The following is a 70,555-nucleotide window of genomic DNA, read 5'->3' on the forward strand; positions in this document are numbered from 1 at the left end:
TCGGATCAGATCCCAGGCAGGCATTGCATTGCTTGGAATTGAATGTAAATAATAGCACAAATGGATTCACATTCCCTTACATCCTTTCCCACTGATTTTGGTAAGAAATTAAAATAAAATGGGGAGAGGGGGGGAAACCCCTCTGGAATAATTTGGTAATGAGTGTGCAGCGGACATTTGGCTCTCCACAGGCAGGAGGTGAAACCAGCATCTGTGTAGCACCAGGGCTGGCTGCCCCCGAGCACCATTCCCACCTCGGAGCAGCCATCCCATCCCTGCTCCATTTTTACTCCTTGGGGTTACTTTTCTCCCAATTTCTGAAAGTGTTCATTCATCCCTTCCAGAAAGGAGGACGTTCACATAACTTGGGAGTTTGAATTTCTGGAGACACCGATAGCATTCAGGGGAATGTTTCAAATTGCTTGGGAAGCCAAGTGAAATGAGTCAATTCCTGAGAGCAGGAAGGTGCAAAAAAATTCTCCATCAGGCTGAATATGCTTTTTTGTTCTTATATCCAAGGGGGAAAAGCTGTCTGGGATTTGCATGAAAAATAGGGAACCTGAAATGGCAGTGATGTGCGGATAGCAGGGGAGGGTTATCGGTCCTGCAGCCGGGTACAGATCCAGGTGTGTGTGGAGCTGTGTTTACCATTATCCCTGTCCAAGGAATGGGATTAGACACACGTGAATGTTGTTCTTAGACAAATACCAACTAACAATAACCATTTATGGCTAGATCTTGCCATTTTCCCGGAGCTGGTCTTTGGAGCAGGTTTGTTCTTGGAGGACACCGGCAGCAGGGAGACCCGGAGCAGGAGCACGAGTCCTCCAAGGATCACTTGGCTGTGGACACCAGTTAGCCCAGCCTGGATGATTTCTGTTTTCCTTTCCAGGTGGGAGCTCCAGCTCTTCTCCAGTGGCCTCCAGCGGTGGGACCCCCTCTCCTCTGAACCCCCTGCTCTCTCCATCGTGCTCCCCTCCCACGCTTCACTTGCCTGCGAGCAACCTGGGCATGTCGTGCCCCGAGAGCTTCCTGCACCCCCTCAACCTTCCCCTCTACTACAAGATCTGCCCTACGAGCTTCTTGAGACAACAGGCACTCCTCTTCCCGAGCCATGAAAAACTGGGAGCCACCAACCCACACCTTTTACCCCACTTCATGGTGGATATGCCCAAACTGTCTTCCCTGAAAAACGCCAAAGCCGAAGATTTAAACGCTCAGTGCCTACAAGCCCCCGGTTCTGCTGGTCAAATGCTGTATGGATTACATGCATCTGGAAACATTTTCCCATCAAGTCCCATTGCTCGGGAAGCACTTAATTGTTCTTTACATCCTCCATATGGCTTGTATGGTTATAACTTCTCTGTGCCATCCAGACTGATGAATGCAGCAGGGCATTTCAAAGTGAGTGACAGCATTCCGGCTGCTTTGAGGGACGGCAGATGCAATCACTCCAGCTGGCACCCCACAATTAACCACTGCCTTTAGTGGGATCAGAGAATATTTCTGAGCTATGTAAAGCAAGTCCTTCCTTCCTTCATACCCAGGGGCTTGTTAGTTATTGCCTCTGAAACACTGCATGGGACAGGAGTGGGACGGGCAGGCATTTAATCCTTTTTTTTTTGTGGACAGAAATGCTGTGTTGTTGGGAGGGTGGAGGGTCTGGGATGACCCTGAGGTGACACCTTTTGGGCACATTTATGTCACAGTTGTAGTTTAAGAGCAAACTGTCAGTCACCTTTTTACTATTTGCACTCTCATGTGGGGACATTGATGTTTGTATTTCTACAACTCTGTTTTCTCTCTCTCGCCTTTAGTTAGCTCAGAGCCCTGGGGAGCTGCTGCTCCCCCACTCAAGTTTTATCCCTAATTTCAAAGGGACTATCCAGGACCTGGACTTGGCAAAGGAGCCATATCTGGACAAGCATTGGAGCTTGTTCTTAAGTCCTGATTAATGACATTAAAGTCCCTCAGATGTCTCCGTTATCAGGGTGGGGACATAAATCCAAGTATCTGCTGCCAGGGTAAAGAAAGGCAGGATAAAAGATGGAGGGGGTGAGAAGCTGGAGGGGTGGCCCAGAGCCTTCTTTTCCATGCCCCACCTTTCAGTGGCACCAGCACTGATGGTGTGGTGGGAAGGACAGGATGGGGTCACACATCTCTCCCGTGGTGGGATGGATCCATGCTGGGGACATGGAGGATACAGCTTGGAGAGTTGTGTGGGATGAACACCCCAGGAGCCCTGCAGAACAATCCTGTCTGACCCAGAGCTCTCAGCCCCAAGGGACACAGAAGATCCAGCTGGGATCTCATCCAGCCTTACCCAAGGGAAGGGCAGGGATACTCCTGGCTCAGTCCTATGAAGAGCACAGATCCTTTATGGAAAATTACAGCTCTACAGGCCCTGGAATATGAGATCTTCAATTCCTTCCAAAATTCCTGTTTGTTTTCTTGTAACCTGTGGATATTTTTGTTATTCCTGTAAATAATCTCCAGCTCACAAGGGCGCCATGTAACTCAATAAATCAGGACACAGGTTTTATTCTTTATTTGATGGATGTTCAATCTCTACCTAAAGTCAAATCTATCACTTGCTAGATGGCAAAGATTGGAAAACAAGGCTTGGCTGGGACCAGCCCCATTTTGGGATTAATCCTGTAGTTTCACACACAAAGACAAGATAGAAGGATTAGGCACAGATTTAAGAATCAAAACTGATTTCAGAGTTTTGATTTTATTTTTATCCTCAGCAGAAATCAAATTCAGACCAGAACAAGTGACATCAAAACCTGTTAAATTAACAAAAATTACACTTTAACTTTCATGAGACTTTGATAAAACTCAAACAACACTGGTTTCCCTAATTTTCCTACTTTGGGTATCCACAGAGCTCCGAGTGATGCCAGTATGAAATGAGGGGTTGTGATAAATGGTCTGTACAACTGTAAAAATGAACAAACCTGCTTTCTTGGGCTGTTTCTTAGCAGTTTATCTCACTATCTTTATTAAAAAAGAAAAATGATTTTTTTTTTTCCTTGGGAGTCCTTATTTCCAACATTGTGGTGACTGAATTCTTATGGCAAGTCCACTGCTGGCCCTGGCCAGGCTCTGTCCAGCTGAGTGACCATGACCCAGCCCCAACATGTGGTTGTGCTCCTGGGGAGCTGGAAGGCTCTTCCTGATCAGTCACGGATTTGTGCAATGGGGAACTTCCAATTTTCCAAATATTTGCGGTTGCATAAGATATTCCAGAGTTGCTGGCCATGAGCTGTAATCCAGTAAATCAATGTCTGGTTAAAAATGTGACTGATAATGACTGGGAGAGATATTTTTGGTGCAGTGATTTGCTCCACAGGAATGATGCTCGGCTGATTCCAGTGGAATTGTGCTGGATCCCAAAGCGCCTCCGTGGATCCCGTAGGATCCCAGGTTTCACCATCCTCCCTCATCACACCCAGAGCCTGGTCCCTGCAAGGTCCCAGGGGTGCCACACTTGGGGGGGTGCTCATCAGGCAGATTCAGAAATATCAATTTGTCTGTGTGAGAGGTCGGCATGGAGTGAGAGGAGCTGCTTGATCCGAGGGTTATTTCCATTTCCTTTGCCTTCACCTCCTGGTTTTATCCTTTCAAAAATCAGTGTAAGAAATAAAAAGCATGTGGGTGGTGTTTTCAGGCAGCTCTCTCGTGTTCCACCGTGTCCACCTCAGAGCAGATCAAGCATCTGGCCCTTCTGGCATAGGAATATTTTCCATATCCACAACGGTGACTCAGCTGATTCACTCACACTATAAAATAGACAGGTTTGCCTAGATATTAAAATAAATGTGCCCCAAAAAGCAGCTGACCTCCACTCTACACTCTCAGGGTCCTTTGTAAAACTGCTGCTAGTGGGAGGTGAGTTGCAGAACTGGAGAGAATAAATCAGATTAATCAATATGATTTATTAAATGTGAAACTGGGCAAACTGAGGTCGATATTTCAGGCAGGCCCATGTGCCTGTCAATACAATTCCATCACATAATGGTTTGTATTTCTTGCCACAGATATTATTGGAAAATTCGTGGCCATTTCAAAGCTTATCATTCTTTGGACTTAGTGGGCAAATACAAACACCTCAGGATTACAGTGCTATTTTTAAATGGGAACAGGGAGAAAAAAAATCCAAAAGGTTTTTTTTAAAGATGAAACTTGCTGGACAATCTCTCCTATTAGTCATTTGACCTTTCCCAAGAGGAATTTGAAGTTATTTGGGAATATCTGAGTCTGTTTATAGCACTCATCATGTAAAATTGGCCAATCCAGAGGTGCCGTGTCCATACCCAACGCCGGGACATGGGATGGGCTCAGTGCTCAGACACGGGGGTGGATTTAAAATCCAAGGAGACAAAACAATATTTTTAATCAAAGTGCAGTTTATTCTCTGGTTTCACCCAAATTTAATCCATCTAGTGGAGAAGCCAAAGGCATGGAGGGAGCATTGGATGTCGCTTTTTGCGATGGAAGTGCCTCGGTTTACATTTGATCTGCTGAGGTTGGGGCTGTAATTAGATGATAATTTGTATCACAATTATGCAAAGCAAACGAGGATTGGATAGCAAGATAGAGTAGAACAAATAAGCACCCAGACCATTTGAAATGCATCCAGTATGGAAACCATGTCCATGTGTGGCTGGGGCCGGGGACATGTTGTTCCAATAAAGCTGCAGAAAGGGAAAAGGCCGGGATCGGTTCCCCTAAAAGTTTCAAATGCTCATGTTTACAAATTTGTATTGCACATTAATATGTAAACACAGCCTATTGGAAACAGATGAGGCCACAATATTTACGTGCCCTTTTCTCTTCGTTTTGGGTGTCTGGTTGTCCCCAAGAACATACAACATCTGTGGTGACTCATAAAACTCAGCTCAGGCAGCTAAAGGAGAGGTTCAGATAATTATAAAATCCCTGGTGCCATGGTGGCTCTCCCATCCCAGATGGATTTTGGGTTCTGGGTGCAAAGGGATACATTCCCAACTCCTGTGGGGTTGTGCTATGAGCACTTGGTGGCTGGAGCTGCACTTTGCAGTGCCACAAGTGAAGACTCATTCCCTGGCATTACTGGATGAATTTTATAATTTTCTTTACTGCTGTGTCACTTGGAGCCGTGCCAGGAATCGTGGCATTGCTTGGAACATGCAGGAACTCCATCCATGCCCACTCTGTGCTCCACCAATGCTGCACCCACTGGGAAAAACAGCTTTTAAAATACCAATAATTATTTTTTATAAATCGATGTCCAAATGGAAAAGCACCTTCCTCCTAATGTGAATAAAAGCTTTGACTTGTTAATCAGCTTTTCTTTTTCACTGGTTTATTTTCATTTTGAGATGCAAACTCCAGGCATTCCTTTCCATGGCATCCCAGTCTGCCAGACCCAGGGAGTAAACACTGGTGGATGCAGCAGTCGAGGCTGTTGGGAATTACTGAGAGGACTTTTGCAGATGTTGGGAATTGCCCTGCAAGCTGTTTCTGCTTAATAGAGCTCTGGTCTCCCCAAGCTCTGAATTTTGCAGTTATTTATAAAGCCATTTCTCCACTGTGTCCTTTAGGTGACATTCCCAAGAAGAACCTATCGTCTACTTCCATCCATCAAACCATTTCCTCCCAGACTGCCGCTCCTAAGGCACCAAGTTTTCAGTTTATTGTAGCAATTAAGTACAAGAAGGAGTCCAGGTTTTGAGAAGGACCCCTTGAGCTTATAAATCAAACTGTACCAAGCAGCAAGTATAAGTCAAGACCTTTCTGGAGAGGGAAACACCAGAAAAAAGGAGAAAACTTTGGAAAATCATTTTTGCTGCCTAAGGAGGGAGATCCTGAACAAAACCAGAGAGTTGAGGATGGCTTCTAGCTCTCTGAAGTCTGAAGATATATTGGATACATTTTTCAGCTGTTTTCAGCTATTTTCTCTTATTTCAAAAGCCTTGCTTTTTCAGGTTTTCAGAGAATGATGTTTTGGAGAAATCCACTTTTTCCTTCTTGGCGCTGGTTCCAGATCTCACCTCGGAGCTGGGTCCCAGCTCCAACAATTTCCTCGGGGCCCTGCCCAGCAGCTGGGAGCGCTTAGCAGCTCATCTGCCTGCTCTGCTCACCTGCCTGAGGAGCCCTGACAGGTCCATCTGCTTCCAGTCAGGCCTCAAATAAAACTTCAGCTCCAAGGGGAAGAAACGAGCCAAGGACTTGTGTGGTGACTTGGAATTACTCTGAAATTACTCAGCTGATGCTCCAGGGGTGGATTCTGCCCTCAGCTCCTGGTCCATCAGAGTGAGCTGCTGCATCCCTTCTCCTGGACCTGAAACCAGCAGAAGTATCCTTTTTTAGGCAGGTTTGGGTGGATATTAAACACTGAACCATGATCCTGCTGTGCTCATGTCACCTCAATATATCAGTGGTTTAAACCATCATCTTCCATCATACATTGCTTTACCTCCCCGTAGGTTTAAGGCAGTTTGATAAATTTTGGGGCTGGGGCTGTGTTTCATGGGTGTTTTCAATCCCAGGACAAAACTGAATTATCTGGGAGGCTGGGCTGGACTATCCTCAACAGCACCATGATACCCTCTGTGCTGAGTGCCTCTTAAACTGCAAAAAGAGCATAAATCCAGATACAAAGCAATGTTTCAAGTGTTAAATGGTTCATATCCATATGAGAGTAAATAATAATAATTATTATTAATAATAATAATATTAAATATCAGCAATGAGATGCAAGGAGTGGAGGCTCCTGTGCCCTCCAAAACTCTTCAAATGACTCCAATAAGATCCCAACCTCTCACAGGGCTTGAGATTTGGGGCTGGAATTAGGGATTTTTCTCCCTTCAATGAAAGTATTTCACAGGTCTATCCCTAGAAATATTCAGCCAGTGTTTTAACACAACTGCCTGTGCACAATAAACAGATTTAAGTTTACACCAATACCTTCATTACTTGCAGCAAACCATTATGTCTGAAAGTGTTAATAAACTTAAAGATGAGAACTCACAGTCTTCAAAAAAAATTATTATCAACAATTTTTCATCCATGGAGGAAAATCCATGTTGAATATCCAGCTGCCCCACTCAGGACATGCAGGTACCACATGTCTCCCTTTAGCAGCAACACTTTCAGCTTCAGCCCTTTGCTGAATTCTTCCTTTATGTTCGTTAAAAGTCGAACTGTAAAATTAATCAAAGTCGATATGCTATTTCCTGTATCGTATTTCTTCTAACGTTATCAATATTGCTAATAAAAATAGAGATTGGAACAGTATGTTGTAATGTCCAGGATATAAGCCAGATCCTGCTGCAGCTCAAATAAATATGAATTTGGCCTTTGGCTTTCATAAAAGCAGGATAATGTCTCTATCTGGGCTCTTCTAATGGATAACATCAGCCCCCTTTGCTCTGCTTCTCAGAATTCCCAGAATTTGAGAATTTAGGCTGGTAGAAGAAATGCAGCTCCGTGTCCTGGAGATTTTTGAGATTAAATCAAATCAAAGTAAAGCAAAGCCCCAAACTTCATTCCCAGCTGAAACAAAATCTGGCATTTCTAAAGCCTTCATGCTTTGAAAGTGCTGACACTTCCCATGTTGGCCCTTGGAATTGTAAATGAGGAGCTCTTGAGGGACAGAATGGGAAGGAGAGACCAGGGAAGAGCTCGCATCGATCTGGTCAGGTCCAGGTGCTTCATCCCTGCTGCTGTTCCTCCTTCCCAAGATAATGTCCCACTTTCTGAGGTGGTTTTTACTCAAAATTTTGGACAAAGAATTAGGAAGGAATTCTTCCCTGTGAGGGTGGGGAGGCCCTGGCACAGGGTGCCCAGAGAAATTGTGGCTGCCTCTGGAAATGTCCAAGGCCAGGTTGGACAGGGCTTGGAGCAACCTAAGATAGTGGAAGGTGTCCCTGGCCATGGCAGGGGTGGCACTGGATGGGCTTTAAGGTCCCTCCACCTTAAACCATCCCTTGATTCTATGAAATAGGTTTGGGTGGTGTTTGAGCTGTGTGGCCAGTGAGGATTTTTCCCCTATGTCCAGCTCCTCTCCCCACCCTGAGGATCCTATGGAGAGTCAGGATTTCCTCAATCCAAGGTGTATGAAGGATCCATCTGGGAATGCCTGGTCTTAGTTGCTGATCCTGGGAATCTGTCTCCAGGTCCTGCTGAACCAGCCAGAGCACCCCGCTCCAAACTGGAGCCTCCCAAATGACCAAACAGCACTTATTTTTTAACTGGTTTTGAGTATCACTCATGCATCTGGAGCCATGAGCCTTAATGAGCCATAAAAAGGAGGAATTTTGCTGGGTAGGTCCCCTGGACACAGAACAGAGCAGAGGATGGAAATGAGATCCAGCCCTGCCCAAGCCCAAACTTTCCGGGGGCGGTGGCGAGTGTCCCTGCTGGCCATCCTGCACTGGGCTCCTGGGGCAGGGACACTCCTGCATCCACTGACTCCTCCCATCACCCTGCACCACATCCAGACCATGCTCAGGCTCCTGGGAAAACTGTCTCAAAAATTTGGAAGCTTCTGGGTTTCCTTGGGGTTGCATTTGTTACAAGAGCCATGGCTTGGAGGAAGCAGGGACTGGTCCACTCTCTCCTCTGGATTTGCTCCTCAGCAGGTGAAAACAGGGAATTGCTCCTCAGCTTTGAAAAAAAAAAAAAAAATTAGTGAAAACATCTCTGGGGTGGAGAAAAGTGTTTTATTTGCAGAAACTGGGCTTGGCCAGTTTGGATCCCAGCATTCTTACCCCGGCAGCCACGTGGCCCCAGTGCCAGCCCCCACACTTTAATTCTTCCACTTATTTCCTTAAAATAGGACACACCTGTAAGGAAGGCGAGTTTCTTCAAGACATTCCTGATCTGGAGCATATTAAACTGATATTTTTGTTTTGTATTTTGGATGATTTGCTCCAGTGATAACATAATAGCATGATATTTAGCCTGGGACTGATTAAAACATTTCTTTTGATCAGTGCAGCAGATTGGAACAGTTGTTTATTACTGGACAAAGCTTGGAGAAAAGGAATTAAGAAAAAAGAGCTGAAAAAAGAAACGGCTCTGGTGGCTGTTGGGTTTGGTTTGTGCTGGGATATTTCCTTTGCTTTGGGAAAATTCTCTGTTCCAGACAGGCTTTGGGAAGTGAGAGAAGGGAAGGATGATCCATCATGCTGATGGACAGCGGGTGAAAAGCTGGGCACTGGCTGTTGAAACCACACGTGTGGGGAATAAAAGTCATTTCTCAGGACACACCGGTGGCCCAGATAATCACTGGTGAATTTCTACATCCAAATTTAGCATTTCCTAGGAAGAAACTCCTCAGCTATATCAATCACTGCTCACTTAAAAGCTGCCTATGTTTTAAAATCAAAGATTAAACTTAAAAAACCTTTTATTTTGCTTTCTTGACCAAATGCAGAGTTGTTTTGTTAGAAACCTACAACATCTGAATGTAAACGTGTTATTCTGTTTTAGCTTCAGTTCCTCCAAAGGCTTTTAAGGCTATAGATTTTAATTACATGAATATTTTTAATAAAATCCCCTTTTTAACTGCTGGCAAGACTGTAAGGGAAAAAACAATAATATCTGGCTCTGTCTCTCTGACAGAATAATTCTTCAACTTGCATTTGCCACATCCCTGCAGCTGTGACCAATAACCCTCTGTCTTTATGATTCTCCTCCGATATGAAATTAAAATGAACTGGAAATGTTTATGCTGCAAATGGTGTGCAACACATTAAACAGATAATGCCAGCGAAGGGTTTGCTTCAAACAGGGGTTCCTCCTGCAGCAGAGCCCCTCTGTAACTTAATCCCCCCTTTTCCCAGGCAGCAGGAATTGCTGCTCCACAGAAAGCCTCAGACACATGACAATATCTTCATTAAAGAGGAATTACTTCCATCTCTCCATCCCCAGGTGCCACTGAAAGCAGGGCTTTGTTTCATGTGGCCAGTTGCAATTCCTGTGTTTATAGCAGTGGATTCCTTGGCTTCACAGGACTTTTGGAGATAAATCTATTTTGGGTCCTGTTTGCTTCCCCTGGCCCTTTCCCTGCAGCATGTTTATAGCTGCATATTAATTCCTTGGTCATGCATTTGGAATTTTTCACTGCTTACAATTAAAAAGAAAAAAAAAAAAAAAAAAAAAAAGAGGCCTCATCCTATTTAATCATCTCAGCCCAATATATTTTTTGCTTGCTTGTACCGATCGATACATTGGGGTAAATCAAATTCTTTCAGGTTGTTAATTCTGAGGGGCTCCATTCCCAACACCTGCACCTGCCCCATGTTTTCCTTGCAAGGGGACACCTCTCCCAGCTCCCAGGGTGATTCCCTGATGTGTGAGCAAAGTGATCCTGGGGATGTGGAGAGCCTGGGGCTGGGGAGGTGAGAGCTGTGACCTGGTCATTTGTGTCACAGACACTGTGTCAGTGACTTGGGAGGGGAAGGAGCTTGTCCATAATTGGGATGTTTCTGTCCATAATTGGGATGTTTTTCCAGCAGAACCAATGGGATTTTCACCTCCTGCAGCTCCCTGGACACCACCACCATGGGATGGTTTGGGTTGAGCCATAAAGCCCATCCAGTTTCACCTCTGCTATGGGCAGGGACAGCTTCCATTATCCCAGGTTGTTCCAAGCCCTGTCCAGCCCAGCCTTGGACACTTCCAGGGATGGGACACCACAGCTTCTCTGGGGACCCTGTGCCAGGGCCTCCCCACCCTCATCTCTGCTCAGAAATATGGTTTCTGCTACATGGTGCAGACTTGAGGACTAGCAAGTCCCATCAGCTTCACTTTAATATTTCAAAGCATTGGGAATCATCACTAAATTGTTCCTCCAGGGAAACCCAACCCCTCTGGACAGCACTGGCAGAACAAAAAAAAATAGATTTACAGGAGAACATTGTCATTTTGGGATAGGCAGATATTATCCCACACCCTCTGTACAGCAGCATAAATCTGGCAGGGGAGGGAAGGAAGGGAATGGCAGCACGAGCTGTCAGCAGCTCCCTGGGATCTGACAGGGTCCAGCAAAGGCTCCCCCCATCCTGACCCCGCTGTCAATCAGCTTTTGGGGAGAAGCCCCTTCCCACCTCCCCTCGGCCCTTCGGTGAGGAGCAGCAGCCAGCTCCAATTTGGAGTAGCTGTCATTTATCATTATTTCAGGGGGGAAGGGGCTGGGAAGGCTCTCCTCACCCCGAAGGTGCAGGCAGAGCAGAATTTGAGATGATGGGTGGGGATTTCCACCGGCACAAATGGGAATAAGACTCGGAGCTTTCCAGGCTGCACCAAAAATAGAGGCCCAATTTCAATCTCAATTAGAGCTCGGTAACCCCGGAGTATAATTCAGGAGTCAGCTTCTAATATTTCAATTCAGGATGAAGAATAATATTCCACTTCCCCCCTCTGCAGCCCGAGTGATTTTCATTTCATAGGGGCTAATCTTGACTCTAACATTTGTTTCAGTGAGATACTCAAGGATATGAGTGTGCTAAAGAAAATATGGGGAAAAGTTGTGTAGAGATGGCTGTGTTAAGGGCTGTGGAGGAGTCAGCTCCTTGGAATCATGGAATGGTTTTGGTTGCAAGGCGTGGTAAAGCCCATCTCATCCCACTAGCCCAGGCTGCTCAAAATCCCATCCAGCCTGGCCTTGGACATTTCCAGGGATTCAGAACCAGCCACAGCTTCTCTGGACAGCCTGTTCCAGGGCCTCCCCACCCTCACAGGAAGGAATCTATTCTTAAAATCTCATCTAAAACTCCCCTTTTTCATTTTAAAGCCTTGCATTTATCTTTTGGATGTCCCTATTACCACAGAGCTCCTACCAATAAGCCTTATGGAGAAGAAAAAATGTGAGAACCCTCCCAGATTTATTATTTATTTTGGAAAATATTCCTTTTCCAAGGCTTCCAATCAGTATTATCATTCTAATAATGAATTCCTTTAAGAATTAACATTTTTAAATGACTGCCTGAAGAATATTTTGAATTTTAGAAAGTAAGTCTCAATCTGATTTCATTCTGATGACAAAGGAAATAAGCTTTAATATTCAAATTAACATTATTATTTAGGAAATATCTTATTTTTCACTTACATGGGTCACTTGTGAGCACTTTTTTAGCATTTAAAAGTAAAGAGTTGTATGAAAGGGATTGATCCCTTGGGTAGAAAGAAGGGGGGAAACACACATTTTTGCAGCAGCAAAATACTGGTTTTCCAGCCCTTTAGCATTCTGTCACTGGAGATTGCTGGGGTAGAAAAGCTCCTTCAGAGTTTTTTCCCCCCATGGACTTTCCTGCAGCTTTGGCTCATCCCTCCAAAGGACAAGGCCGGCACTTTGGGAAGTGCCCCTTCCCTGCGCCGCCGGCGCTCACCCTTTGCCGTAGGAATTATTTCTTTGTTACTTAATCATCTGTAATTATCTCCTGGAGTAAATTCTGTTGGTGCATCAATTTTCAAACACAACAGTCATTTTTATCAGTCATGTTTATTTAATTTTAGCTGATTAGCACAGAACCTAACAAGTGGCTTAGACTAACAGTGTGTCACTGCCCAAGTATTTTGTAGGTAACAAGAAGACATGGAATAGTGCACATGTTGCTTTGTCTGCATTAATCTATTTACATTGTAATTCTTCAACTGTTTTTAATGGCTGGTTCAGCTGGAAGCAATTAGTTGTCTAAATTAAAGCCACATTTCTCACTTCGTGCACTGGGAAGGCTTTTTGCCGTTGTCTTTTCTTTGCTTTTTGTTTTCCAAATCAAGATGGATACCGTTTGAAAATGCATGAAATCTTATTGAGGGGATTGATCCGGGTGTTTGGAGCCGTGTTCCCGTGTGTTTGTCTGGAAGCCAGAGTTTGGGATGGGCTGGGGAATGGTGTGTTTGGAGGTGCACTCTGGAGCAGGGCTGTCAGCACAGCAGCAGTGGAGCAAAGCCAGGAGAAGAGAAAGCACCGGATCCTCTGGGCTGCTCTGCAAGGCAGGAGCCCGTTGTTTATATATTAAATAAATTTAAAAATAGGCTTGTGTTAAGTACAGTGTAATTTATGAAGCATTTCCGAGCACAGTGTCAGTGCGTGTTGGATCCCACCCTCTTTTTTATTTTACAGGTTAAAATGTCACATTTTTAAAGCAGTCATGGAACACTTGGAGTCAGGCTGGTGCTGCTCCACCCCATCTCTGCTCATCTCGTCCTATAACCTGATGATATTACAGTCCAACATCTCCCATGAGGTTTGGACTTTCTGTGCAAGGTGGGAAGGGAAGGGAAGGGAAGGGAAGGGAAGGGAAGGGAAGGGAAGGGAAGGGAAGGGAAGGGAAGGGAAGGGAAGGGAAGGGAAGGGAAGGGAAGGGAAGGGAAGGGAAGGGAAGGGAAGGGAAGGGAAGGGAAGGGAAGGGAAGGGAAGGGAAGGGAAGGGAAGGGAAGGGAAGGGAAGGGAAGGGAAGGGAAGGGAAGGGAAGGGAAGGGTTCGGTTCTCCATGCACTGACTCTGAAATCAATGCATAAAGTCAATGATTTATGAAGGCAAGGAAAGAAAAGCCCCACTGTGCCTTCCCTGGATTTCAGAACACCCTACATAGGGGTATCCAATGCACCACTCTGGGAAGGGGGATACCCCCACAGAAAAGAAAGATTTAATTTGCTGTGTCCCAATGCAGCACCTCCAGATGCCATTGGACAGGTTTCAGTTTGAGCATCAGTGAAATCTACTAATTTTATTTTCATTTTGGCAAAAAAATTAATTATAAAAATTAATAAAATTCACATGCGGCCTAGTCCAGACTGAGTCTTTGCTTAAGCTGATATTCCAATAAATCAGGTTTGGCCCAGATTTCCTACAGAGGAAGGTTTAATTAGTGATCCAGCAATAAAAAGGCGAAGGGAGGGAGGCCTATCACCTTGTTTGCTACTCTTCCTCCTCACCTCCAAACCCAAAAGTCCCAATGGAGACTTCTCTGCCTTCTCTAGCTTGTGCAAAGCCAGGAGACCTTCAGATGTGTGTGTGTGTGTGGGTGTGGGTGGGTGGGTGGGTGTGGGTGTGGGTGTGGGTGTGTGATCTTTTCTCTCCTCTGAAACTGTGTATGTGCTCCCTTCTCCCTCAGACATGGTGTGTGTGTTCTCTTCTCCCCTCAGACATGGTGTGTGTGCTCCTTCTCCCTCACACACGTGTGTGCTCCCTTCTCCCTCACACATGCTGTGTGTGCTCACCTCTCCCTCACACATGCTGTGTGTGCTCCCTTCTCCCTCAGACATGGTGTGTGTGCTCCCTTCTCCCTCACACACATGTGTGCTCCTTCTCCCTCACACATGGTGTGTGTGCTCCCTTCTCCCTCACACATGGTGTGTGTGCTCCTCTCCCTCACACATGGTGTGTGTGCTCCCTTCTCCCTCACACATGGTGTGAATGCTCCCTTCTCCCTCAGACATGGTGTGTGTGCTCCCTTCTCCCTCAGACATGGTGTGTGTGCTCCTTCTCCCTCACACGTGTGTGCTCCCTTCTCCCTCACACATGGTGTGTGTGCTCCCTCTCCCTCACACATGGTGTGTGTGCTCCTTCTCCCTCACACGTGTGTGCTCCCTTCTCCCTCACACATGTGTGTGTGCTCCCTTCTCCCTCACACATGGTGTGTGTGCTCCCTTCTCCCTCACACGTGTGTGTGCTCCCTTCTCCCTCACACATGGTGTGTGTGCTCCTTCTCCCTCACACGTGTGTGCTCCCTTCTCCCTCACACATGGTGTGTGTGCTCCTTCTCCCTCACACGTGTGTGCTCCCTTCTCCCTCACACATGGTGTGTGTGCTCCTTCTCCCTCACACATGCTGTGTGTGCTCCCTTCTCCCTCACACGTGTGTGCTCCCTTCTCCCTCACACACGTGTGTGCTCCCTTCTCCCTCACACATGGTGTGTGTGCTCCCTTCTCCCTCACACACGTGTGTGCTCCCTTCTCCCTCACACGTGTGTGCTCCCTTCTCCTCAGACATGTGTGCTCCCTTCTCCCTCACACATGGTGTGTGTGCTCCCTTCTCCCTCACACATGGTGTGTGTGCTCCCTTCTCCCTCACACGTGGTGTGTGTGCTCCCTTCTCCCTCACACGTGGTGTGTGTGCTCCCTTCTCCCTCACACATGGTGTGTGTGCTCCCTTCTCCCTCACACGTGTGTGCTCCCTCTCCAGTCCATCCCAGCTGTCCCTCATTACATGCTCCGCCTGAGCCCCACGCAGGCTCGGGTTGCACCGAGGCAAAGGTCAGAGGAACCTCCAGCCTGCATTTTGCCATCACTCGATTATTCAGATAACAAACAACATAAAGACTGACGGGGCTTCTCTGTGCCCATAGACAGGGCCAGATCAGTGGAGCGAAAACAAAAGGCCATTTTTAATTCTTCCTGGCTTCCCGCTATCCTGAATCTCCCCAAAATAATTAAGCGAGCAGATGGTGTTTGTGGAGCTGGTGCTTGGCCACAGACTCCTTGCTCTGCCACGTCCTGCTTTTAATATACTGCCCAGCATTAATCAAGCAGTTTAGAAGCATCCCGTATCAGTTGTGCAAAACAGGGCTTAAATTATTTACTGTTGGATTCTTTCAGCTCCTGTTAGGCTCCTGTTTTTCTTTCATGTGGGGAGCAGGGGTCAGTGGCGGCAGGAGATCCGTGCTTTCTCTTGGCCAACATTTGCTGCTGTCATTCCGAGCCCGCTCCGGTCCCCGCCGAGCCACGGATGTGTTCATGCTCCCAGCCCTGGATGCTAATTGATTTTAGGGAGCCCATTCATCAGTTAAATTTAGTAGATCACCCACCAGGTTTGCTGTTCACTGTCAAAGGTAATTCAATTAAAACTCCACAAGTGTGACTAACCAGTGGATGGTAAATATGTTCACCAGCTGTGTTTGCTGAGCCTTCTCCACCCTATTGTGTCTGTGCCTGCTGGAGGATGTGCCCGAGCCCTATACCTTGGCTGATTAATGTATACAACAAATCTGCAGCACTGCCAAAAATTTAAGTGCAAATGCCACTTTGGGATGTGAACATAAGAGCTTGAGAGAAGAGAAATCCTCAGGTGTGTTAAGGGCTGCAGTGCTACAGTGGTTGAATTAACTCAGGTCTTGGGGTTTTTAAAATAACCTTCCAAGGTATCCAATTTGGATTTTAAAATCCATTGAGAGTTTAGTTTCTCCTCATTCACTCCCACTTTTGCCCTGAGCCATCAGTCAGAGTTGATATGAAACCATCCAATATGGTTTTATCCATCACCAAAGCTGTGTATAAATCAGGGAGACGTCGCAGGAGCTCATGGAAAGATGTTTCTATTAAACCCTGAGGTGGGGGAACCTTGCTGGACCCTCCTGCCTGACCAACTGGGCTTTGAGTCTCCTGCCTGCTGCCATCGGGCACTCAGATGTGGTTTGGTAGTAATTAAGTGCATCGTTAACGATCCCATTGCACACCACGGGACAAAATGGTGTGTCTGCTTAATAGATTAAAGGAAAACATTCTCTGAAAAGCACAGGTAAACAAGACACTCATCCCTCAACCTTTCACCCTGGAAGACCAAGGTTCACATCCCACTGGAGCACAAATAAATAGGGACTGGACTCCCCTGGCTCACTGCTGGGGGGTTTATAGTCGTGGTGAAACTATTTTGGAGCATGACAGAGAGGATGAATGGGATGTGAGCTTGGAAGGAGCTGGGAGCAGAGAAATTCCTTAAATCCCTGCCCCTCCAGAAAACAGCAAGGATTTCCTTACAGTCAATACAGTACTTAGAGTGGCTGCCTAAAATTCTTCTTAAAAATAAATTAGGCAGCAACGAGGAGTTTCCAGGAGCTTCCACTGCACAGCTCCCATTCCAGCAGCCCCTTCTGCAAGAGCAGAAGCCCACACAACAGTGAGATTTCCTGATTTCCCTGTGGCTGTAGGAAATAAACGAGCTGGAGCGACTCCACAAACCACCGGCCTTCCTGCACATCTCTGTAGTGCAGGAGGAGGGAAACCTGTGTGGGAAAGAGTATCCTGAGAAAACAGCCAGCTTTCCCAAATATCCCATAAACCTTAATGAAGAGCTTGGGAATATCTGGTTTATTTATTACCCCAACCACAGGCTAAAAAAAAAAACAAAACTGTAAAACTTCAGCAAAAGCATTAAATTTGGAAGAGAACCTGGGATATTCCATATTTGCTGCTTTAAACTCACCACACACCGGACAACTCGGGGTTTGGTGAGTATTATCTTTGTATTTCTAAAATACTTGGATGAAAAAACAGTGGTATTTTTAAATGTAATAATTATCACTTGTACTCTCTTTACACATAAAACTACTCTGCTAAAAATGTTGCAATTTTACATGGAAATAGGAAGATTTTAAGCAGCGGTCAAATACTTACAGCGAGGTAACTGGATAAGGAATGGCTTTGATATACAGCTGCTGCCAGGAATTTTCCTTTTGTTGGTGCTGTTGAATCTCTCCCTTCTTCTGGCATTAATAAATAAAGGCACCTGCTCTACAAATCAGCAGAAATCTGGAAAATCATTATCACTCCAACACGGAAACGATGCCCATCACGACAGAACAAATGGGGAATGGAGCGTACACGGGACTTTAAAAAAGGGCTCTATTTGTCAAATTACCAGAGGAAAAGTTGATCTTACTGTTATGGACTTTATCCACTTCCAGGTCACATCAATTAGTCACAGCAGGCTCGTGGAGACTGGAACTAATTTACAACACTCTGAACAGGCCCGCCAGCTTCTCCGATGGATTTCCAGGCAAATATTGGGACTTCAGATGGAACCTGGAACTGAAAAACCACCAGCAACAGAAATCCAGCTTAATGGTTCCAGTAATGACCCATTTTGCAGCACGAGAAACAAAGCCCTGATTGTGATAAGAATAAAAGGAAATATCTCCTGTAGAGACTCCAGGGTTATGTTTATCTAATCTTTGAAAAAAGAAAACAGTCATAAAAGATTTAATAAAAAATACTGAGCGTCTTTGAAGGAAGTTTTCAAATGCTTTCCTATCCCTGACAGCTCGTTTTGACAGAAATTGATTGTGATAAAGAATTATGAATCAGATAGTAGGGAAATTAAATTAAGCAGATTATTATCTTGTCAGATACATACATTATGTCATGTTCATTGCTTTAGACTTTTGCAAAAAGATTGTTTCACTCGGGTTTAATAAATTTAGACTATCCTAAGCAATGCACACTGGCATGACTGTAAAACATCTTTGTTTTTAGACATTTAGATTTTATTTAGATTATTTTGATACTTTTATTATTTATTTCTATTTTGCTTTATTATTCTATATAATTAGCACATTCATATGACTCTCTAGATTATTTGGATTATCAAATACGCATATTTAGATTAGAAATATGCAATACAAAATATTTTATTATTTGAAATCCCCCTTCTTTAGGTAAGGGCTGAGTCTGGGTCTGGCAATGGTGACCAGCACCATTGGAAGAGCTGGGAAATCTCCCCCAAAACCTGGATCCTGCAGCCCCTTTGATTTCCCTTTTGAACCACAGCATGCAGCTGATCCAGGCTGAGTTCCTTAATAACGAGCAGCAAAGGGAAGCAGGAGCCTAGGAGACTCTCTCAGTGCATCTTCTCCCAGTGAAAGTGGCTCCAGTGGCACGTGAAATTGGTTACAGATTGTTCACGTCGGGCCTTTCCTCACGGAATGGAAATGAAGGGAGCTGCTTCCGAAACAAGCGAGGCCACTGACCCTACTCAGGCTTCCACTGGAAAAACACTGCTTGAAACAAGAAAGTTGGGAGCCAACTGCTGTCGTGAGCTCAAAGCAGCCTGAGCAAGAGGTGAAGGCAGAACTGCAGAGAGAATCCTAAATTAAAGTCAATCTTTCATCAAACCAAAGCTCATCAAAGATCTGATTAAAAATAAAATAAAATTTACCACTAAAATCCATTTTCATCAGTGTATACTGAGTGTTTCCTTATGTATAAAACAGAAGAATTATCACAGGTCAAAAAGCAGAACGACAACAGCTTAAAAACCCCCAAGAGTAAATTAAAAACTAAATTTAAACCCAAGTTTTAAGCACAAGGTTATTCACTATCACAAGAGACCTAAATTACCCCCAAAGGACGGTTTTGAGGAGTATTTGGTGCAGACTGACCCCATTCAGCTGATGGCCCTGTGGATGAGCTGCATTTGGGATCACAGTCACATCCTGCAGTGAGTGGATGCTGCCCAAAGCTCCACGGCAGAGATTCCCAGAACCCAGCAGCTTTCCTCTCACTGCTCCCACAGTCATTCTGTAGGGATCCATGAAAGCAAAGCCTGAGGTGCCCTCTGCTGGTTCTTGAAGGACTGAATGGAAATGTTACAACTGCAGATTTTTAGGTCTGGGAAAGCCAAATCCAACCCCAAACTCGAACCCACACCATCTCCTTGCTGGTTTTCCAGTGGTCACTTGTTCTGTTAGGACAGGAAACCCTCAGAGATGTTTAAGCACGGTGCTCTCTCCATATCAATCTAAACATTTTTTAAAATCCCTTAAAATCAGAGTTTATGTTATTATACTTAATATTAATTATTCCCCAGTTGCCCCAGATCTCTCTCAGTAGTACCCACTTTATTTTCTTCTTGTTTTCTCCCCATAAAGATTGAATTTTCTGGATGTCTTCCCACAGGAAAGATATCCCTTCTGCATGTCCATCCATGTAGACACCTGTAGCAGCCACACAACCTGGACACACACCCAGAGTGAGTTGTCTGTACAATTTTATTTACCACCCGCAGTTACATTTACAAACTGTCCCATACAAGTAAAGCAGTTTTCAAAATGAACTCAACCAGAGCTACAAAAATTATTCTCTTCTCTTTGTACACAGCTTCAGAACTTATGTCTATACACAACTGCTGATTATGTTTAACAAAAAATCACTATTTTTTGGCTCTGAGGATCTCCACAAAGGCAACTTGATAAGTTTTATCTCATTGCAATCATGACATTAAAGTTCTTGTTCTTGTTTTGCTTCCCCCTCCTTTCATCTGAAGCTCTGCATGGCTTTGTTTTGGAATTCTAATGAAGACAAAGCTACCACAAACCAGCAGTTTTAGTAACAGAGAATTAAAATGCTGAGCAAAACCATCCAGCAACATTTCAAGCAATGTTTCACTTTAGATGTGCCTGCTCATCAGCAGAAATATTGAAATTTTAGCTGGCAATAAGGTTCCAGAAAAGCACAAACAAGTGATTAAACATGAAATCAACTTTACAAACAGCCAACTTACAGAGACAAAACAAGGTTGGAGTGAGGAGCCAAAGCTGCTCAGGGAAGAGGAATGTTTTGAGGAGCCTGAAGGGAGGAAGGATGAAACTCAAATATTGCTTTAAGAGCAACTTCCAGCTTAAGCATTTCCAAATGTCATGAGAAAAATGTATATATTTAAAATATAACTTCAACCTTCCTGGATGCAGCTCCCAGCCATGAGTGAAAGCATTTCCCCAGGAGAGGGCAGGAGTTCTGTACACAGGAGCTGCCAGCCCCAAACCCTGGCACAGCTGAAATACACAGCAACTCCTGGAGTGAAGTCAACAGGGCAAAAATTCCCTGTCTCAAACATGTATTTCTTCCTAAGGCTCTTTGCATCACAGTCCCCCAGACATAACCTTAATTATGTCAGTCAAACCTTTCTATTTGTTAGTTAATTTGTTAATTCCTTTCAAGAGACAACTTGAAATCTACGCTGGTCCTGGAGTTCACCAGCCTGGGATAAGATCAAAACTCCACAACAATCAATAAAATAATGAAGCTTATTGAACCTTTCTGTTGCAGCAATCTCAGCCCCAGTCTATTTTTAAATCCCTCCAAGGCTCACAGCAAGGCAACAGACTGGGAAAATCAACCATGTGGGAGCTCAGAATTGCTGTCTGACCCTCAACTAATTCCAGAATGGCCCAAACCAGTCTAACAGCAGCATCATTTTCAGCATTAAAAGAAGCCAGACACAGTAGCTGGAGCTGTCTGCTATCAGACACTGAACCCTCAGTATTTCATGGACAGCTCCAAGTAAACTCTGGTGTGGAGCAATTCCACAGCAGGAAGATTCCAGCACTCTCATGATATGAAGGAACTGAATATTAAAAAGCTGAAGGAAGTCCAGCAAGGCAAAGGCACACACACAGTCCCCCAGCTGGGTAACTGGGTTGCATAGATACACCATGACCTTGGTTACAGAGTTCAGAAGCAGCCACGGAAGAAAATGCAGGGAAAAGTCCCTTTCTAGGATGTTTTATTATTCACTTGAAGGGAATGTCAGTATGTGGTTTTTAAACACCTTCCAACTTCTCCTGTTTACAGGAGGAATAATCAAGGTGTTTACATTTATTTTTAACCCCACTTTCTTTCTAAGAAGTGAAAAGATTGCATCTTAAAGTCACGGTTTTAGTTCAGATGCCAGTGAGAGAGAGAATCCCACAACATTTCAGGTTGTTTTGTCTATCTTATTTTCCTTACTTTATTTTTACAGTAACCTTGATTACTTCAGTACATAACATCCTGCTCAACCCTCATGAGTTGGGTAACACATTCAAAATAATGTCTGAAACTGCCATGAAATGTTTCATTGTTTTTATACATTTTCACTGAAAAAATCCTGTTGAATAAGGAAGTGAGGTTTGTTGGTTTTTTTCCTTAAACAATTCCCTAAAACTGTAAAACCCACGTGGCCCTGAGCACCAGGCAATTAAGAACCAATTCCAAGCCTGGTGCTCCACACCTTCCCTCACTCCTAAGAAGACAAAACATAAAAATGAGCCCAAAAAAAACTGGAAGAGAATTTGAACATCACTGTTTATCACAACACATCACAAGTAGTCTCAGCTACAAATTTCTACAACCATTTCTTACTTTACAACTGCAACAAGAGTTGGAAGCTACTGAGAGCAGCCAGACTCTCTTACTATGCAGAAATATAAAAGGATTGCTAAAATTAGCTCCTCATACAACCAGAATATTACAAACAATGGGATTTTATCTGCAGAGAGCAACAGACTTGACAAGGAGTCCAAAAATATATTTTATTCCTCCTGTGCTGAAGTGATGCCACCATACTAGTCCCCAGTTATATGAAATCAGGTTTTGGTAACTCATTTTTGAACTGAACTGCTAATGCCAGCACATTTATCCTAACTTGTAAAGACTAAAAAATTCGAAGTCCACTTATTTGTTTCAACAAGTGCATTTTCCAGGAGGTCCACAGTGTCCACCCCTGCATGTTCCAGGAGTTTTTCTGTAGGAAAATGAATCTACAACAACCATCTGAACTGATACATCAGCTCTTCAATCATAAACAGTCCTCATACTTTAAAAAAATCACTTCATAATTTAAAATATATCTCACTGACACTCTGCTTGGAACTAGAATGCACCACCATTAGTAGCTGACTTAGAACATCAACTTGAATTTGTGAAAAAAGCTTGCAAAAAAATAGATCGACTTCCAAATGTACAGAAAAGGACATTAGAGCTGGTATTTTTGGGTGACTTAATGTATTTCAGAAAGAGTAGCAAGCTGGGAGTGAAGTACCCTATATTACAAATATTCAAACACCTAAGCTGGACTGTTTTACACCTCGAGTGCAGTGCAGGGTTAGTTCCAGACAGGGAATTTGGAAGCAGGTCCAAAGAAGTGCAGCTCTGTTCAGTTAGACTTGATCACGTAGGCGGGCCAGTCTCTGAGACAGCTCATCCTGCACAGTGGGAAAACAAAAAGGGAAAACCAAGCATCAGCAACAGGAAAAGCAGCTTTTGCCATCTCATGTCCAGCTGATGAGAAATTATCTCATGGTTTAACAAGATTTGCTTAAGACCTCAAGCATGGCTTTGAGGGAGCAGTTTCAGAACACAAAATTAAGGAAAGCATTTTTTTCAAAGAATGTGGAATATTTGATAGGACAAGGCTGAAATCCCTCCCTGTGAGGGTGGGGAGGCCCTGGCACAGGTTCCCAGAGAAGCTGTGGCTGCCTCTGGATCCCTGGCAATGTCCAAGGCCAGGTTGGATGGGGCTTGGAGCAACCTGGGATAGTGGAAGGTGTCCCTGCCCATGGCAGGGGTAGCACTGGATGACTATTAAGCTTCCTTCCCTTTAGTATTCAACAAATGTATTGTTAAAATTACTTTGATAGCAAGACTTTTAACCACACAGTCTCCTTGGGACAGCTGAAGTAGAATTTAGCAATTTAGCATTTTGTTTTGACTGAGTGAAACATTAATTTTCACATTCCATTTCTCCAGGAAAAACTGACCTCACTGAAATCCAACATTTACCTGTTCTGCTGAGGCCACGCTTGTAGCAACAGAACCAGTCTGTCCTTGAGGTAGTTCCATGTTCAGATCAAGGCTAACAGGAGAAACAGAGCAAACACCAAGTCAGGCACAGGTGGATCAAGGGAGAAGCACAACAACTGACAGCAGAGGAATGAGACAGCACCCCCCAACAATCCAGAGTTACACAAGCTGCTGAGTAATTCTGACTCACTACCAGGACAAGTCAGGTATATCCAGAGGTAAAAGGAATATTGTGTTTTTTCTCTGCTTTCATGAAACAGACTCATAAAACAAGGGTATTTGACCTTAGATATAGCAGGAAGGGTTGTGGGAACCAAGATTTATTAAATAGAAATTTCACCTACCCTGCTTCATCTGCCATTTCCTGCAGGAGCATGTCCACTTGGTTCTAAAGGAAAACAAAATGGATTGTTGCATTTGGAGTTTCTCACAACCTCTTGTTAGATTTCAGAGAACAGGAAGTATTTTAACAAAACTGATTTAAAAGTAAATGCCTTTGGCAGAATAGTTTTGTGCTTAACCACCATAAGGAATGAACTCAAAAACAAGGAGCAGAGATGCTCAGCAGCTAAAATTACAATAATTGAACTCTGGCTTGCAAATAATGCTTCTACAGAATTCAACTTATCAGTAAAAAACCCCAAACATACACCTGAGTGTTTCAAGTGCTGTTAATGAATAGTTTAGACACATAATTTAAGATCACCTTGCTAAAATATATTCTATTATTCTTACTTGAGGCGTCGTTAATGTCGTAGTGTTGCTCATTGTGTCTTCCATCTGTTGTGTCTGAACATCCAGTGTCTCAAACTGATGCTCAAATTTGTCCATTAGTGCAGATATCTATGAAAAATATGAAATCAAATCTGTTATCTTCAGATAACAGGAAAAAAAAAACCATCTCAACTGGAAAACTCTTGATTGAATTTCCCGTTCTAAAACTTGTGCCTGTTGTCCCTTCTGCTTTTGATGTAAGGTCCAAGAAAATTGAGTTCTAGTTACCTTTTCCAAGTTCATGCTCTTCAAGGTGGCATCCATAGACTTCACCACCCCTGCCATCGACTTTGTTACCTGAAACAAGGGGAAGGAAATTATTACAAGGAAAAAATGAGCAGTTTAGGAATAAATCCTTCCCTGTGAGGGTGGGGAGGCCCCAACACAGGTTCCCAGGGAAGCTGTGGCTGCCCCTGGATCCCTGGAAGAGTCCAAGACCAGGATAGATGGGGCTTGGAGCAACCTGGGATAGTGGAAGGTGTCCCTGTCCATGGCAGGGGGTGGCTGTGGATGGGCTTTAAGATCCCTTCCAACCCAAATTATTCTGGGATTCTGCTATTTCTTATCCAACTCTCTTATCTCTGTCCACAGAGCTTTAACAGTATCAAATAGGAGGGAACATCCTATTGCTATCTGGAATATCATATTTTAAATAGCTCCTACCATTCCCAGCTCTAGGAATTAACTCAGCCACTTGAAATGAACATTCTAAGGCAAAATTCACTAAAAATGAGCTTTATGTGGCATTCATTTCTGTAGACTTGAGAGCCGCCACTGTTAAGGGATACATTTGGTCCACAGGTTACAATAAACTTTCAAGGTGAAGAGCACAACTATCTGAGCTAAAAAAGATCTCTAGGATCACAACTCCAACCTCATGACTTTATTTACAAGGGGAGAACATCTTTGTGAAACAATCCAAAGAGCAGCTGCCAAAGAGCAGTACCCGATTTATACTTGGCTACCTCTAAAACCAAAAGTGAAAGTTCCCAGCTCATCCCAGCCAGGATGAAGCCACTCCAGAGAAGGTGAGAGGTCTGCCCCTTGCCCCTGCAGGATGGGGAGGGCTCACCTTGCCCATGGTGACGGCGGTCTGGACCCTGGCTGCCACGGCGTCCACGCGGGCGCTCATGCGCAGGAAGTTGATGGCCTGGTTCTTCTGGCGGATGGCGTTCTCCGCGTGGATCCGCGCCACCTCCATGTTCCCCTTCTGAATGGCCTTGGCAAAGAGGGACAGACACAAGGAAAAGCTTTTCCCCTTCCCTGCTCTTGTACATAGGATTTCTGTCTGGTCTGTTCTGGCTTTGTAAAAAGCGTTAATTACTCGCTGTATCTTTTTCTGTTCTCCCACAACAGATACCAAACATTTCCAAGATGAGAACTCCTAATTTCTTTCCAAGGAATGCACCTCAAATAGGAATTTTGCAGAGCTACAGAAACATAATTTCTGTTACTGTAAATATTTTCAGTTTTGAGACACAAACACAGGCACAGGTGGTACAGCTGTACCTCATGGGCAAAAATACATAAAATCAACTCAGTCTCTTGCTTCACTACTTCAAGGACTCAAAAGCTGTTTTGAAGCTCCTCTCCATAAGTCCTTTTAATCCAAACTGATAAACATGAAGAGGTTTTAACTCTGAAAACAAGTCTTTACCAAAGCACATACAAGGGAAGCAAATGCCACGAGCCGTCCATGAGGACGCACAAGGATTTATCCTCATGTTTATTAATAAACACAGGAATATTTATAGTAACATATTTTCAATCACAAACATTGACCACATGATTATTAGCATGCACACCAGGGAAATGACAAAACACCAGATGTCTTCCTGCTCTCAGAGGCAAGCAGCAGATCTAAAAAGCTTGGTTCAGACTTACCTTCTTAATTTTAGCTTTCTCAGCCTTTTCTTCTTTGTCGCATTTTTTGGAGTTCCTGTTGAGCTCCTTGGCAGCAAACTTCAAATTAAACAGGTGTTCTGCAGTGCAAGTTAAGGGACCAAGCCTATTTCAGAGTGATAAATCCAACCACCAAACACCTCCCAGGAGGAACTGAGAGTGGTTCTCTGCTGGTTACTTTCACTCCCACACACAAAGCCTGCGACTCTCAGTGAATGATGTGGTTTCCTGACCTGTCTGGAAACCTCCCCATCCAAAAAAAGCCCAAAGCCACTGAGGAGCACAACAAATGAACAGTGTAACAGCAAACTGGCTCAGCTGGCTATAGCCAGCTACAACCCAGCAAGATCTTGGGTTTAAATTGCTCATCCAGCTCCTTCCCAGCCCTGGATCATGTGAATGATCCTGGGCTCCCTGACAGATCCATCATCTGACTTTTGGGCAGAAAGTATTTCAGTCAGGAAGAGAAACTTTGAAAACAAAAGTTCAACTGCTTAAACTGAAAGCTCCAAGAAAACAAGACAAATCTTTAGAGTTATCTGGAATGATTGAACTAAACTATTACTGGCAGAGAACAGAGTGTGTGCTGTAAAAATAACAATCAAAAACATTCTCTTAAAGTACTATTGATGAAAGCTCCCAAATAATATCAGTCTTTCTTAAACAATATGTAAATAAAAAGCTTTGCAGGTTTCTTTCCTGCCACCTGTGGTATCCCAAGAGGAAGATGCAGCAGGTACTACAATTAACAATCAAGTGGATGTACAAAGATAAACATTATGAGTACTTGAGATTTCTGCAATATTTCAAGCACATAAATTATTGAAGAGCTGTTTTCTGCTTTAAAGTCCAGCCATTCCTCTTACTCTGACAGCAACCTGGAGACATTAGGAATGTCTTTGTTATCCTATAAACACCACAGGCAGGCTATAAACAGGTAACATGCATGACTTTGCATTTAGGATATCTATTAATGTAGACACCAGCAACAGAGCAGTTTATCTGGAAATAACTTGCTTAGTTACTCAGCTAGGGAATTTACCTGACATTAAACCAGAGAACATTCCTGCTCCTCCCTTCTAGTGTCTTTCTCAACATGGCACAACCCAAGTGGAAGCCAGCTTCCACCTCAGTTTGTGACTCACAGTCAGCTGCTCCAGCAATGCTGTCAGTCCCCACCAGGACAACCGGCAACACCAGCACTGCCTGCACATTCCAACCACACTGACATTGACAGAATCCACACTGAGACCTCTGGAATCTCTAAGAGTTTCCTGCCCCTTTGCCTCAAGATGGTTTTACACAGCAAAAAAGTTTCAGTCAGCTCACACAGGGCTCTGTGTGTAAATTCCTTCCAGGAGCAGGAAGCAGAGCTGATTGGGGGACTGGGGAACAGCCCTGCTGACATCACTCCAGTCTATACACAAGTATGCTGTCCCTGCTGCACATCTTGCACTATTTTTAGTATAAACTGTGATTTCTGCCTCAGGAACTGGGCTGTCCCTCCATCCACCACAGCCCTGCCTCCTCCTCACTCCCAGCCCAAGCTGCTTGATCACACCTTGGGAAGAGACATCGAACTTCCCACTTATTTCCTTGTCCCTTCAGGGTGGTGAAACCACAGAATCACAGAATAACTGAGGTTAGAAGGGACCTCTGGAGATCATCCAGTCCAACCCCTCCACCCTGGCAGGGTCAGCTGGAGCAGGTGACCAAGGAACGTGTCCCGTGGGTTTGGGATTTCCCCAGAGAAGCAGAATCCTTAACTTCCAAGGCAGCTGCTTCAGTGCTCTGCCCCCTCCATGGAAAGAAGCTCTTCCTCCTGTTGAGGTGGAACTCCCTGGTTTTTAGCTTATGGCCACTGCCTCTCATCCTGGTGCTGGGCCCCACTGAGCAGAGCCTGGCACCACCCTCTGACACTCCCTGGAGATAATGGTGTGGAACAGGAGATCCCTTCTCGGCTTTCTCGTCTTTAGAAGAGAATTCCGAGGTTGAGAGATCTCAGCCCCTGCCAGCATCACACCCAGCCCTCCCCCTGCTCCTGCTGCTGCCCCCCGACCACCTCCATGAGGAGGGATTCGCCTCCTCGTTCCGCCGCGCCCCGGGGGCTCCTCCCGGCGGGGAGGCCTCGCTCGCCACCGCCACCTCCCCCGGCCCGGCGGCTCCCGGCCCGTCCCCCCGCGGTCCCCCCGAGGATACTCTCCATGTTGGACATGCTGGCGGCCGCGGGGGGAGCGGCGCGGCTCCGGACCGGGCAGGGGCAGCGCTGGGCCCGGGGCGGCGGCGGCGGCGGCTCCGGGTTCCGGCCCCGTGACGAGCCGGGGCGGCGCCGCGCCTGCGGCTTCGGGCTGCGAGGGAGCGGGAGCCGCTGCCGGCCCGGCCCTGCTGAGGGCAGGAGCTCTATGCCGGCCCTCCCTTGCTGAGGGCCGGAGCTCTATGCCAGCCCTCCCTTGCTGCGGACAGGAGCCCCACGCCGGCCCTCCCTTGCTGAGGGCAGGAGCTCTATGCCGGTCCTCCCTTGCTGTGGGCAGGAGCCCCACGCCGGCCTTCCCTTGCTGAGGGCAGGAGCTCTATGCCGGCCCTCCCTTGCTGTGGGCAGGAGCCCCACGCTGGCCCGGCCCTGCTGAGGACAGGAGCTCTATGCCGGCCCTCCCTTGTTGAGGACAGGAGCTCTATGCCGGCCCTCCCTTGTTGAGGACAGGAGCTCTATGCCGGCCCTCCCTTGCTGTGGGCAGGAGCCCCACGCCGGCCCTCCCTTGCTGTGGGCAGGAGCTCTATGCCGGCCCTCCCTTGCTGTGGGCAGGAGCCCCACGCCGGCCCTCCCTTGTTTTGGGCAGGAACACATCCATGGATCCGAATCCCGGCCGGCCTGGCTTTAGGCGCTTCCAGGGATGGGGGAGCCACAGCTTCTCTGAGAAATCTATTCCAGGGCCTCACCACCCTCACAGGGAAGAATTTCCTCCTAATAGCTGTCAGGAAAATTAATCCACAAAAAACAGAGGTTTATGTCCAAAAAGGAGACAGAGGAGTCTTTTTTGCTTTATTCGAATAAAGGGAAAGACCATGGGACATTCCTCTGGGATCTCTCAAGTTTTTGGAGAACGCAACATCCCACTTTCCCGGCTGCTTTTCCCTCTCTCTTTCCCCATTAGCTGAGGTACTTGAGAGGTACAGACTTCCCGGAACGCCTGACACATGAAATTCCCCTCTGATGTACAACCCTCCCTTTTAATTTTTAATTCTTATACAATTCATAGTTTTCCCCCGTTACTTCTTTCTTCCGATATCTAGTTTCATTTATCAGCAAACCTGCAGTTTGTTTGTAAAGGCAAATCTCTTTTCCCATTCATCAATCAGTGGAATCCATCCCACTGTTTCTTTTACCTCTCTCAGTGCTAGCCTTACCTACCAGCAGATCTACAGCTTGTTTGTAAAGACAAATGTGACATTCCTCTCATAGCCAATCTAAATTGCAGAATGTCCTGAGCTGGAAGGGACACACAGGACCACCAGTCCTGCTCCTGGCCCTGCACACACTCCCCAGCAATCCCACCTGTGCATCCCTGGTGTCCAAACCCTCCCGGAGCTCTGGCAGCCTCGGGGCTGTGCCCATGCCCTGGGAGCCTGGGCAGTGCCCAACACCCTCTGGGGGAAGAACCTTTTCCTAAAATCCAGCCTGACCCAGGCACAGCTCCTGTCAGGGTCTGTCACCACAGAGATCAGCACCTGCCCCTCTGCTTTCCCTCACCAGGGAGTTGTGGCTGCACTGAATTTCCCCTCAGTCTCCTCCAGCTGCACACACCAAGTGCCCTCAGCTGCTCCTCAGGCACTTCACCATCTTCATGTCCCCTCCTTTGGGTATCTCTCCTCTGCTTCTGTTTGAATCCATACCCAGTTTTCTTGTCTTTTCAGCCCCTTGTAAATAAATATTGTCATCTTTCTAATCAGCTCCTTCAGGTACTGGAAGTACACAATTAAATCACCCCAAAGCTTCTCCACAGTGGACACCCCCAGCTCTCACAGCTTTTCTCCAGAGCAGAGCTGCCCCATCCCCTCTAATAATTTGTGGTCTCTTCTGGACTGACTCCAGCAGCTCCACATCCTTTGGGTCTCAGGGCTGGAGGCAGCTCTGCTTGGCAGAATCTCCCCATTCCTGCTGCCCACACTGCAGATGTGCCCAGGACTTGGGGAGTTGGGCCATGTAAAACCTCTCCCCCACCAGGATCTGTATTTAATGATATTTTCTGCTGAGGTACCTCAGACAAAACCTGCCAGAGGAGTGATGCATCTGAGCTGGCAGCTCTTCCCAGGTGAAATGCCTGTAGGAGTTGTGGATATGGTAATAACACAGGAGTGCTCATGGCAAATGAACTGCAAAGAGTGTGACAGAAGATGCTTGAGCAAAGCCAGTAACTAATTATTCTTGCTGATGTCTCAGGAGTCTGAATTTATAAAGATTGCTGAGTCCTGGCTGTGAAAGCTTTGAAACCAAACTGGTGACACCACAGCAGTGACAGACTCCATGTGTGTGAGAGGAGAGGTCTCCAGGAAGGATCTTTTTATCCAGGAGAAGGGAAAAGATGAGATTTTCTGGATCTGATAATTCTCAGTATCACCAGTTCACAGAAGTGAATTATCTATGGTTTTAAGCCAAATCTTGGGAGGGCTGTAGGAGAGATTTAACATATTTAATAGTTCTCTGTTTAAAAGAGTCTGTTCCTGCTTGGACAACCATCCTGTGTTCAGCCTCCTGAAACCTTGCACAATAATTCTCATGAGTAATAGTTCTTTAAATGAATAAGGTTTTCCAGGGTCAGAAGCAGACACTAGATCATTGAATATCCACCTCTTTTTTTCTCTAATATTCCTGGAACTCTCTCATTAGGACACAATTTGGAGGTGGCGATGATATTAGATAGGAAGTATTAGAGTGATCATCTACTCTGAAAAAAATGATTCATTTCAGTGCTGTCAAAGAGAAGTGAACCTGACCTAATTACCCACAACAATGTTAGAGAACAAAGCAGCAAAACCCGCTCAGAAACAGGAGCATGTAATGTTCTACCTCAATTAAACCTGGAGAAGCATCAATCAGTGTCACACAGGTGATGGAGGAGGGAACACACTGGGCTGCAGCTTCCTCAGAGAGGCTCAGGACTTTAGCCCACAAATTCTGACTGAAATCTCTCTTTCCTTTTGACTGCTGAGGAAATATCCTTGTGGGATACCTGAAAAAGCAACCTGAGTTAAAAAATAAATAAATTTTATTGGTTTGGTGTTTTTTCCTGACATCATCATTGAATTTTCATTATAAAAAAATACTCCAAATTTGGAAGAAACACATTACCAAGCATTACCAACCTGAATTAAATATGTTACCTACTGTGGGTGCAGGTGTAGACACACCAAGATGTTGGCACAGATTGCAATGAAACCTATATAATTTAGTAATTTAGAAATATTTTCATTACAGTAACATTCTGGAGGAGTAGGAGGGTCCCTCCTGAGCTGTGCTTTGATCACAGAGTGAGGCTTTGCTCACAGGAGCTCAGTGCTCCAGCCTCTCTCACTCAGGAGAAAAAGAATAACTTTGACATTGGAGTCTCTGTTCTTTGATATCTGAGTCATCACTGGTTAGGAGGGAATAAAGCTGTTGATTAATCTCTCAACTCTTGGTGGAGACCTTCTGCCTCTAAAATGAGAAGGACTTTGCTGTATCCCAGGTTTTGAAAGATGAAGGTGCAATTTGAGGCTCTTTTCCAGACAAAAAAATTGTAAATAAATTAGTTTACCTTCAAACAATCATGGATGTCCAGTACTGCTCATTAGACTGAAATCACCTTGCACAGACATGACTTCTGAACAGTTCCCTCCTGCATTTTTCATTTCAATTCTTGATAAATCCATTTTAGAGCCCCAGCCATTTTGCACTGAGGTACCTACTCCCAGCTCTCAAATCTCTTCCAAAAGCAGCAATTTCAAGTCTACTTCCCACCTCCTCCCCTCCTACACATCCTTTGTCTCATCTTGGATGCAGCAAATATTTATTTTTCCTTAAATTTTATTGAGTTGTGAATGATATGTTTCTCCCTCCATAGCACTTTGGAGAAATAAAACTGACAAACTGAGCTGCACAAGAAGATGAGCTAGGAAAGAAGTGAACTGGAAATATGAAAAAAAATCAGAATTATTAAATCAAAGTGCTGAAAACTCAGCAGAATTCAATTTCCAGGCATGATGGAGGTGTATGGATTTGCCAGTTTAATGAGTGCACTTACAGGTGGTGATGGTGTTTAGAGCGGGAAGGAGGTGATGAGGTGGAAAACATTCATTACATAAAATTTTCCTTTACTTTCTGTGGTGTTTCAGCTCAGACTTTCTCTTTCTTTTATTCTGCCTCCATCATATTTTTTTCCATCTCTTTTTTCCCTTTCCTGTGTGTTTTCACATGCAGGGATTGACCAACCCAGGATTTGTTAAATATGATGAGCTTTTCAGTGCAGTGTGTTACAAACATTTGGCATTTCCTTGATGCCTTTCAGCCAAGCCCACAGGAATACTGTTCATATTTTGCAAGAGGGAACAAAGGTACATTTTATTTTCATGCTACCTGAGATCCCATATTGCATAAACCTCCCAAACAGTGGCTCTTACTATAAAATGTCAGTTTTGAAATTCATCCAGACCTAAATATAACTTTACCATTAGGTATAAAGGCCAAAAACACTGTTTGATTTTTATTCTTGTGATGATCAAATCCTTTAATTTTGACGTAGTGATGATTTTACTCTGCTCAGTGAGATTCTCACCATATGTAATGATTACAGGCCCAAGCCAAATGAGCTCATGAGCACTGGCTTGTGAACTGTGACACCAAGAGCAATGAGGATCAATTTTAATCACAATAATTGATCTGTTCCTTAGTCATTCCCAGTGTCAGTCACGCATGAGGCAGCAAATGTTAAATAGGAATTCAGGGGGTAGAACATCAGAACAAGCAAATCCAGGTGTGATACAGCACTGCTGAGAACTCTGGCCCTGTGAGAACACTTGTCATTAAAATACAGTGTTTTTAGTGGATGCAAATAAAAGCAATACAAGGATTGGAGTCACAATGTATTTAAAGTCTACCTACAGCAAAAGGGAATTAAGGTGATAAAGGCATTGGGGGATGTGGGATCTTGGCTGCATCTCTGAGGCAGAAGCAGTTGGCCATGGGAGGAGGGATGATGTTACCTCTTGGGATGAGCCAGGCAGCTTGGCCTCCTCCCCTTGGATGGAGCAGCACTGGCACCAGGATGTGCATGCATTTCCCACCAGCTACTTTGCTTTTCTGCTTGCAGCAGATTCACCACAGCAGGAGGACTCTGCAGCTCAGAATTACTGATGGTCCAAAATGCTGGTGACTCACCAGATTTCCACTGCAGGTGGTTGGCAACTGTGTGAGTCCAGTTCAAAGAGGGAATGACAAAATCAGTCCTGGCTCTGCATGGAGAGATGATGGCAAAATACAGCTCTGCCCACCTGGATAAACAGAAATGTTCTGGCTGTAGGGAGCCAGGTGCCTCCAGGTGTAAAAGGCCTGTTGATCCTGGCAATATTTTGTACCACACATGGCATGGTTACATCCTAAAATGAGCATTTCCATGACTCCATAAAATCGCTACAAGTAGAAGGCAACATCAGGAGACACTGAGATTGCCAGAGACGGTTTAATCATAGAACTATAAAATCATGGAGTGGTTTGGGTTGGAAGGGACCTTAAACCCCATCCAGTTCCATCCCCTGGCACAGGCAGGGACACCTTCCACTAGCCCAGGTTGCTCCAAGCCCTGTCCAACCTGGCCTTGGACAGCTCCAAGGATGGAGCAGCCACAATTTCTCTGGGCAACTGAATGTTGTTTTGTTCAGCACTGCTTGTTCTTTCACTGAGACACTCCTGTAACAGTTCCACCTAAAAGACACCACTGAAAGTGGACAAAACTGAGTTTTTGTTCCACAGAAAATTCACCAAAAATTGTTCTCCCTTAGAATGCACACCAGAAATGGTACAATTTTCCAGCAAACCTATGTCAAATAATTAATGTTTTAGAAAAAAAGCTCATTTTATGATTTTCTTTTAAAATTGTACTTGGTTTTCTTCTTTTAAAAAACCACCCTCCTCTTAGTCATATTTCATGTTCTTTAAACATCATTGCCTTTAAAACCTTCTGTCTGTCCTTTGAAATGCTGCCATCTCCTTCAAAGTTTCATGGCAAGAAAACTTCTTCCACCATGGGCATTATTTACCTGAAGCAGCAGAGGGATTTCTCCTGACTCTGTGGAACAATGAAGACAAACAAGACTGTAAAGTGCAGGATGAAATGTTTAGGAATTCAGAGCAAACCTGCCAGGATCTGAGAGGCAGCAGCCAGAGGGCATGAAAGAATCATTTCAATAAAGCCATTTAATTCTCCAATAGCAGCATTAATGATCTGATTCTCCACCTCTGAGGTCCCCCAGATTGTGTCATTTTCAGAAAAATTGGTGTAAACCTAAGTTAGGTCTTTTTGAAAGCCAGTAAGACAGGGAAAACCAAAGGGCTCTACATCACTGGACTCATTTATTTTTACTAATAAGCTTTTTCCCTGTTCTATTACCATAAATTTCCTGAATAAGCTTCATTTCCAGCTTATCTCTGCCAGGAGCACTGGCACAACTTTCTACTGAGCTGTACTGGTTGTATTCTGCAATGGTTTGTGGATGTTGAATTTAAAATAGGGATGTGGGGTTTCACTCAAAATAGATTGAGGAAAACAAACTGCTAGTTCTGAAAAATATTTGGAAGTTTCATTTTTTCCCTCAAAATGCTTTCTGTCTGTTCTTAAATAGATTAATATTTAGCCTTTGAAAATACTCTGTCAACCTCTGAGAAAATGAGAAGCCTGGGACAGATTTAAGGAGAAAATTAAACTTAGTTAATGTGACAGGGAAGTGATTTTTCTTCTGGAAAAAAGACTAGTGGAGAGAAGCTGTTAAAAGAACCAGCATGAAGATAAAAAAATCAAAATTATTTATTTTTAAAAATTAACCTCCTTTCAATAATAAATCAATACAGCAGCCAGGAATGGTTCTGCCACTATTTGGGGTTGTATAGCTGTGGTTAAACTCAGCCCAGCCTTGGAGGAAGACAAGGACCTCCAAAGGCTCAGAGACTACAAAAGCTTTTATGTGGAATAGCAATTTTTTTTCAAGTTAAAACAATATTTTCATATCCTTGCTTTACCTTTTGTTGCATTTTATTTTGGGGCATTTAAGAAATAATCCTCTAGAGTACGTTTAGGGTTTTTTTCCCTTTTTTTCCCAGCTGAAATCATGTGACAGGGAACCTCCAGGAGCCTACGTGACTGCTCTGTGCTCCAGGGACTCAGATTTCTGCTGCCAGGGCTGTCTGTGCTGTGCCGAGTGTTCCAAACATGTTTTCTCAGTGAGGATCAAAACAAACCCTTTCTCTCGGTGCAGTATTTATCAGAGTAGTTGATTCTCTGAAGGAATCGCTCTGCCTCTGTCATTCTGTGGGATTGCTGCAATATTGCACAGCTCAGTAAATAATAACACCAGGCTCCACTACAGCTCTTTTCACACAAATCCCATGAAACAGTTCCTTGTAGCACATGAACCTCCCTGCAGAGCCTGGCTAACGATCCCATCCAGTCTGGGCTGAGGCTTTCTCACTTTGTAAATGTGCAAACCGCTCCTGTTGTGTGCAAACTACTCCTGTTGTGTGCAAAATACTTGTGTTGTGTGCAAACTATTCCTGTTGTGTGCAAATCACTCCTATTGTGTGCAAACTATTCCTGTTGTGTGCAAACTATTCCTGTTGTGTGCAAACCACTCCTGTTGTGTGCAAACCACTCCTGTTGTGTGCAAACTATTCCTGTTGTGTGCAAACCGCTCCTGCAGTGCTGCCCGGTGACTCAGCGCTGCTGCCGTCACGCTGAGGTCAGTCCCAGCTGCAGCTCTGGCCCTGGGGCTCCGGCACGGAGCAGTCACTGGGACACCAGTGCCACCAGAGCCTCTGTCCCGCTGGGACGCGGGCTGCTCCAGTGCCACCAGAGCCTCTGTCCCGCTGGGACACGGGCTGCTCCAGTGTCACCAGAGCCTCTGTCCCACTGGGACGCGGGCTGCTCCAGTGCCACCAGAGCCTCTGTCCCGCTGGGACACGGGCTGCTCCAGTGCCACCAGAGCCTCTGTCCCGCTGGGACACGGGCTGCTCCAGTCTCTGTCCCACTGGGACACGGGCTGCTCCAGCCCCTTCCCCACTGGACGGGAAGGAACATCCCGGCTCTTTGTCCTGCGGATCGATGGGAATTGGATCTGAGTCAGCAGCGCCCTGACAGAAGGGACATTGCTGACCAAGGGGACACAAGGCAAGGGAGGGGATTGTCCCGCTCTGCTCTGCACTGGGGCGGCCTCACCTCCAGTCCCGGGGGAGGTTTTGGGCACCACGAGGGGGAGAGGGGGATAATGGGAATTTACAGGCAGTTAATGCTGTTACAGCACCAATGAGTGCCACAAACCTACAGGAAGGTGTACGGCCAGATGTGACCCCACTGGGGACATTGCTGCTTCCAGTGGGAGCCAACGTGCCTGGTCCAGGCAGTGGCACAGTCCTGGCTGTGGGAACAGCCCCAAAGGAGGGACATGGGGACACAGGGACACTGCTGTGCTCCCTGTGCTCCCCTCAATGGCTTGGGATGGCTGGAAAACCCCTGGAGCAGGAGATCACAGAATCACAGGATCATTAAAACAGGAAAAGACATCCAAGGTCTTCGAGTCCAGCCTGTGATCAATCCCCACCGTGTCACCAGCCCAGAGCACTGAGGGCCAGCTCCAGTCATTCCTGGAGCACCTCCAGGGATGGGGACTCTGCCACCATCCCCATTCCAATGCCTGACAGAACACCTGTGGAATGCTTCATGGATTTGTGTCCTCACCTGGGTCTGAGGCTGAGCAGCAGCAATCTCATGACGTACTCAGAGCACTGATGCAGGAAGGCATTTCAGCAGTTTCTCTGCTCATCTACAGTATTTCATTCTCATCCCTCAGGTGCTCCTGAGTGCCCTACACAACACAATCAAATTATTGGAGCTCTACTAGGAGAGAAGATTGGATTAGCAGCTAAACAAACCAGATCAGGTTATAGATTTCTGTGCAGTTTTATTTTCTTCCTACCACCACAGGGATATGTGTAAACAGGCACATATACAAAGCCACCAGCATTTGCCATCCAGGGATATCTTATTGTAACGGCCACACATTTCTGAAGTGTAAATATTTTTTATTTGGGATCTGATACAGGAGCCAGAGGTGAAGGGCACACACAGAGCTTGTCTTTCCTTGTGACTGGACAGGCAGGAAATAGCATTTTCTGAGCTTCCCAGCTGTCCATTGATGACGAATTCCTGCTTGTTCCCATTTAGCCCAGCTTCAGCTGGCCTGAATATATTCTATTTAAAAGTGCCCTGGGATTAGTTCAGATTGCTCCAGACTTCAGCGTGCTGACGTTGGAGGAGATAAACAGAAGTAATTTGCTGATTCACCACTACAATTTTCATAAAATATGAGTCAGGGTTTTCTTCTTTCATGTAACACGGAAATTAGGTTACCATGCTTTGCTGAACACTGTGCTGCACTGTGTGTGTTCCCAGTAGCATCTCATGTTCCTGCAGTGTATTTTTGGAAGAGTAACTCGATTTATGAGGCCACACCTTCTCCTGTTTCCCTTGGCTTTCCAACAAACCGGCACTCACCACTCCATGCTTTGAGTTAGAGGTCTCTTCTTCACTCCATTATAGAGTCATGATCCTGAGTGGATTTCTGCAGTCTCTCACCTGCTGGACTGCTAAACCCCTGTTTAAATTCAACATGTCCATGAGCTTCTCCAAACCTGGACATCTGGAGCAAGACTTGCTGAGTGCCCATGGAACAAGAAGGTTCCTCCCAACCCAAACCACTCTGGGCTTCATGTCCAAGGATCCACCTCAGATTCCAGAGTAGGGAGACATCTCTTTCCTCAGATTCCTTTTTCACCTTGGAGCAGGGTCCTCCTGGCAGCCCCTGCATGTGCATTCCCCCTTGGATGTATCTCCCATGTTCTTGCTGTTGCCTGGCTGAACCTTCCCCTCCTCGTGACTCTGATGGTGCCTTTCTGGTTTAACACAGAGTAAAATTGAAGTGGTGACTGGAGAAAATGACATCAGCATTTAAATAGATTTCCTGAGGAAATTTTTAATGGTCATTTTTATAGCTTATTTTGTGCTTTTAAACTTTTTTTTTTTTTTTTCTCCCTGGTCAAAGGTCAAGGAATTATTTCATACAGACCAGTACAGGAAAAGAGCTAATTCTGACTAATCTCAGGGGGTTGATTGTTTTGATTAATTTTCATTCTGTGCATTGATGGCCTTCAGAGAGTTTCTTTGGATGAATCAAAATATTCTCCACTTCTGGGTTTAGGCAATACAAAAATTTAACAAGTTGCTTCAGATTTAAAAGTAAAACTCCATATAAAATCCCTGACCTCAATGGACTTCTTGGACTTTCTTAAGAGAAATTTGCACAACAAGGAGCTCTCAGTATTTCCACTCAGTGGCTACTAAATTGAATATAAGTTCCTTTGAGTGCTCAATGCAAGGTGCTTGGGGATGAGAGGAAAGAGTTTACAGTGCTCTGAGAGTCCTGTGTGCAATTTGGCTTCACTCTGGCAGGCTGGCAAGGAAAATTTCTCATGGTTCTGTTCTGTATATGTGTGTGTGTGTGTGCAGAAGTGAATGTCCAGTTCACCTGGGAAATGCACTTTTACCCACCCCATGCTGGTTCAGCAGCATCTGCCTAAAGTCAAGGCCATGGGGAATGTTTTCCTGAGGTGATTTCCTTTGAGGCAGAACATACATCATTCATGACACGAAATTTTGGAGTTTTAGAAGGAAGACATAGCCCTGTGATGGAATTTTCCAAAGGTAAAGATGGTTTTCTTCCACCTTGCTGAACTGCAGAGCGCTGAGCTAAATGCACAGGGTATCTCAGATCTAAATACACATGAGAACTGGGGGAGTGCAGATCAGGCTCTGACCTTTACAGTTCCAATCTTCAACGTTTTACAACTGCCTTTATTGCTCTCACAGTTTGAACTTGTTCTGCACAGCCAAATCCCTGTGAAATTTGATAAAATCTCCAGGTAGGGCTGGACCCCATGGTTGCTGTGGAGAATTTAGGTGCTGTTATTCCAGCAAAACATGACCTTGCATTAGGTTATCCATGGCATACTATGGACCTTGAGCTTTGCATTCATAAAACCTCACAATGGGCACAGTTCCAAGCTCTGTGAAAAACTGGCTGTGCTTCTACAATTTTATTCAGCAAGAAATCAGTGCTGTGCGTCAGTGGTCAAAAGATGACTAAGCTCTGGTTATAAATGATAGAAACTGTGAGGATTTACAGCTTGATTATCCCTTTTTACTCCTTTGGAGTAATTCCTTACTTCTTCATCAAGGAATTAGAGATAAGCAAATCTTTAAACGAGATGTTTGCTCAAGAGCTTTGCTGGTGAGAAATGTATTTATGGATATATTAAGTGCTTTCTGGAATTAGGACCAAAGCAGGAGGAGGCAGCAGGAGTCCAGGTTTAGGGAGTGTTTCTTGTACATGATCACAGGAGACCTGGCCTCAGGAGTGGCCTTTAAATTCCTCATTTTCAAACCAAACAGAAGGAGCTGGGTGAAATCCTGGCTTTACTGAACTCAGGACCAGGAGTCCCAGCACCCTCAGTGGCCCTGGGATGTCATCAGGGAGGTGTCCTTGTCCTTCACCCAGTCTCCTGCCACTTTCCCCTTGTAGAGTGTGGTGCTGCCAGCCCTCTGGTGGCATTCCTGCCCTGCCTGCCTGTGGCCAGCCCCAGCAGCCTGGTGACATCACCAAGGCACATTTTTACATCTGCCTCCCTGAAAATGTGCAAAGAGGTAAAGGTACAATTCCAAGAGAATCCAGCTCTCCCTGCCTGACAGCAAATTGGGTTCATCACCCACTGAACACGAGCTTTTCTCAGAGTACTGAACACTATTCCCTTGGTGCTGCAGCTTCCTAATGATAAAAAGTGAGAAAAAAAGAAAGACATGTATCTTTTCCTAAGTGCAGGAGGACCATTAACTAATTAATTTACCCAATTAATCACTCACTAGCTACATACAATGGCTGGGCAAGCTATGGGCTTCATCCTGGCACAAGCTGAGTGTGCAGCTCCCATCCTGTTCCTCTCTCCAGCAATGCTGCCTGTCCAGGGCCTCTGGGCTCCCTCCAGCTTGGCTCTGGTGGCCCAGGACCAGGCAACTGGAAAAGAGACATTTTGGGGCTGAGATTTGGTTTGTGTCTGGAATTAATGCGATTTTCAAATGTTTCCTCACCTCTTTTCCCTAATTTGTGCACTAGGAATATAAATTAATATTATAAAGTAAGCAAAGAAAAGAAATAATAAACTAGTATAATTTATAAAGTTATTTAAATATAAATGCTTTTCAGAGCTGGGAATATAAAATATTATAAACTAACTTTAGGACATAAAATGAAGTTGTCTCAGGAGTGGGATTCTTTAATTGTGAAGTGCTTTGTAATTGCTGCAATTCTTCCATCATAAAACTATTCCCAAGAGGAAAGATGTTTTTAAGGGTCCTAAAGAATAACAGCTGGTCTGGGGAATTTTATGTTCAACAAGGGTCATATTTCCTTGCTGTGGATTCTTTTAGGAGAAAAGGTTAAAATCCTGCTTTGGTGTAATACCCAAGAGGGTAGCCTAGAAGTACCTGGGTGCTGGAAGGTCAAGTACAGTCTCAGCTATTTAAGGTGATTTTATATTTTCCTATAATAAAATGCAGTTTAAAATACTTTCATGACCTTTTTTTTTTGCTCATTGTTATGAGTCACTGTTGTACTAAATCTGCACTTTTTTCAAAACTAATCATGGCTTACCCATTTGGCATATTTTCTCAGAACAGTTAAGTAAATTATCTCCCATTTTAGGTCTGTGTCAAGCAAACTTAAACATTGTACAGCAGCAAAGGTATTCAGTGCAATGGAAATTACCAAAAAATGGCACAAAACCTCACCCCATGCCAGGTTTTATCCCATCCATCCAGTGAAGTAATTGATCAAAGATGATAAATTTTAGGGAAGGCCTGGTTTTAAAATTGGGTGTTTAGAGCCAGAAGAGAGTCTGTGACATCATGCCTTGTACAGGAAGGAGAATATGGAATGTTTACAATGGGACCATCTGTGAGCAGAGCCACGTCGGAGAAGATCCTGGTTCCAGAGCTGAGAATCACAAAGAAGCCAAGCACCTTTCTACTCCAGGAAGGGCAGAGCTGCAGGTGAGGCAGAATTTGGGAGACTGAGTGGCCAAACTGCAGGTCCTGCTGCTCACATCGCTGATTTCCCCTCAGTCCTTTTAATCCTTCTGCTTGCACTTCTGAAACGTCAGTTTCCATAGATTTCCTTGGCAATTACATCCTGTGCATGTGTCTTGTCTGAGAAGCTGTGTCTGTCCCATCCCTGGCAGTGCCCCAGGCCGGGGTGGATGCAGCTTGGAGCAATCTGGGCCAGTGGAAGTGTCCCTGCCCATGACAGGGGGTAGGATGATGCTCTTTAAGGTCCCTTCCAACTCAAACCATCCCAGGATTTTATGAAATAGTGAGGTCAAACCCACAGACTACTTGTGCAGGAGGGATCTCGAAACCAAACAAGTTTAGTTCTGACTTTTCTTGGGTTTAGTGACCTGAGAAGTGGATGACCAGGATGATAATGTTTGCCACCAAGTCAATGGGACCGTCTTTCCACGGGCTGACAGGACCTCATGCTGCACCAGAGGAGGGTCAGGTTGTATACTAATAAAAATTTCTTCATGGAAGGAGTTCTTAAATCATTTCAATGAACTGCCCAGAGCAGTGGTGGAATCATACAACCATGGACTATGCTGGGTTGGAAGGGACCCATCAGGATCATCAAGTCCATCTCCTGGCCCTGCACAGACATCCCAACAATCCAAACCTGCTCCTGAGAGCGTTGTCCAAGTGCTCCTGGACCCCAGTCCCCATCCCTGGAGGGATTTAGCAGCCGTGTAGATGTGGCACTTGGGGACAGGGGTTAGCAGTGGGCTTGGCAGTGCTGAGGTCTCTCGGTGGCCTTAGTGAGCTTTTCCAACCAAAACAATTCCCTGGTTTTACCATTCTGTGATTCCACGCTTCCACGGTTTGACGCCCTCCACCGGGAGTGTGTGGCAGGAAGGTGGCCGAGGCGATGGTGGCCGTGTCCCCTCGGTGTCACCTCGGGGCAGAGCACGGCCGCAGTGCCGGTGTGCGGATCCTCCGAGCCGAGGCTGCGGGTGTGCGGGGGTACCGGGTGTGCGGGGGTACCGGGTGTGCGGGGGTACCGGGTGTGCGGGGGTACTGGGTGTGCGGGGGTACCGGGTGTGCCGGGACTGCGGGTGTGCCGGGGTACCGGGTGTGCGGGGGTACCGGGTGTGCGGGGGTACCGGGTGTGGGGGGGTACCGGGTGTGCGGGGGTACCGGGTGTGCGGGGGTACCGGGTGTGCGGGGGACCGGGTGTGCGGGGGTACCGGGTGTGCGGGGGTGCGGGGGTACCGGGTGTGCCGGGACTGCGGGTGTGCCGGGGTACCGGGTGTGCGGGGATACCGGGTGTACGGGGGCTGCGGGTGTGCGGGGGTACCAGGTGTGCGGGGGGTACCGGGTGTGCGGGGGTAGCGGGTGTGCCGGGGGTACCGGGTGTACGGGGGCTGCGGGTGTGCGGGGGGTACCGGCTGTGCGGGGGTACCGGGTGTGCGGGGGTACCGGGTGTGCGGGGAGTACCGGGTGTGCCGGGAATACAGGATGTGCTGGGGGATACCGGGTGTGCGGGTGCTGCGGGTGTGCGGGGGTACCGGGTGTGCCGGGGATACCGGGTGTGCCGGGGATACCGCATGTGCGGGGGTACCGGGTGTGCGGGGGGTACCGGGTGTGCTGGGGGTGCCACTGGTGCCGGGGATCCAAGGGGTGCGGTGGTACCGGGTGTGCGGGGGGTCCTGGATGTGCGGGGGGTCCCGGATGTGCGGGGGGGTCCCAGGGGTACCAGGGGTGCAGTGGTACCGCGGGTACCGGGGATGCTGGAGGTACCGGGCGTGCTGGGGTTCCCGGGGGTGCGGAGGTCCCTGCGGTTCCAGCAGTGCGTGGGATACCGGGTGTGCCAGTGGTGCCGGGAATCCCGGGTGTGCGGGGGTCCCGGGGTCTTGGCGGTGCCGGAGGTACCGGGGGTACCAGGGGTACCGGGAGTGCGGGGGTCCCGGCGGTGCTGGGGGTACCCGGTGTGCCGGGGATCCGGGGTGTGCGGGGCTACCGGCTGTGCGGGGTTCTCGGGTGTGCTGGGGATCCCGGGTGTGCCAGTGGTGCCGGGGGTACCGAGGATCCCGCGTGTGCGGGGGTCTCGGAGGTCCCGGGGTCCCGGTGGGGGTACCGGGGGTCCCGGGTGTGTGGGGGTACGGGGGGGACCGGGGGTACCGAGGATCCCGGGTGTGCGGGTGTCTCGCAGGTCTCGGGGTCCCAGTGGGGGTACCGGGGGTCCCGGGTGTGTGGGGGTCCCGGGGGATCCCGGGTGTGCGGGTGTCTCGCAGGTCCCGGGGTCCCTGTGGGGGTACCGGGGGTACCGGGTGTGTGGGGGTACCGGGGATCCCGGGTGTGCGGGTGTCTCGCAGGTCTCGGTCCCGGCTCCCGGCGGCGGCGAGCCCGGGCGGGCGGGCGGCGGGCGCGGCCCCCTCACGGCGTTGCCATGGCGGCCGCGCTGCGCTCCGCGGGGGCGGGCGGGGGCGGGCGCGGGGCGGGGCGGCCCCTTCAGCACCAGCGCGGCCGCGGACAGCGGCGGCCCCGGCACCGCGCGGGGCGGCTGCACCGGGAGCGCCCGCAGCCCGCACGGAGCGGCCCCGCAGCCGCTCGGTGAGTGTCCCCGCACGGCGGGTGAGTGTCCCCGCACGGCGAGTGAGTGTCCGCCACAGCCGCTCGGGAGCTGAGCGTCCCCGCAGCCGCTCGGTGAGGGACCGGCCGCCGCAGCCGCTCGGTGCCCGGTGTCCCCGCACGTTCGGTGAGTGTCCCCGCAGCGCCCGGCCCGCAGCGCCGCCGGGTCGCGGGTGCCCGCGGGGTCGGGCCGGGCGGGGCCGTTGCGGGAGCGGTTGGGCTCGGTTAAAAAACTTGGAGAAACCTGGAGCGCTCGGCTCGGCTCGGGCCTTTCGCTTGTCTCTCCGTAAGGCGTTTTCCTTGGAAACTTTAGGGGTGAACTTGTGTAAAGGGCGGCTGTGTGTGTGTCGGGCTGCACGTGAGCTCCGTCTCGCTGCGGGCGCTCCTTTGCGCGAATCCCAAAAGCTCCCTGGATTTGGGCAAGCCCTGCCTCGCCACATCCGTAGTAGCGGTAGTAGGAGCGTGGCATCCCTTACTCGCTGTTGGAAGCTCTGTCATCCCGCTTAGATGATGACAGCCCTGGTAGCGGAGGCCTTTTGTGTGTATTCTGCAAGGACCATCGGTGTTTTGGGGGAGGTCACAGCCTGGAGGTGACAGTGACAGTGAAGTGACAGTGACAGCAAGCTGCGGTTCTGTGCCCTAAACTATTCGGAAGTGCCTGCATGCAAAGCAAAACTGCTTTCCAGCAACTCGGGGCTGGAATTCTGTGTCTTCCCAGCCAGGAATCGCTCTCATGTGCTCCCTACCTTCTGCCACAGGCATCTCTGATACATCCTTAAGCCGCTGCAAATCTGTACTAGCGTTAATTGTTGCCTCGGAAAGAGCAGGGTGGGCTCTGCAGGCTCCCACGTTGTGCTCCGTGTGCTGCCTTAAGAGTAACAGCAGCCTGTTCGCGGCTCCCATGAAAAGCAGCCAGGTGGGGATGAATGGGGATGTGCCGAATTCTCCGCTAAAGGCCGAGGGATGAATAATAAATGACAGTGACTCCGGAGCAGGGACTCTCCCACGCTTCGTGCTCCTGACTTCTCCTAAAGCCTCAGAGGCAGATGTGATGTGTCTGTCCCATTCAGAAATGTTAAAAACAATCCCTGTGCCCTTTCATCCTCCGTGTGCTGTGCCTGCAGCATCCAGGAGTCGGGAATACGGGCTTGATGTGTGGCGGGAGAATAGCTGTCTGCATTATACCTTCTGTTCCTTATGTCATCCCTCTGGCATTCCCACAGCTTAATTCAAAGGGAGCACTAATAATTCCTTTAATTTGCAGTGCTGCAGACCTTTGACCTCGGAGCAGTGCTGCCTGCACACCCTCCCTGCCCAGCTGTGCATCCCAGGCATAACTTTACAGTAAATTTAGTTTTGTTGCCTCATTAGGCACCAGACACACAGGGCTGTGTAAGGATTGTGTGCTCTGGAATGATTCAGGCACCACAGAGAGACACGTTGACCCCTGTGAGCAAAAGCCTGACCCTAAATTCCTGCCCTGCAGATCAGGGGCTTGAGCTCCTGCTCAAGCTCAGGACTAACTGCTGACACAGTAGAGTCCCATAATTTATGAAGTTACCATAAATCTGGGAGGCAGGAGTAGACCAAGTTCCTTGAAAGAACACATTGAGACTGAGTTCTTTTGGAGAGTCAATTAAGCAGCATTTAGGCTGGCAGTGGAAATTAATTAATTAATTAACAGTGCTTGAAGGAATTTAATTCTACCCATGTTTCAAAACACTCCTTATCCAGAGTGGTTTCATGGTTCTGGGCTCTGGTGATCAGACTGCAGGAGGGGTTTGGGCTGTGCCACTCATGCTTGGCCACAGCAGGGGGGGAAATCTTGGTACCTTTTATTCTGCTTTGCTTCTCATTCGTGTTGAGAAGCCCTTGGTGGGTCATCCTGAGGTTATTGACAGTGTTTGTTGAGTTCTCAGTACCTTGATGGTCTCTGCATAGGGGGATAGACTTTTTTTAGTGGATTTAACACATAGTTATGTCTTCTACATCATATATCTCTTATGTGTCTGTTTAACCCACTGGTTTTAATAGATGAAAGTCAATGAACAGTTAGAGGATTTGGAGGCAAATTCCAAGTCAAATTTCACCATCAAAGGATGGGTAACATGGATGGTCCATGGAGAGTGGAAGTGAACTCAGGGTTTGTCTTACAGAACTCAGATGCTCAGCCATGAGCAGACCAGACCAATCCTGCTCCCATTTACACCAGAGCAATTCCTGATGAGTTGAATTGATATTCAGTCAATTCCTTTATCAGGAACTGTAGTGGTGAGATGGAGAGTAATAATTTCAAACTGAAAGATGGGGAGATTTTGCTTCAGTATAAGGAAGGAATTGTTTCCTGTGAGGGTGGGGAGGCCCTGGCACAGGTGCCAGAGAAGCTGTGGCTGCCCCTGGAAGTGTCCAAGGCCAGGTTGGACAGGGCTTGGAGCACCCTGGGCTAGTGGAAGGTGTCCCTGCCCATGGCAGGGTGTGGAACTGGATGGGATTAAAGGTCCCTCCCAACCCAAACCATTCCATGATTCTCTGAATTTATGCCATTTGGATTCAGACATTAAAAAAATAGAAATATTTTGCAAATTGCAGTCTGGCTTTTTGCCTTTGCCACCATGATCCTCATGCAAAAATAATTATTCAAAGCATCAGCAGAGAATGTAAGATACCCCAGGGAATCAGCAATGTGCCATTGTCTGTGGCCCTGCTGAGTTAGTGTGGTACAGCAAGGGAGAGCTCAACTGCAAAACTTGAGCATAATACTGAGCATGATTCCTTCATGTTGCAGAATTGCTTACAGGTAAACCATCTTTTCAGTTCTTTCTGGAAAAAAAAAAAGTTGTTTTAGAAGCTCTAAAAACTGTTTCATTCAGTGTGTATCACCAAAAGGAGAGTTTTCCTCTATGAAATGCCACAAACAGGTACAGCAGATGTGGATTTATGTCCACATCAGCTGATTTTCTTCTCCATTACCCTTTCTGCTGGAGCTTTGCTTATCCAGCAGGTCCTGTTGCCCTGACATCCCATGTCAGGTTGGATGTTTTTGCACATTTGGTGAAAGCTTGACTCAGTCTTTCTGCCCAACTTGGTGTCGTCAGGTGCATGATGGTCATTATGAATTATTGATAGTGATGGAAAAGTCACGAATGCACAGCTGTGCTGCAGGGCCTGGGCCTTTTTCTTGGGTTTAATCATCACTTTATCTCCTCTCTGCCTTTTAGTAATAATGTCAACAGAGATTTCGTGCTGCCTTCACCATGAAAGAGGAGCAGTTCCCTGCTCTGCTGCTGCAGCCAGAATCCTTTTTCCTCTTGTAGTTTGACCAGAGTTCTGCAGATTTTTCAACTGTAAACTCTAGAAAACCTTTCACTTATCAAAAAACTATTTTCTGTGGAAATCTTGGCTGTTACTGATTCAAAATTAAACATAAACTTTGTGCAGCAAACACTTTGAAGGTAATGAATAATTCATTTCTTTTTCCCCACTTTAACAGTACAACTCGTAAAATTGGAAAAATGGCATTAAAATGAAATCCCAGGGCTGTGTTTTGTATTCAGAGAGCAACTTTCTAATATAAGTATGGAAATTAATTCTAAAAATCTGAATTCTACATGAACATTGTAAACACAAATAATTAAATAGTGGAAGACACAATAATCTTTGAGTAGCCTGTGAGAGACAGTCCCATGGAGGTGCCAGCCCAGCCTGCTCCAGGATACAGAAGTTTTCCCAATTCAGTTTAGACTCCCCTCTTGCTGTAGCAATCAGGAGGAGCCTTAATTTGGAGGGAGCCTAAACTGCTTCAGAAATCAATCTGGAGCCTGGGCCTGGAGCTCACAGCCTCTGCCCTGAGATGAAAATACTCCTGGAGTGGAACAGAATAATTGTTCACCAGAAACACTTTTCTAACCTGTGCAGAGCAGAGCAGGGCTGATACAGAGATGCCTTCAGGGTGCATTTCTTTCATCTTTTGGTCTCTTCCCAAGGAAAACTCCAAATCCACTCTGGATGAACCATCAAAGCCCACCCTCAATATCCCAATGTTTCAGATTTAGAAGAGGAATTTTCTCTGATTTAGAGGGGAAACCCCCACACTGCATTGATTGAAGGAATGGAATGCAGTTTCCAGCAAGGGGTTCTGGAGTGTAATCAGGCAAAAAAGAGAAATCCATTCAGTGGATGTGGTTGTGTTGGAGCCCTCTCAAAACAGAAATGTGATCCTGGAGGATCCTCTCATGGTTTAGCAGTTCTTGGGGATATTTGATGGTTGTTCTTTGGTGTAGATGAGGAGAGGATGGTTCTGGAGAGCTCCTGAGGAGAGCCTTGACTTTGTGATGCCCTTTTTACCCTGAAAGCAGCCCAGCTTTGGGGCTGCTGTGGCACATGGCATCGCTCATCCCTCTTCCTCTGGCATTTGAAGAGGAGAGGTGATTATGAAGATAGTTAATAGATGGAAAAGAAGGATTGTTTCAGTTTTTACCTTGCCTGCTTTTGCTGCAGTTTAGTCATAATAATGAGAGTTTTTGATAAGTGAGCTTTGGATTGAGTCACTGGGATCTCGAGTGAGTAAATAGATTTTGGGATTAGTCTGAGGAGCTGAGCAGAGCAGTCAGGGGAAGCTGCAGCACAGACAGGGAGGAAGGAATCTCTGGGACCTCTGGCTCTTGTTCCTACCAGTTCAGGGCCCTGTGGAGCAATCTCCACATATCCTCCAAATATTTGAGGTCCACCTGGAAGGCTTGAGGGTTGATATTCCTCAGGCTGGGACCTGGGAGTGGGCACACTCAAAAGAATGAGCAGCTGGGAAATTGTGGCACAGAGGGAAATCCAGCCCCACATCATCTCCCAGACCCTGCTGGATCTCCTCAGGCACAGAGACACCAGGGGGAAAAGGCCTGGGAATGGGTCTGTTGGCTCATGCTGCCACAATTCACATCCTGAATTCAGGAACAGGGAAATACTCTTTTTAAAACACAGGGTAATTGTTGACATCATCATTTTTATTTTTGTTTTTCCTTCAGCTGAAAAAATCCTGGGAACCCTGAGTGTAGAGTAAGGAAATGATGCTTTTTCCTGTGGTGACTGAGCCAGTAAAAGGCAGCTGTTGGGAATAATGTCCCAGTAGGCAAAGCAGCTCATCAATCTCAGCTGCTGCTTCTATGAACATGTTATATAATAATGCTGCTTCTTCTATCAAAAAAAAAAAAAAAAAAAAAAAAAAAAAAAAAAAAAAAAAAGCTATAAAGGTCTCTCTCTTCTTCCCTGAATATCACCAGGGGAAGCCATAAATTCTGCTCCAGTCTTAATCTGTTCTATCACAGTGATATCATATATCCATTAAACCTTCCATCCTTGCACAGAAAGAAATAACAATATTTCAGTGTTAAAAAGGAGTTTGTATTTTTTTTTTCTTTTCTCTTTTGCAAAGTGACTGATTTGTCTGACTTTTCCAGACTCCACATGCTGAGAGTCTTTTATCTGAGCAGCCCAGAACTCTTCCTTTGCCATCAAGGCCTAACTGGCTGCTCAGTGCCAGGCTCAGAGCAGAGCTCAGCCCTTGCCAGACTTAACCCTTTATTCCAGCTGCCAATGTGAGCACGGATTTGGGAGCAGGTCAGGAGCATGCATTCAGCTAATTAGTGGCCCATCAGGAGTTGGAAAGCAAATGAAAGCTGCAGACAGGCCCTGGCACAACAGACAGGTCCTCACAGGGTGAGCAAAACAAGTGCTGTGCTTCTGGCAGCACTAAAATGGCATTTTCAGGGATAAAAATCTGTCTGCTGTAGCAGGGAGGAAAAATCCATTATCTTCCTAATACAGGAATAGCACAGGCCATACCTCCTTGGGCTATAATTTCAGATTTTCCAGCAGATTATGCAGATATTTACACTTAAATCATACTTCAAATATTGTCTTTACTAAGAACCATTTATAATTTGAGCATAAAAGCTGAGATTGTGGAACACAACCCAATAAGGAATAAATTCCTGCAAATATCAAACCATAGAGTGGACATGCCCTGCTTGGGATAGTCAGGGAACTTGAGTGGGTGCTGTGAGCTTTGCAGGATGGGAGATCTTGCAAGGAAAGCCTGAGAATACTGTCAGCACATGCTTGAAATTAGAAAAAAATATCAGTGAGTGCCTTTATGATAGCAGGTGAATATTTACAGAAATATTTCCAGCACAACCAGTCCATGAACATGGAAATTCCAGCAACAGGATTCAGGGCTTACTGTAAATGAACCATGTGCCAGGAAACAAGACCTTCCTGTCAGCTGCACTCTGATAGAAAGAATCTAAAGCCACTACACAATGCATAATGCTTTATTCTGCTGAGTTATTATTCATTCTAAATTTTATATGATTCTACTACATCCCTGCTAATTTGCATGCCTATTATTAATATTAAATTCCCACTCAAAATCCCCTAGGGAAAATGGCAGGTTTTTTAATATCCTCACAGAAGATTAAGCATGACCTGAAACCCAGAGTCTTTATAAAGCCTTTGGTTCTTTTCCCTCTACTTTTACCTTACCATTCCCAACTTTAAAGTCTGTTGTTACACCTGCAGCACTGCCAGGCTGTAATGCATCATTCATTATGTCCAGCAGGTGACTGGTAGTTAACATTGATCTCCAAATGAATGGGATTGTTTGTTGGTTTTTATTTCCTGCAGCTTTCCCGGGGAGCTTCGTGTTTCTGTCAGCGACAAGATGACAATTCATATTTCTACCAAATGATCCAGTGACTCATCCTATTAACTCTGCTGGAATACATGCTTCCAGTCGTCCTGCCACGGTGAGTCCTTGGGATTTTGCATCCTTGCTGGGAATATTATTCAGGATTTAATCCATAAGCATGTGTTTGGTAGTACAGCTAAGCTTTTCCTAAAGGATGGTCACAGCCCCAAACAGACCAAATGTTGCATATGGCAGGTATTTTTTAAAAGTTATTGATGTATTTTGGAGCAGCTGAGGTACTGCTGGCCTCATGTGTTTTAAAGGGTTTTGTTGGTTTGGACTGGAGGCCCTGTGAGAAGAGCCCTTGAGTTGTGGGAACTGATACCAAGTCATAATAAATTGAAAGTGTTGCCCTGTGAGGGGATCCCCATCTGGCTATGAATGAGTCTGCCATGAGTCATGATGGAAAAATGGGACATCCAAAAAACCCCAAATACCCAGCATGACAGGATATGGATTATGATTTCACACTGGGTGCCCAAATTAAACTCCTCACTTCGTGCCTCCTGAGAACTCCCAGCTCATCAAGCCAACATCCTGGAACATTCCAGTAGAAGCAGAATCTCAGGATGGTTTGGGTTGGAAGGGACCTTAAATACTGTTCCATTCTACCCCTGCCACGGGCAGGGACACCTTCCACTATCCCAGGCTGCTCCAAGCCCCATCCAACCTGGCCTTGGACACTTCCAGGGACCCAGGGGCAGCCACAAGTTCCCTGTGCCAGGGCCTCCCCACCCTAAAAGGAAAGAATTTCTTCCCAATATCCCATTTTACCCTGCTCTCTTTCCCTTAAAACCATTATCCACGTTCCTTGGGTTGGGTGGGAAAAGTAGGACACATTTTTGTGGATCAAATCTCATCCTGTGTTTCCTTTTTGTGCCCTTGGAGGTGCCATTCTGTGGCACAGCCCAAACCCACAGCTTTGAAATGCATTTTGCCCACCTAGGAGCCTCATCTGCCAGGGAAGAGCTGAGCTATCATTTGTTATCCCAGGGAAACTCGATGGTAACTGGACTGAAAACTGATGGCAATTCATGCATTATCTCTTGATAAAAGGATAAATAAACACTGCCTTCACTGCCTGCATTAACATTAATGGAAGGAAAAACTCATGGAAAACACTGTCAAACCAGTTTAAATATGTCTCCATTTAGGCTCCCCAGATGTTTTACTGCTTCTCCTTGTCTCATCTGGGTTTAAATTACGACTGGAAGTCCTTCCACGTTTGACATTCCTGCCTCTGGAGCTTATGCCAGCTGCAGTCCTGAAGTAAGTGAGCAAAATGCTTCCAAATGTCCAGCTTAAGAGAGAAATGGATCTTTGAATGAAAATAAAGCTTCAGCAGGAGATCATGGAAATTGCTAGTGATGTATATAATGTGTAAGCAGCAAAGCCAGTGCAGTGATGAGAGGAATGGCAGAGTTTCTGTGGGTGTTTCTGAGTGATCCCCCAAAACAGGGCCACCACAGCAGCTCCAAGATATTTTGCTCCATCTCCTTTTTTAGCCTCTTCTGCCAGGGAACAAGGGACAGGATGAGGGGAAACAGCCTCAAGCCATGCCAGGGGAGGTGCAGGCTGGGCAGCAGCAGGAATTTCTCCATGGAAAGGGTGGCCAGGCTTAGAAGAGGCTGCCCAGGGAGGTTTGGACTCCCCATCCCTGGAGGTGGCACTCAGTGCTCTGGGCTGGTGACACAGAGGGGTCAGGCACAGCTTGGACTCAATGATCTTGAAGGGCTTTCCAACCTCAGTCATTCTGGAATTCTGTGAAAGGTCCCTGCACAACCAAATTCAAGTGCAAAGTGAAAAGAATTGGAACATTTAAGTACTCCCAACCTTCATTGTAAACAGAAAAACATGGGAGCAGATAGAAGCAAAGGGAAGAGGATGGAGCTGCCACAGCTGCACAAAAACTATTTCAGCTGTATCCTGCCTGAAAATGCCAGCACATGGCAAACCCTTTGAAAACACACTGAATCAACATTATGGAGTATATAAAAAGAGAATCTAAACAGTTTATCAGTAAAATATGAGCTAAATTTGATGAGACTGTTCTCTAGACTGCAAGTATCTGTTTCTATGAAAGTTGTGGGGAACATGAAAGCTGTCATTAGCATGGCAGATTTGCTTCATTCAGATGTAAAGCCAGATCTGCTTGGGATTTTTCTGATGAAGCTCATGCACAGTGGAGTGCTAAGAGGTGCTTAATGAAACATTTTAGCATCATTGTAAGCCCAAACTCAGAGTTGCTTGCTCCAAAAGGAAAATTAGAGCCTCTAATTTCAATGGGAAAATAAACTATAAAATCTAACAGTGTTATGTTTAATGATCCAACAGTATCCAAATATTTTTCCACATTGTGGCTGCTTTATCAGGTGAAGGTGACCACTCAAGGACAAGTTAGAAGTTGAGTCAGGGAAATATTTTTCTAACCTTATAATAAGGATGATATATCATAAAATTTGACTGGGTCTGATCCATCTTATTCTGTGCTTCTCTAGCCAGTGTATGTAAAAGAATTCACCCTGAAAACTGCTTTTCCACATCCTGTTTCGGGGCAGAGATCTTGAATCAGATGGGACTCAGGGTCTATTGCAGTTTATGGTAACATTTTAAATCCCATAAACAAAAAACTTCAGAAACATCACTGGGAGAGAATCTCAGTAAATTAAAATATTGATGAAGTGTGGAAAAAACACCCTCTTTTGAATTTCCTTGCCATGGTGGTGATGTTTGTGCAGCTTCCACTTGCCCATGTGCAGACTTTAGGACAAGAACACCCTGAATGTGGAGCACAGGGAGGAATTTCTTACTAATTCAATCTAAACCTCCCCTCTTTTACTTTAAAACCATTGCTCTTGTCCTATCACTCTCTTCCTGTATAAATTGATCATCCTCCATTGCAGACAGCACCAGTTTCCAAGGAATAAAGTGATTTTCCAGTTCCTTTTCCAATTAACCAGCTCAGTTTACTCATTTGTGCTTGGCTTCATCCACGTGGTCACATGCAGGGAGTTTCCTTCCTTTCATCCCAGGATCTCTTGTTTTACCAAACACTTTGACTAATTACAGCCTCAGTGTTGCTGCTGATGGATTTTAACTGAGGTTAATTACATTAATAATAACTCCTGGCATTAACCTGAGCACCTCAGTAAATAAATTTGCCCCTGCTTTGAGAAATCAGGTTCCTAATGACTATAAAAATACCTGAAAATTGTTTTTGTTGCCAGGCAAGATTGAAGAAAAGAACAAGATAAAATCCTTCTAGGAGAGTGCAGGGTTAAAGCATTGGGTTGCAAACTGGTAGCAAATTAGTAAATAATAAAAAAATACTACTACTAATGTTTGTTTAGGCTTAACTGCAAATTGATGATATTTTTGAAAACTGAATTCCTGGGGTATTTTCCTAGTACATTTTCCTCACTTGTCAGAGTTGAAGGAGTTCTGAAGCACAGAATTCTTTAATATTTATCATAAGACATTAATGGTGAGACTGAACTCCCAAAGCTCCCCCAGATTCTCCAGGAGTCACTTCAGAGAAATGACATTTTGAGGGACGCTTCTTCAACACAAAAGAGAGATTTACTGACATTACCTTCTCCTTTCAGTTTCAAACCTCAGTATATTGCAATAAATGTGAAATACCTAAAAACATGTAGCAATAAAGGAAGGATTTCTAAGCTTATTTAGTGATACGTCCATCTTCTGACTTTCCAAGTGTTTGAAGAGGGTCCCTCTGCTAAAAGGGGATTGAATTTCAACATTCCCTTCTCTACTCCCTTTTTTTATTTTTTTTCACATCACAGCATCAACCTCAGAAAGGTCAAATTTTGCAATATCAAACAAATGGCATAATAAAAACTACTGCTTCAACATCCATTCTGACAATTTTAAGTTTTTTAGGGATCATCTGGGCTGATAATTTCACCATAATCTGACATAGAAAAAGCTGGACTTGATGATCTTGGAAGTCTTTTCTAACTTTAATTCTGTGATTTTAAGAGTGACTCAGGTGACAGCATGGCAGCAAAAACATTTGAACAAAACCCTCTCCTTCCAACCTGCCTCCACCCAAGGTTGTCCCACTTCCAGAATTAGCAGCAGCTCTCTGTAAGAGCTGGTTTTTAGGATAGAGTTGTCATAAAGGCTCTGAAGGATGCATAGCTGTAGTTTTAAAGGAATAAATATGGAATTCTCATGAATATTTAGTGGTGAAATCATTAGCATGTACAATTAGCAGTGCTGTGGGGGGTAGTTTCTCTCCTTTTCAGTTCAAATGTTGTGTCCTCTAAACTCCTGCAGGAAAAACGTGGATATTTCTGAATACACCTGGAAACATACCTGTTATGGGTGTGGAATTACACACTGTGTCCATGGAGCTATGTGGTTGTGCCAGATCTATGGGACTAATTCCAAGACTTCCATGCTGTCAGTTAAATTCCCAACTTCAGTCCTGCTTTACTCAACTTTTAAAACATTCCTTCAACTTCAAACATCTGGTTAGTCCCATTCTTTGTCATGAGGCCAGGATGGTGCTTGGAATTGCATATGCTCCTGATGAGCTTAATGGGAGCTGAAATTCCAGCAGAAGTATGTGAAATAGAGCTCTGCCATATTCCCAAGCCATTTAGCAGCTCACAAGTTGCTTGGAATTACAGAAATATTCCAGAATATAGAATCTGAAGGCGAGGGAAGGGGAATGTATGACAACGTACATATGGAGTGTCATCATTGGTTAAGAAACAACAGTGGGGACTTTTCAGTAGTGTTGTTACTTAGTATGATTTTACTTTATTTTTATTCTTGAGCTTTGGCTGAAAGAATATGTTTGAGCCATCTGGCTGCAGAAACACTCGGGGGTGTTTGGGAAGAAGGTTCTGGGTGCTGGCAGATTCCCAAAGGCTCTTCTTCCTCCCAGCTGGTGCCTCACTGAGCCTGGTTAGATCCCACCTGAGTGTCTCTCATCTCCTTGCTAAATGAAGTCAAGATATCATTTTAAACTGACAAATTCCCAAAGCTGAGCTTTATCCCATATACTCTGTAGGTGCTTTTTAACAGGCTTTCTTGAGATCCTTTTTCCACAAGGCTGGAAGGAGTTTTCTCACCAGATCTGCAAACCACAGCTTGCAGCATTGATGCATTAATATAAAACATGGCTTAGAAGGGAAGTATTTTCCTCAGAAACCTCGTGGAAACAGCTTGACAATTACCAGATACTCAGTCCTTAAACCACGGGTGATATTAAAGGATGCATATGTTTAGATGATCCACAGAGACCAAAGTTCACCCAGGGCATATGGCTGGATACACAGGGAGCAGGTTGAAACATTCCTGGTTTTCACAAAAAAATTCCTGGTCTTTAAGGACTTTTAAGTATTCAAGTCACTGAAGGTCAAAGGGAAATATCTTAGCAGGACAGAAAGAACAAATTTGCTCATTTTGCTCATTTTAGCTCTTCACAGGGAAATTTATTTGGAGTTCCATTAGAACCACCAATTATTTCATGTTTTTAACCTTTGAGTAGTTTTAAATTGGGTCTGTATGTTTTTCTGCATTTACTTTGAGTCATGGGTTGTACAATAACGTGATGGCTTCTCAGCAGGATTAAAACCTGAGTACATTAAAATTCAATTAAAAGCCTGCGACAAGTGCAGTGGTTGACTCAGACCCTTAACTGGGGTTGTGTCTCTAAAATGAACAGATCTGTCACTACACTGGGGGAGGAAGTTTGGTATAACCAACTGAAATGTCCTCTCTGCTATTCCAGGAAGTTCTAACATTTGTCTCTAATTCCTCTTCCTGTTTAGCCAACTGATATCACAATGACCGAGGACTTGGATCACAGATTCAGTTATCTCACGTGGGATCAGATTAAAATCCTGGATCAGGTTCTAACGGAGGCAATACCTATTCATGGGAGAGGAAATTTTCCAACCCTGGAGGTAAAGCCAAAGGATATAATCCACATGGTGAAGGAGCAGCTGATTGAGAAGCAGATCCATGTCAGGGACATCCGCCTGAACGGTTCCACTGCCAGTCACATCCTGGTGAAGCACAATGGCACCAGTTACAAGGACCTGGACATCATTTTTGGAGTGGAGCTACCCAGTGAGTTCGAGTTCCAGGTCGTTAAGGAAGCGGTTCTCAACTGCTTGTTGGACTTCTTGCCAAAATGTGTTAACAAGCAAAAAATCACGGCCCAGACCATGAAAGACGCCTACGTGCAGAAGATGGTCAAAGTGTCCACCGACCACGACCGCTGGAGCCTCATCTCGCTGTCCAACAACAGCGGCAAGAACGTGGAGCTGAAGTTCGTCAGCTCGCTGCGGCGGCAGTTCGAGTTCAGCGTGGACTCCTTCCAGATCATCCTGGACTCCATGCTGGCCGTGTACACGGCCCCGGAGCGGCCCCTGGCGCAGGAGGGTCACCCCGCCGTCATCGCCGAGAGCATGTTCGGGGACTTCGGCCAGGCCATGGAGCACCTGCGCTACAAGCTGATCTCCACGCGCAACCCCGAGGAGATCCGCGGCGGCGGCCTCCTCAAGTACAGCAACCTCCTGGTCCGCGACTTCAAGCCGGCGGACGAGGCCGAGATCAAATCTCTGGAACGCTACATGTGCTCCAGGTTCTTCATTGATTTTCCCGACGTTGCCGAGCAGCAGAGGAAAATCGAGTCCTACCTGCGCAACCACTTCATCGGGGAGGAGAAGAGCAAGTACGACTACTTGATGACCCTGCGCGGGGTGGTGAACAAGAGCACGGTGTGCCTCATGGGGCACGAGCGGAGGCAGACCCTCAACATGATCACAATCCTGGCTCTGAAAGTGCTCGGGGAGCAGAACATCATCCCCAACGCCGCCAATGTCACGTGCTACTATCAGCCTGCTCCCTATATCAGTGACAGAAACTTCAGCAACTACTACATTGCTCATGGACAACCCCCTGTGTTCTACCAGCCTTACCCTTTCCACATACAGCTACAGAGCGGGATGGTGTAGGAACACTCCGACCTCCAAGCACTCACCACTCCTCTCTTTCCAGTTCTCTCCTTAATAAAGGCCTCATTAAAGCGAGTTTTATCAGCACTTTTGAGTTAAGGACATATTTTTGTGCAAGTTGCCAAAGTTGTTTGGTTGATCGATGTCTAACTCACCGTTAAGCAGGTGAAATAAGTGAAGCGTTTGTCATTCGTGAAGTGTTTATACCTTGATGTGTGTTTGGGCTGTATTTTTTTGCAATGAAAAGAGAAGGATTATAAATTATTCTAATTTTATAAAAACGAAATGCACTAAGTTCTGGGTTATTAAAAAAAAATAATAATAGTTCTTGAGCAAAATGTAAATGGTGTCGATGAAAACCGAAGCCAATGAAATACCTCTCTGTAGAAATGCCTGATGTTAGAAGGGACAGTGCTCTGGGTACATCAAAATCAATCATCCTTTGGTTTTATCCATGCAGTTCCAGCAGACATTTATTTGCAGCACCTTTGAAAATACACATTGATGGGTCATGTCTTGGTGGTGTGAGCTCTGCTGCTCGTTCCTCAGGTCAGGCAGAGACTCGGGGTCACTCCCCTGCCCAGAGTGCTGGTCTGTACTGGTGAGCAGGGAATGCCCCTACCAAGAGCAGACTCAGCATTTTGTGTATCCAAAATTTCCACTGATCCCAGTGAAAGATTTGGCTGCTCGAGTCAGGCAGAGTCAGAGCCCAGGGTCTGCCTCACAGATAACAAAAGCTGTAAGAGGTACAACTATTCTGATTAAATTGGTCTTGAAAATCAAGGCAAGAGAATGAGAAAGGAGGTGAAAATTGAGCAGAACGGGCTCACTTTCTATTGTTAATTTATTATTGATCAGAGCTGCTTTAATGCACAACAAACAGAGTCAGGAAAAAACTCCAAAAGCCCAGGACTGCGCTATTTTTAGGTGAATTAAAACAAATCCTTGGCAGTGGCATTTGAAAAACTATTTTTTACTGGTAAAGTCCTGTCTGTGTTTAGATACCTGCACACATCCACCAGTAGCAAACGAGGATTTACGATCAGGAAGCAAAACATGAGTTACATATATGTGTGTGTGTGAGTGTTTACCAAAGATTAGTTCTAAACATGTCACATAAGTGCCTCCCTGTGCCAGTTGCTCCATGAAATGTTGGAAATGGTGCCAGAGAGCTCCTGAATTATGGAAAGGGAAACATGGAAAGGGAAACACACCCTGGGGTTGCAGAGTTGTTTGAAGCAGAGGTTTGGGACAGATGGATCTAAGGTGGTGTCACCAGAATCAAACATGGATAAAGGAATATGGAAGCAGAAGCAGGAAAAGGAGATTAGGAAGGGGTGTGGGTATAAAATGGGAACAGCCAACTGGAAATGCAAGCTGCAAAGTTTCTTCTTTGTGTGTTGCTGTGTTGTCCCTGTCACTGTCCATCCTCATTTCCTCCTGCTCCAGAGCTGCATTGCATCCATTTACAACAGGTGCCAGGCCTTGGGAACTTCTTCTACTTGGGCACAAGAGTTTGATTCATTTTATGGAGAAATGTGGTCCATAAATGTGCTGTTTTAAATCAAACATTTCTAAATTTTCTAAGGTCTGTGAAGTCTGATTGCCAGTGAAATGTAGCTTTCCTTTCCCCCTTTATATTCCTCTACATTTAAACAAAGAATTGTTCAAAGACCATCATCACTGAAGTCAACTTTTTTTCTGTAAAATACAGTGCAAAAATTGGTATTTCTGCAACATAAGAAGGGTTTGCTGATGAAGCTGTTTAATTTTGTGATGTCTTTCATGAATAGAGTACTGTTACTTTTGCTGATTTTTCAGGTATGTCCAATTTGGTGTCTGAAAGCACACTTTATTCCACTTCCACTAAGACTTTTACATTGGTTAAACAATATTTAATAAAAACATAAATTCTAATTGCTCTGTGATCAGCTATGGTAACACCATATTTGCATGAAAGCACTTCTAGGGAATCCATTCATTCAAACCAGAGTGAGACATGGTGGGTTCCTTTTCCTTCTGTTTTAATTGAGCTGTCAGGATGACAAGGGGAACCTTCCCATTCAGTTTGGTGTTTGCCATGTTAAATAGCACTGTGAAATTCTGTAAGAGCCTTACGTGGGTCGTGTCCCTGCTACTGCTTGGGATCTGCAGGGATGAGGAGCTGAGAGCTGGGCTGGGAATCTGTGGGAACCAGGCATCCAAATGCCTTAAATTTCAGGAGGAATGAGGCTCCTAATCTCTTTAGATGTTCTGGAAAGTCTCAGTCCATCTGCACTGACCTGTGACCTTAATGTAGAGTTGCCACATTGATTTATTACTCCTCCACTCCTGGTTTCCATGGTTGCTGGGTGGAAAAATGGGTTGATCTTCCCAAGAACCAGGGAACAGATGAGGCAGGAAGGAGCATTTTCAGCGTGTCTTGCATGGCCAGTGATCCAATATCCAGAAAAATTCTTCACTAAGGTGTTCTCTAACCAACAAGCAGAATCATGCATTGGGTAAAGGATTAAAATAATTTTTAAATCAAATATTGTGGAAGTGTCGGGAGCGGTGAACTCGCTGTGGATTTGTATAAACCAGCCTGTGCACTTGTACAGAACTTTATTTAAATATATACTGAATTCTGTCACCTCTCTGTTGATCCAGGTTAGGTAGGGAAGGGCTCAGCCAAAGTCCATGGAGCTGGTGGAAGAATCCACCTGGCTGCAATGGGCTTTGAACCCCAGGAAAGAGGAAAGACTTAGGGGAGCACCTACAGGCAAAGGTACAAAGACATCAATATGCAAAAATCTCTCAGGTATAAATAAACCCTTTAAATTTATGGAAAAAGGTCTTATATTTCTTACCTAGAGGTAGTTCAGTTCTGAAGGTTGAGGTTGTGATTTTGTATATGTAGGCATATATATATATATATAATTTATTTAGCCTTACATATATAAAATCTAATATATCTACACCTATGGGGCAATTAACAAAACCTGATGGTTTTAATTATTTCCTTCCAGATGTTCTCTTGATACCTGGCAGCAGTAATTGACCTGGAGGGGTTTTGCTTTTTTTTTTTTTTGTTCAAGGTCATAATGACTCTGTAAAGTAATATTAAAAGGGGATGATGTATTGACTGCTGCTTGCAAAACACTGCTAGCAGTGTGTAGGATGAAATATTGGAACCTCTTCTCCAGTTGTTACTGATTTTATCATGTGCAGATCTAAATCTACAAAGAATTGAGAGTTTTCTCAGTGCCAGTCTCCTGAGCTTCATGTTTGCATTATAATTATATCTCGTTGTTTCAATCTGTTTGATGATTATAACGCCTGGAAATTGTAATGCTGATTTTATTTAATCACAAAACTTCTTAGGGTTTACAGCTTAAAGTAATTTACTGTTGTCAGGACCTAAGTGTTCCAGTTTCAAGTGCTTTCCTTAAAAAAATGTCCTTTGAATTTTGTGTTTTGTTGTAAAAGGTCTATTTGAAGCAAATACTTTATGGTAGTTCCTTTCAAATGTATTTTGTGAGCTTTCTACTCGACACGTTACAGAGGTTTTTTGCAATGGATAAAAGAAATGCAAATTGTCCTCAGTGGAGGTGTGACCTCTGTGTGTTAGCTGGAGCCTGAGGATCTGTGAGGGGATTTGGGTGGTGTTAGAGGAGTTACAGTGATAAATTGGGAATAAATTTGGAGTTATACACGTGTGGGTTCAAGATGAGCTTCAGAAATACCTGAAGAAAGGAGGGCAGCGAGTTCAGTTTTGGTTTGATCCTTTTTCTATTAAAAAAATCACATGGAAGGGCATTCAGGACAAAGCTGTGCAGATGAAATATTCCTCTTAATGTGCCATCTGAAGCTGTGGAAAAAATATTGTAATGCTACAAATGTGTAAGAATCCCACCAATTTGTAGGTCATTAGTCCACGGTGTTGACTGGTGCCTTTGGGTATTTGGGGGGTGATCATTAAAAGAACATTTTATTTAACCTCTGGTTTCCTGTAATCCCTTGATTCCCCCAAGCCAAACTGGAATGTGGTAACTGCAAGAGAGTAGAAAATGTGGTTAGTTATGTTTCCTCAGGTGGATAAAGCACAGGCTCAGATTCAGCCTGGCAGACCCACAGGGAAGGTTCCAGAAGGGTTTCTGTGGATCTCCCATCCCTTGGAATGTGCTCCTTGTCACCAGGCTCGTGTCAAACACCCACATTTGAAGTGTCTGCATCTCTATATTTATTTAATTCAAACCTCACTGTCTGCTGGGTCAATAAAATTAATGCTTCAGTGACAAAGGATTGTGCTTTACATAAGCACATCTCCATAAATCTGATCCCATCTTTATCCAGGATTTCTGGTGATGTTGGGCCAAGGTGGGAGAAACCCCCACAAACTTGTGGGGTTTTAGCTGGGCAACATAACCACACTCATCACAGTTCCACTTCTGGTTGTGAATCCACTTGGATTTTCTGGGTTTTGGGGAGGTGGGTTTGGGATTTTTTAGGGATTTTTTTTGTTTGTTTGTTTCATGGGCTGGGTTTTGCACTACTGCTCATTAATTCAGAGTTTTTAAAGAGGACAAGACAATATTGCTCTTTCTCTGGGGGAGGTGTCACAGCTGTTAAATCCCATGGACTCTCAGAGTCTTACAGAGGAGGGGTAGAGGAACATTCCAGAGGTTTTGACCCCATGTGAGAGCTTGGAAATTCCCAACTGGCTCAAAATGATCCTCAGTGTTTTCCCTGGCTCCATTCAGCTCTTCCTGAGCACTGGAGCCACCCCAGGCTCTGGGTGTGGGAGGGCAACTCCACACTCCCTGCACTCCAGAAAAATCTTTTTTCCTCAATTTTATCCAGCATTGCTCAAAACAGGGTTGTTTCACCTCTTTTTTAGTTTTTGCAAAAGCCCTCCCATTATCTTAACCAGCAAACACTACTCAATAATCATTTCATTTCCTGACTGTTTTTTTTAAATACAGTTGGATTTTTAAGAGTTTGCCTCAATAAAATAGGAAGTGGGAAAGTGAGAAGGCAGCACATATAGGGGAGTTTCCCTTCCTTAAATATTCACCAGCTGCATTCCTGAGGAATTCAAAATCTGAGGAAACACAAGAAGCTGAGAGAGCTACGTTGTGTTCTAGTCCCTGCCACCCCCATTTTTTCTGCTCCATCAATCCCCATCATTAAATACTATTTCATAGGCAAGTGATTTTCTCCTTCCCAGCTGCCTCCATATTCAGCTCCATTTCATCCTGAGCCATTGCAGAACCTGTGCCTCGGAAATCACAATTAGTTACCATGGAAAGCAATTCAAGACCGTAATAAATACACTCCAAGGCTGCTCACTCTGCCTAGGATTCCAAAATAAAAGTAAAAATAAGTCCTCTGGAGAACTGGATGCAGATCATGATGTTTATGGGCAGTGTGTGCTTGTACATGCCCAGGTTAATGACATTTATTTCATTTTCCTGTCTGGGTGATGGGAACAGCAAAGCCCTCCACGATGCAGCCCCACTCCTTCCCAAGCCCACCCTCTGACAGGAACCCCTTCTCCCCATCCTCTGTTTAATTTCCCTATAAATATTCCCATCCTGTTGTTGATAGGAGTTTGTTCACACTCCTCCTGGTTTGCTGCTGGGACAGACAGGCACAGGATGCTGCCCATATGTTCCTGGATTTCTGCACACACAAATCCAGCAGCATTTCCACATCCCAGGGCTGCCTTTGCCCTCCCACTTTCCCCAAGGAGCAGCAGGAGGATGACAGTTCCCAGCTCGAGGTGATGTGACCCCCCAGTGCTCTCACCATCCATCCAACCATTCCTTCCTCCAGCATTTTCTCAGCTCCTGACATTTTCCAGACAATGGGCTGGAACTGCAGCTCGTGGTTCTGTCTCAAGGATCTGAAAGGATGTTGGAATAAATCCCTTTATATTGTTCTATCCCCAGGGAATGGCATTGCCCAAGCAAGGATCTGGATTCACCACCTGCCTTGAGCCTCTGATTCACCCCAGATCAGGAGAAAGAGCTGAGAACTTCCCATGTTAAAGTACCCACAACTCATCACACCTTAAAATTGATGAAACCCAAAATTCCATCCCAAACAATCAGTTGCAGAACATTAGGATCATTTATGTTGGGAAAGATCTGGAAATGCTGCATCCAGAGAATGAATTTCTCGACTCTTACTGCAGCAAAACAAAGTGTCACGAGTGTTTCCATCCAAGGTGTGATCCAGGCACGTTGCTGTGTTTCTTTAATTGAGACACACCCTGGGTACATTTAGGTGCTTTCCTGGACTGAAATGGGATTTTTTCCCCCCGTGGTTTCTAAGTCAGGTCATAACAAGAAACCAGGTTCTAGGACAGAAACTAAGGAAGATCTCTGGGAGAGGGTGGTTTAGGTAAAACCAATCTGTGCTTCTGTGAATGTACAAAACAAGGGTGCTCAACGCCAGGGGGAAGCCAAGGAAGGAGATCCCAGCCTGGAGCTGCTCCCTTGGCCCAGGTGAGGCTGGATGATCTCAGCTTTGCCAGCCTGGGGGGCAGAATGGCCCCTTTGGCCACGTCCATGCCCTGCCAGGTGGCCACAAAGGATCCTCTGTCCTGCTCTGCCAGGACTGTGGCTCTATGGAAACACCTCTGGTCATTTATGGCACTCCAGTCACCCTGGAAACAAAGTGGCTGCTGCCAGACGTGACTTTTACCACTGCTAATTATCTCATTAGTGTCAGGGCCACTGAACCACGGCCACATCCCTTCCCTGGGCTGGAGCTGCTGGTGTTTCCATGGGAATGACCGAGCTCCACACCTCGGAGGGGACTGGCCAGGATGTGACAGGACCAGGGTGAAGTGTCACACATTCCCACCACTCCTCCCAGGGCGGGTTTGGTGCTAATCCCACTCCTCCATTGGCTAAAAAAGACAATTTGGAGAGCAAGGAACTGCTGATGAATTCAGTCTGATTTATTGAAAAATAAATCAGAAACATTTCTGGTGCCGTGCCCGTGTGTGGGACTTCAGCTCCCACCTCAGGATCCACTGAAGCAAAAGAATTCATTCAATAAAAGATAATTACAAAAGAAAAAGAGCAAAGTGAAAGCTTTCCTCCCTCTTTCCCAGGGCTTCCTGATCAGCCCCAGCAATGCTGATCAGCACTTTAAGGTTTCAGAATGACTCAGAGGAGATTTTGGTGGGTGTCCAAACCATTCATTGCCTGGCACAAGGCACTGGTTCCGTGGGGAATGTGACCATGTCCAGCCAGGGTCTGCTGCAGCAAGAGCTGCCAGGCTCCTGAGATCCACAGGAAAGCAGGAAAAAGCTTCTGTTTACCTCCTCAGCTGCTCATACCTGGGGCCAAATCACTGCTGAGGAGGTTTTGTGAAGTTTAACAGCATTAGAGCCACACACTCACAAAGAATATTGGCTTTAGTTTCTGACTGAGCAGCAAACAGCTCTGTAAAGAGCTAATAAATGATGCTTGGAAGAAAAAAAACACAGAATTATTAAATGCCTGTCCTGAAGGCTGCACAGGTTGGCTCTGCAGCCTTGCAGAGCTGCTTTCCCCAGGAACAGCCCTGGTGGATGGGCTGCTGGGGCTGGGGTGATCATCAGCACCCAGCTGCTCCTCAGAGGTGCTGCCACCACCACTGGCTGGGGCTGGCAGCATTTTGGGGGTGATCAGTGTGTTTTGGGAGGCTGATCCCACCCCAGAGCTGCAGGGGGTGGTTTCTGAATAAGGGGAAATAAGAGGAGGGGTGGATGGGCACGTTAAAGCTGAAAACTGGAAACAGCACTTCTGGATTTAGAGAAATCAGTTGAAAAATAATGAAAATCACTGAAGAGACACTGAGAACCACTGAGTCTGGTTCCCCTCACCTGGGAGAGATGGATGGCTTGGTTAGCAGGTGATAACCAAAGATCCAGCACTGCTGGAGCCAGGTTTAACCAGGGAACAGATGGATGTTGTGGAGATGTGCCCAAAGCCCTGAGAATAACCCCAAGTACCTGAATACTTTTCAGCAAAGACAAGTAGTGCAGGTGGGGTCTGTTTTGCTGGGGTTCATCTCCATGGTTTAAATGCAATGGGATTGGTTTTTCTCCTTTTGAAGCTTCTGTTTATCCCTTGTGGAAAATCCCTGGACCCAACCATGCACCCACCTCTGACATTCCTTCACAGACAATGGAGTTCCTGCCTGCTCTGTGCTGCAGCTGTTTTTTGCTCTAAAGCAGAAAAAAACTGGCAAAATGATGTGTCTTTGCAGAGGAAACAATGTCCAAATGAAATGACTCCAGACTGGAAATAAAAGGAAGTAGGTGGCTCTTGACTGGAAATCCTTTATTGCAAGGTTTGGACCCAAATTCCTGCAGCAACCCCAGCTCTGGGAAAGGCAGTGGGACCAGAGGTTGGACAATTCCACCTCAGTCAGCAGAGTGGGTTTGGTCTCCTCTCCCAGATTCCTGCTGGGAAAACCTCATGGAAGGGGGGACAGGGCTGCAACCAGCACAGCCTGCTCATTGTCAGAGGGGAATGGGGCAGGAACGGCTTCCCACTGCCAGGGGGCAGGGCTCGGTGGGATTTGGGGAAAAATTCCTGCCAGAGAGGGTGGAGAGGCCCTGGAATGGATTTCCCTGGATCCCTGGAAGTGTCCAAGATCAGGCTGGACAGGGCTTGGAGCAACCTGAGATACTAGATGGTGTCCCTGTGGATGGGATGGGATGGGATGGGATGGGATGGGATGGGATGGGATGGGATGGGATGGGATGGGATGGGATGGGATGGGATGGGATGGGATGGGATGGGATGGGATGGGATGGGATGGGATGGGATTTAAGTCCTTTCCAGCCCAATCCCATCCTGGGATTCCATGTGCTGCTCAGTGCTGTGCCTGGAGTGACTGTGGTACAGATCCTGCTGTAAATCCAAGGACAATCTGCAGCAGAATTCCTGCTCCCACCGAAATCCCCTGGCAGCCTCTGCCTCAGGTGCCAATTAGTTCAAACCTGACTCCAGCTGAAGAGCACCTGCTCATAAATATCCACAAATCCTCCCACATCCTGTTTGCATCATCCTCCCTGTGCTTTGGTGGGAGAGAACATGAGTAAATGACTGACTCACAAGGTCTTATTTCCCAAATTTCATGCAGTTTCTGAGTTTTCCTTGTATCTTGCATTAAGATGCTTTTATAATCTTCATTACACAGAGCACAGACCCAAATAGCTCTTGAATTCATAAATATGGAGCAATCAATGTGTTTTATTTTGCAATTATTGGGATAAACAAATAGAATATTTCGGGGCTGCTCAGATGTGCTCTGTAAGTGATGCCTCCCATTGTCCTTTAATTGTAAGGATTTGGTAAATGAGCTTTAAAGGGTCTATTAGTATTCATTAGGCAGAAGCTCCCATACATTTTCTGCAAAATTAATGAAATAGAACTGTTTCCTCTGCTGATGACGTGGCTGAGCAGCAGCCCAGCTCAGAGCAGGTTTATTACAGGTGTCTTTTTTTTGGTTCTGCCCCAATCTTCCTTGGGAAGGTTACACAGTGGCTTTTTTCGGCTCCTGGCTCTATAATGAGCACAGGGTTGGACACTCAGCAATTTCCTGATGATTTTCAGGGTAGAGTCCATTGCCCAGCTGGGAAATGATGCTTGAAATCCAACTGGATCTTGGAAAACTAAACCCTCATTACCAAGCCAACACCTTTGGGGTGTCCTATGGTCACCCCAAAAGTGCAGAAGGTGCTGCCAGTGCTGGGGTGAGGGAAGAGGAGGTGACCCCTGCCCAGGGAGGTGTGGGGGCACGTGGAAGGCAACTCTTCTATTTTTATTGCATTTTTTAAAAACATTATTCTGTATCAAATGCATTTAAAACAGTTTGCAATTTTTCGGTTGGGTTTTGTAACATAAACCAATTTTTTTCTTTTAAAATAAAACCAACTACAACCAAAACAGCTACACAAGTCCTTTAGAAGGATTGAAAAACCACAGGTGAAGAGATGAGGGCTTTTTCCTGGCAAATTAAGGAAAACTTGACCTAAGGAGGATCCCAAGGGTCTCCACATGATGAAAAATTCTTGAGGGGGTGAGGAAGATGAGCTGAGGCTGAAACAGTTTGTGCCAAGGGGTGAAAATTCCAACAGCGCACCCCTCATGGATTAATGGATTAATGGATTAATGGATTAACAGATTAATGGATTAATGGATTAATGGGTTTATGTACTCATGGGTTCATGGATTCATGGATTCAGGCGTTCATGGGTTCATGGATTCATGGATTTATGAATTTATGGGTTCATGGATTCATGGATTCATGGGTTCATGGATTAATGAATTCAGGGGTTCATGGATTCAGGGGTTCATGGGTTAATGGGTTCATGGGTTCATGGATTCATGGATTCATAAATTCATGGATTAACGGGTTCATGGATTCATGGGTTCATGGATTCATAGGTTCATGGGTTCATGGGTTCATGGATTAATGAATTCATGGGTTCATGGATTAATGGATTAATGAATTCACGGATTAATGGATTCATGGGTTCATGGGTTCATGGGTTCATGGGTTCATGGATTCATGGTTTTATGGGCTCATGGGTTCATGGATTAATGAATTCATGGATTCATGGGTTCATGGATTAATGGATTAATGAATTCATGGATTCATGGGTTCATGGATTCATGGATTAATGAATTAATGGATTAATGAATTCATGGGTTCATGGGTTCATGGATTCATGGATGAGGAGGTTCTGTGGGAACACCCACACCAGTGGCTTTGCCAGGAGCAGGAGGCAGCACAGGGGAACAAACTTCCTGCATCACCCCTGGAAAACAACACCCACTGACTGCCAGGGTGTGAGGATATCACATAATAAATACATTTATAATGGAGTTCATAAAAGAAAAATAACCCCAGCTGTTGGAGAAGATGAAACTGAGGAATCTTGCAAATATGAATGCTCAGATTCTGGGAATATAGAAACCATGGATGAAATTGAAATGAAAGCCACGTTTGAGATACCAAGCCCTAGTTACTGAATAACCAGGTATACAATGGGATGGCTCACCGAAGCCAATCCACTCTTAACTAAACAATGCTTTTGGCCAGAGGGCAAGGCCAAAAGACACAAAAGACTGACCTGCACCCAAAGATTAGATCTTAGAGTTTAGAATGTCACATGCTATGCTAATGTAACATTTCCTATAGGCTGTATGTAAATGCTATAGAATTAGTATTTTGTATTAGATTGGTTTTTAGGAATTAGAATATTCATGATGGAAGTGGATTTATTGTGTTACAAACAGGAAGTCTCTCCTCTTCTCTGCTCCTCTCCTCCTCTCTCCTCTTCTCTTCTCTCTTTCTCTTCCTATCTTTACTCCTTGCTCTTCTTCTCCCACTTCTGCTCTCCTTTCCCTCTCCCTTTACCCCAATATCCTTTTAACCCATTTCTCCTCTCCTCTTCTTCCTCTCTTTTCTTTTCCTCTTCTCTTCCCCTCTTTACCTTCTTTACTCTCTCTCTTTACCCTCCTTCTTCTCTCTTTCTCTCCCCCTTTTTATCTCTTTAATCTGCACGTGGCTGTGCCGGGCAGCTCCTTGCAGACTCCCTTATAATAAACTGCAACTGTAGCTTTTAGCATTTACAGAGCGTCTGAGTCTTGTTCCTCGCGTCCACCCTGATACAAAGAATCCAGGAGTCCCCCGCACCCAGCTATGAATGGGGAGCTCTGCTGACTGGGGTTTGTTATGGGTTTGTTGTGGAGATGCCAACTCGGATCCTGGCAGGTGATTAATAACCCAGAGTTGGAGAGATGCCAGTTCCAGGAGCTGAGTGAAAAATGAGTTGAGGGCAGAGGCTGCAGAACGTGGCAGGTTCCTACAGACAGAGGTAAAAAATGACTGAGGAAAAGTATTGTTAAAAAAACAACTCAAAACCAATCAGGACAGCTATAAAAACAATCAAAATATAATGAAGGCTAAGACATTCTGAATTTTCCTCTTCCCAAAAGTCTGATTGGATCAGCACAGGGAGTGGAGGAGTGTGGGCTCTCATCCTGAAGGGAAACACTGGAACAGTGATCCATCAGACTGGGAGAAAAGTTCATCATTAGAGGATTACTTATGGCAAAAGAGAATAAAACTGTGGGATTTGGCTCCAAATCCCAATGGAAGTGGCAGAAGCCTCGTTCATTTATCACAGGATCTGTTTAATAAAGAAGGGAACAGGTCATGGCACCAAGGCAGCCCAGCATTTGTGTTGCCCAGGGGTTTGGGCTAAATAAATGAAGTTGGCCTTTCCCACCTTGTCCTCAGCAGCTTGGTAAATATTTGGGATGCTCAGCCAGCCAGGACAGAGTTTGGGAACAAACCCACACCAGGCACTGAATTTAAGAGCAAATATCTCCATGCTCCCCCTCTGAGGGAAGAAATGATGGCTGCTTCCTGGATAAGTCAAAATAAAAAAATAATTTAGTAAATTTGCTGCTTAAAAGCGTCTGAAATTACAGATAAACGATGTAAACTGAAATCTGATTGATCTTTTGATCCATCTCAGGGCCAGCTGGGGATGCTCAGCTCCACGTTCCTGGCACGTGATGTTGATGCAGGGAAAGACAAACTGCATTCTGCTGTCCCTGAGCAGGAGGAGCCCTGCTGCCCAAAATGGACTTTGAGGCATCCTGAGAATTCCATTCAGGACCTGGTGTGAAGGTGAGGCATGAATGAGTCAGGGGTTTTTCTCCCTCCTCCTGTTTTCAAGGGCAGAGCAGCACATTGATCCCATCCCCACCCGAATCAGGGAT

The 70,555-nt window shown here is 45.6% G+C and overlaps 4 protein-coding genes across 10 annotated transcripts in view; 2 read left to right on the forward strand and 2 right to left on the reverse strand.

Annotated features, from left to right (window-relative positions):
* Positions 1 to 3,022, forward strand: part of TBX22 (T-box transcription factor 22) — a 6,962-nt gene extending 3,940 nt beyond the window's left edge. The window contains exon 8 of the mRNA XM_056491364.1: positions 893 to 3,022. Coding sequence (XP_056347339.1) covers positions 893 to 1,488 — 596 coding nt within the window. The 3' untranslated portion in view covers positions 1,489 to 3,022. The remainder of the gene's footprint in view (positions 1 to 892) is intronic.
* A 16,723-nt stretch (positions 3,023 to 19,745) lies between these two features.
* Positions 19,746 to 28,342, reverse strand: CHMP1B (charged multivesicular body protein 1B). Its single transcript, XM_056491437.1, has 8 exons — positions 28,210 to 28,342; positions 25,993 to 26,090; positions 25,181 to 25,327; positions 24,337 to 24,405; positions 24,070 to 24,177; positions 23,679 to 23,722; positions 23,314 to 23,386; positions 19,746 to 22,736 (listed from the first exon to the last, which is right to left on the reverse strand). Exons 1-8 carry the CDS (start codon positions 28,223 to 28,225, stop codon positions 22,692 to 22,694), a joined length of 600 nt encoding a protein of 199 aa, XP_056347412.1. The 5' UTR covers positions 28,226 to 28,342; the 3' UTR covers positions 19,746 to 22,691.
* A 12,803-nt stretch (positions 28,343 to 41,145) lies between these two features.
* TENT5D (terminal nucleotidyltransferase 5D) lies at positions 41,146 to 59,563 on the forward strand. 7 transcript variants are annotated; one of them, XM_056491598.1, is made up of 4 exons: positions 41,146 to 41,408; positions 50,712 to 50,833; positions 51,930 to 52,044; positions 56,580 to 57,873. In XM_056491598.1, the coding sequence occupies exon 4, from the start codon at positions 56,595 to 56,597 to the stop codon at positions 57,768 to 57,770; it is 1,176 nt and encodes a 391-aa protein (XP_056347573.1). In that variant the 5' UTR covers positions 41,146 to 41,408; positions 50,712 to 50,833; positions 51,930 to 52,044; positions 56,580 to 56,594; the 3' UTR covers positions 57,771 to 57,873. The 7 variants fall into 7 exon arrangements, with proteins under 7 accessions (XP_056347573.1, XP_056347571.1, XP_056347574.1 ...); XM_056491596.1 differs by lacking the exon at positions 41,146 to 41,408 and adding an exon at positions 43,905 to 44,163 and having other exon boundaries at positions 56,580 to 59,563; XM_056491599.1 differs by lacking the exon at positions 41,146 to 41,408 and adding an exon at positions 43,910 to 44,018 and having other exon boundaries at positions 56,580 to 57,856.
* On the reverse strand, positions 42,257 to 44,505 carry LOC130253321 (basic proline-rich protein-like). The gene is made up of 3 exons (XM_056491818.1): positions 43,162 to 44,505; positions 43,010 to 43,114; positions 42,257 to 42,928 (listed from the first exon to the last, which is right to left on the reverse strand). Exons 1-3 carry the CDS (start codon positions 44,503 to 44,505, stop codon positions 42,257 to 42,259), a joined length of 2,121 nt encoding a protein of 706 aa, XP_056347793.1.
* Positions 59,564 to 70,555: the final 10,992 nt, after the last annotated feature.

This window comes from Oenanthe melanoleuca, chromosome 4A (assembly GCF_029582105.1).
Source record: "Oenanthe melanoleuca isolate GR-GAL-2019-014 chromosome 4A, OMel1.0, whole genome shotgun sequence".
Classification (NCBI taxonomy): domain Eukaryota; kingdom Metazoa; phylum Chordata; class Aves; order Passeriformes; family Muscicapidae; genus Oenanthe; species Oenanthe melanoleuca.

Bases quoted from the DNA above. Each gene is read 5' to 3' on its own strand.
- LOC130253321 (XM_056491818.1), bottom strand. From the start codon at position 44,505: ATGCCACGCTCCTACTACCGCTACTACGGATGTGGCGAGGCAGGGCTT. The intron at 43,115-43,161 runs GTACCCCTGGGA...CCGCACATCCAG, and splicing joins GCGGTACCACTGCACCCCTG to GACCCCCCGCACACCCGGTA. The intron at 42,929-43,009 runs GTATCCCCGGCA...GGTATCCCCCAG, and splicing joins CCGGTACCCCCGCACATGCG to CACATCCTGTATTCCCGGCA.
- TENT5D (XM_056491598.1), top strand. From the start codon at position 56,595: ATGACCGAGGACTTGGATCACAGATTCAGTTATCTCACGTGGGATCAG.
- CHMP1B (XM_056491437.1), bottom strand. The intron at 24,406-25,180 runs GTGAGCCCTCCC...CCCTTGTTTCAG, and splicing joins CCGCCGTCACCATGGGCAAG to GTAACAAAGTCGATGGCAGG. The intron at 24,178-24,336 runs GTAACTAGAACT...TATTTTTCATAG, and splicing joins AGAGCATGAACTTGGAAAAG to ATATCTGCACTAATGGACAA.